This window comes from Eimeria acervulina, genomic scaffold, assembly GCF_000499425.1.
Source record: "Eimeria acervulina Houghton genomic scaffold, Eah_scaff11, whole genome shotgun sequence".
NCBI classification, from domain to species: domain Eukaryota; phylum Apicomplexa; class Conoidasida; order Eucoccidiorida; family Eimeriidae; genus Eimeria; species Eimeria acervulina.
Window position 1 is genome coordinate 1 of NW_013550385.1, and position 59913 is coordinate 59913.

At 52.5% G+C, this 59913-nt stretch overlaps 10 protein-coding genes across 10 annotated transcripts; 5 read left to right on the forward strand and 5 right to left on the reverse strand.

Annotated features, from left to right (window-relative positions):
* Positions 1-78: 78 nt before the first annotated feature.
* On the forward strand, positions 79-3778 carry EAH_00003050 (hypothetical protein, conserved; the record flags this gene model as incomplete). Its single annotated transcript, XM_013397654.1, has 8 exons — positions 79-1477; positions 1575-2077; positions 2248-2333; positions 2574-2738; positions 2915-3021; positions 3200-3290; positions 3376-3492; positions 3721-3778. The coding sequence occupies 8 exons, from the start codon at positions 79-81 to the stop codon at positions 3776-3778; spliced, it is 2526 nt and encodes an 841-aa protein (XP_013253108.1).
* A 1428-nt stretch (positions 3779-5206) lies between these two features.
* On the forward strand, positions 5207-11440 carry EAH_00003060 (hypothetical protein, conserved; the record flags this gene model as incomplete). The annotated part of the gene is made up of 15 exons (XM_013397655.1): positions 5207-5326; positions 5413-5631; positions 5807-5917; positions 6092-6856; positions 7181-7231; positions 7336-7390; positions 7514-7643; positions 7964-8069; positions 8410-8499; positions 9131-9217; positions 9407-9643; positions 9749-9901; positions 10105-10207; positions 10331-11092; positions 11289-11440. The coding sequence occupies 15 exons, from the start codon at positions 5207-5209 to the stop codon at positions 11438-11440; spliced, it is 3141 nt and encodes a 1046-aa protein (XP_013253109.1).
* Positions 11441-12306: 866 nt separating this feature from the next.
* Positions 12307-15538, reverse strand: EAH_00003070 (MA3 domain protein, putative; the record flags this gene model as incomplete). Its single annotated transcript, XM_013397656.1, has 10 exons — positions 12307-12429; positions 12556-12726; positions 12849-12992; positions 13175-13330; positions 13529-13682; positions 14000-14161; positions 14286-14449; positions 14725-14963; positions 15126-15288; positions 15428-15538. The coding sequence occupies 10 exons, from the start codon at positions 15536-15538 to the stop codon at positions 12307-12309; spliced, it is 1587 nt and encodes a 528-aa protein (XP_013253110.1).
* Positions 15539-19552: 4014 nt separating this feature from the next.
* On the forward strand, positions 19553-27108 carry EAH_00003080 (hypothetical protein, conserved; the record flags this gene model as incomplete). The annotated part of the gene is made up of 11 exons (XM_013397657.1): positions 19553-23231; positions 23405-23766; positions 23881-23981; positions 24299-24398; positions 24488-24556; positions 24692-25513; positions 25616-25961; positions 26084-26184; positions 26433-26590; positions 26725-26819; positions 26939-27108. 11 exons carry the CDS (start codon positions 19553-19555, stop codon positions 27106-27108), a joined length of 6003 nt encoding a protein of 2000 aa, XP_013253111.1.
* A 1781-nt stretch (positions 27109-28889) lies between these two features.
* EAH_00003090 (lipase domain-containing protein, putative) lies at positions 28890-31889 on the reverse strand (the record flags this gene model as incomplete). The annotated part of the gene is made up of 2 exons (XM_013397658.1): positions 28890-31589; positions 31785-31889. 2 exons carry the CDS (start codon positions 31887-31889, stop codon positions 28890-28892), a joined length of 2805 nt encoding a protein of 934 aa, XP_013253112.1.
* A 5814-nt stretch (positions 31890-37703) lies between these two features.
* On the forward strand, positions 37704-38713 carry EAH_00003100 (CutA1 divalent ion tolerance domain-containing protein, putative; the record flags this gene model as incomplete). Its single annotated transcript, XM_013397659.1, has 5 exons — positions 37704-37799; positions 38045-38137; positions 38266-38364; positions 38493-38525; positions 38666-38713. The coding sequence occupies 5 exons, from the start codon at positions 37704-37706 to the stop codon at positions 38711-38713; spliced, it is 369 nt and encodes a 122-aa protein (XP_013253113.1).
* A 636-nt stretch (positions 38714-39349) lies between these two features.
* Positions 39350-41521, reverse strand: EAH_00003110 (vacuolar ATP synthase subunit e, putative; the record flags this gene model as incomplete). The annotated part of the gene is made up of 7 exons (XM_013397660.1): positions 39350-39488; positions 39640-39851; positions 39950-40106; positions 40209-40408; positions 40640-40701; positions 41129-41228; positions 41513-41521. The coding sequence occupies 7 exons, from the start codon at positions 41519-41521 to the stop codon at positions 39350-39352; spliced, it is 879 nt and encodes a 292-aa protein (XP_013253114.1).
* Positions 41522-41678: 157 nt separating this feature from the next.
* On the forward strand, positions 41679-43952 carry EAH_00003120 (programmed cell death protein, putative; the record flags this gene model as incomplete). The annotated part of the gene is made up of 7 exons (XM_013397661.1): positions 41679-41833; positions 42120-42541; positions 42771-42810; positions 43064-43109; positions 43235-43428; positions 43723-43778; positions 43885-43952. 7 exons carry the CDS (start codon positions 41679-41681, stop codon positions 43950-43952), a joined length of 981 nt encoding a protein of 326 aa, XP_013253115.1.
* Positions 43953-45452: 1500 nt separating this feature from the next.
* On the reverse strand, positions 45453-52456 carry EAH_00003130 (hypothetical protein, conserved; the record flags this gene model as incomplete). Its single annotated transcript, XM_013397662.1, has 15 exons — positions 45453-45816; positions 45924-46055; positions 46170-46242; positions 46357-46515; positions 46641-46848; positions 46992-48009; positions 48204-48295; positions 48410-48561; positions 48707-49133; positions 49240-49533; positions 49668-50034; positions 50226-50378; positions 50583-50916; positions 51119-51325; positions 51487-52456. The coding sequence occupies 15 exons, from the start codon at positions 52454-52456 to the stop codon at positions 45453-45455; spliced, it is 4950 nt and encodes a 1649-aa protein (XP_013253116.1).
* Positions 52457-55726: 3270 nt separating this feature from the next.
* On the reverse strand, positions 55727-57068 carry EAH_00003140 (40S ribosomal protein S3A, putative; the record flags this gene model as incomplete). Its single annotated transcript, XM_013397663.1, has 4 exons — positions 55727-55836; positions 55952-56187; positions 56304-56577; positions 56906-57068. The coding sequence occupies 4 exons, from the start codon at positions 57066-57068 to the stop codon at positions 55727-55729; spliced, it is 783 nt and encodes a 260-aa protein (XP_013253117.1).
* Between the last annotated feature and the right edge of the window lie 2845 nt (positions 57069-59913).

Here is a 59913-nt window from a genome sequence, read left to right on the forward strand (position 1 = left end):
CCCCCCCCCCCCCCCCCCCCGCCCTTTCTCCAGTTTTTTGTACAAGTGGATAGTCAACTGCTTCAATGTAAAGCCAAAATGCCGAGAAAGCGCTGGGCGAGTGCACGCCCTGGAGGCTCTCACTTGAGTGCATCGCGAGCCACCCTACCCTCACATGAAAGCCCTTCTGCTAGCAATATTCTCCTTGAAGTTTCGAAAGATCCGAAATTCTGTTCCTCAGGCTCTTCCCGTGCAACTGCCCTGAAGAGCGAGAGCGTGTTGAGCACCCACGGTGGGGATCTAACCGAAGAAGAAGTTTGCGTTTCCCCTCCCCCGGCACTTCTCCACGGTGAACACGCGTTGAATGGGAATGACTGTGCCTCTGTGGTAGTTTCGCAAGAAGATGCATGCGCTTTTCATAGTCCGCGTAGCCTGCCAGCAGACTCCTCAGACGCAGGGGGAGCTGTGATACCTCTACCACCCGAGGAGGCACCGGCTGGCAGCCTGTGTGCTGACGCCGTAAATAATACGGAACAGCCCCAGAGACTACCTGAAATGTCGGATGAAGGAAGTGCATCACTCTGCAGAAACCCAACCCAGCGTCTGAGACTAAATAACCAACAGACGGGCGCTCCTAGTATGCAAGAAGCACAGCAGCAACGACCCAACGAGGTTCAGCAGCAACAACAGCAAGCGCCAGATATGTCCGTTGAGCAGCAGCAATTACTACCGGAGCAGAGGCAGTTTGCTATGGGTAGCTCGGAGGCAAGCGCCTTGCGTCGGCCTTCTCCGCCAAACGAGAGTGAAGGCGGGTGGATTCGCGTGGAAGAGCCTTACAGGCAGGCCACAGAAGCAGTTAACAAGGAAAGTCAGACTACTTGCTTCCCGTATCAACCATCTGCCATGGCAATGGATGCTCTTCCGTCTTTGCCTCGCTCTTCCTCTCGGACGTCACGAGAGCAAGTCGCTCGCTACCCAATTTGTATCGGCAGTGCCACCCAAGCTGAGGAGGGCACCGGCGCCGAGCACAACAGCATAGGGTCGATCACTGGAATGGTCGATGGAGAGGCAAGCGAAGCAGACGGTTGGGAAGCCTCCAGCTTCCCCACAAGTTGCACGGGGACAAAGCCCGTCCAGGCAGACCGGAAGGGTGCGTTTGCTCGCCTATCCCTGTACGCCAGATCCGTAGTTTGTTCGCTTACTGATAGTCTCGGTTTGCAACAGAAGGAAGACCCCTCAAATTCAAGCGGAGCAGACGATTATTCGGAAGCTTCTGCTTCCCAGGCAGAACTGAGTGGGCGCGAGCACCAGGGGAAACGGGGGCTAAGGCGTAGAGAAAGATTGGTGCAGGGCTTGCTTGAGTGGCACCGCTGTATCCTTGAGATGTATGGAGGGACTGTTGAGGACATCACAAGACTCGCTTTGCAAGTTCTGCCTGCCCATGCAACAGGTGACGAAAAGGGAGCAGCTGGTGTTGCCATACCGCGCCGTTTCCTGCGTAGGAGCTGCTGTGACTACTACGGCTGCTGCCGCTGCTGGGAGCAGTCCTTGCACGGAGTTTTAACTTGTGCACTGATGTTTTGTTCGCCTTTCAGATGATCAGAGTGAACGCCGTTTCCTTGTAATTCAGGGGCTTTTCGACGTTTTCTGTCTCTACCGCTCCCACTTCCTCTCCCCTCCAGGAGAGCTGCTACAGGCTGAGGCGTTGCACCACCAGTGGAAGCTTCGCAGGGAATGCTCGTCAGAGACTGGTGGACTTTCAGCTCTAGCAGGCATTTGCCATGCCCCTGCGAAGCCTGTGCGTGACTGGCGGCCCGTGAAAGTGGGGGCAAGTACTTCAGAAGACCTGCCCACCTCCGTCCGGGTGGTACTTTATGGAATGATTTGTCTTGCATTGAAGATCATCCGCGCGTTGCAGCTGTTGCTGGAAGTCAGTGCCCTGCGACGAGGAGGAGAAGGCCCGCGTTTTGCTCTATGTCTTCGGCTGGAGTTGCTTAAACTCATTCTTAAGCTGATGCTCCGTTCCCTGACTCCCTTCGCCTTCTACTGCGACGAGCAAAGCATATGCCAGGCCCTCGGAACGCAAAAGGAGAAACAGGTTCGTCTTATGCAAGTTTTCGTAGAGGGAGTGCTCTTCTATAAGCCATTTTGCACGATATTTCCATTAAAGTTGAACATAGCACTTCGAGGCTCTACATCAGTCGTACCCGGTCATGAAATGATAGGAGCTTGCTGGCACCATAGTCATGTGTGTCGTGCATTCCGTAGATGATCTCCGATAGTGAAAAGCTGCAGCCCTTCTACGGTCGGCGCACTGGCAGGAAAATACCGCCCCTTCCATCTGCAGCTCGCCAGTACGCCGGGCAGACCGATTTGCTTCTCGAGGCAGTTGTGCTCATAGATACTGGCGCTGGCGTAAATTCTGTTTGCATATGAGGCGTGGCGCATGCCACCGAGCCGTTAGGTTTTGTCTTCCATCTCCGACGTTACTGTTCCTATGCTGTGCGTCCGCAGCAGTAATCGTATGATACTGTTGGTTTTGCTGCGAATTTGGTGATTGATGGCTTCTTCCAGTCTTGTTGGCGTGTTCTCAGAGTAGCCGAAGATCATCACGCACCGCATGCTACAGCTGCGGAACAACAGATTCCTCGGCAGTGGGCGCTTCTCGTTTTCGTGTGGCTCTTCAATGAGCTGAAGGCCAGTGCCTCACCGAGCCGTCTGCGACTTCTTTTCAATCTCCTGCGCTCCACCGCGTGGAGGTACTCTCTTTTTGCCCTGTACCGCCGGAGTTAGTCCGTTGCTATCTGGTGACTACATAGTACAGGCCGTTGTCAGCGCACCTTACCCGCTTTCGTGTCGTCTGGATAACTCGGTGTTTTGAGGACAACGCATGTCGTGAGTAATCACTTGTGGCAGTGTCTGATACGATTCACAGGCCCTTCCTGGCGGAGGTCCTGTATCATATTCGCCCGTTTATTCACCTCTACCTTTTACGGCGGGCCAGGAACCGCAAGTCGTGGACTCCGTGGCTCGTAGCCATCTGTGAGCTGCATGAGGCTGCATGAGGCTCCTTTCTCCACAGTTTCATATTTGCTCTGTTTGTAACAACGTCGATGACACAACGTAGAGTAGCAACAGCTGGGACTCGAGCACTGCGAAGGGTGGAGGCGGCGGCTTTGTTTATTGTTTGCCATTGCGAAAGTGCTGTGGGCTTGTGCAGTTATCGAGGCGAACTCTATTTCACTGTTGCATGGGTCTCCCCAAGTAATGGAGAACCTTTCGCCTGTTGAGGCTGCAGAGCTTCACCGTCGGTGAGTGGGTTTCGTTCATTTCTTGTCTCTGCTGTTCCGTGAGCCTGCCCAAGCTTACGCGGTATCTGTGTTGCTTTACTTGCAGCCTAACGGGGCTGCCGTACGCTCTCCTGCGGCCTCCTTTTTTCGACAAATTCCTTGCGCGACCTGTCGAGGCCATTGACTTCGTGGTGCGGCGTGTGCCGCTTCTTAACCATTTCAAGTGAGCCACAATCGTTTTGCGTAGCTCCTAACGCTGCATGTATCCCTGCGAAGAGGTGTTGCTGAGGCTTGCATTTTGTAAGTACGCAAACCAGTGCGTTTGGATATTGTGGATAGTGGAGAATCCCCATCCGCCGTCTTTTCGTATGCAGCCTGTTCTGCGTATTTATTCATTTGTGGGGTTCGGTACAGTCGGTGTGGTTCCTTGTGTGTGTGCGCCCTCCCGCAGTGTTTTGGATGCATTCCTTGCCTACAGAGATCTATACTTCACCACTTCCAACACCTGAAAACGCGACTAGAGTGCCTCCAACACACAAAGTCGCCGTTGGAGGGCCAGTCTCCTGTAGTTGGTGAAGCGGGCTTACCCGCAAAAGCAGCTGGGCGTTTCCAACAAATTCTCTTTGTAAATGCATTCCTTGGCAACCAGTGTACAGCGAGAGTCCAGTGTTCACTTCTCCAACATCCCAGTATGAAGAGAACGAACCCCTCTTCAACGTTTTCTCTGGTGGTTTTTCGAGCTGCACTGTGCTCAGTTGTTGCTCGCATATGCTGATGCATGGCGGTAGTGGAAGTATCCCCTACCAACATATTTGCCGTTTATAACTAGCGAAAACCACTAGAATTCACTTATGGCCGGCAATGGCCCGACGAGTACGGTAGTGAACAAGTGGCATCATCACTACTGGTGACCAGTGGGTTGGCGTCTTGCATGGGTGCGTCTTCCTGTCTGCTTGCTAGAGTCGTCTTCATCTGAAAAAGGTTGAGTAGAGCTGAGCAGCAAGACTGAAATGAGTGAAAATCCGAAGCTTGCGCAGATTGTGCCTGTGCGACGCTAGTCCAGGGGTGGGCAGCAGCGCTGAGGTCCCCCCGATTTTTTGTTACTACGCAGCAAAAAAAAGCAACCTAAACTATTGGCAGCTGATACTGATGGTAGTTACTCGGTTGGCGCCAAAGCAAGGTGTACTGTAGATCTCATGCTTATGGGTGGTGAAGCTTGAGGGAACCACTGGGAACTGGAGGGGGTAAGCTCCCGTTCCTAACTAGAATCTTAGTTTTTGGTGTACTCAACGTTGGAAATCCTCTTTTTTCAGAAGTAATCATACTGTAACAGCACTTCACTACTATGCGAGATGCCGGGCGTCAGGCAAAATAATGGTCTGTCTGTCTTGCCCCCCAGAAGCCCGGTGGTATGCTCCACGGCGGGGCACAGACGGATCCCCGTATTTTGCCAGCTACATGACCTTCCAATGTTCAAAAAGGTGCTTTAGTGATAAAGGAAGTCAAACTGTGGAAGTTGAATGTTGTTGCTCCCCTACTTTTTCTAGGCTGGAGGTGAGGGAGAGCAATGCAAACTGGTCCGGTGCTGGTGCAACTCGATGGGGCTTCTGACACTGTAGCATTGGCCTTCTTCTGATGTTGTTCCTCCCAAGCGCAGTCTCACTGAATCAAGGGCGCATTATACTCTCAGGAAGGTAGCTTTCAGGCCGTCGGGTGTGCGGAAAATCTATTCAAATAGAGGCTTACGCGGGCAGCCGGGTTCACCGCAGTGCAGTCATGGACTGTTCGTCCTTTTTATACTTTAGGAATGGGGACAGCACAATCGAAGAAACACGTTGGCAGGCTCGGCCTTAGAGGATCTCGCATAACCAGTTTGCACGAAAGGCGATCCTGGCTTGTAGCCGCGGGTGACCAGAGCAATCATTGTGACTATCCGCATGGAAAGCCCTTTCGGCGATCGTTTAACAGGCACAGGGGGCGTCGTAGGAGAGTCCGACGGGCTTGGCTATGCTATAAGGGGCGTCTTCCGCCGCCAGCACCCAGCGACGGCCAACTCGGTAGCTCGGTGCCGACCCCGTGGCTTGATATGCCTCAGGGCCGGAATGCTGGCTTTTTGCAAGAAGGGCCTGTCGCACATGCTCAGAGCCTGCCAAGCAAAGGTTTAACGGATGCCGAAGGCGGCTCTTCTGGAGCAGCAAATCTCGACTGCGCCGGTGACCACGAGGAGTTCAGAGCTCGCCCTTGGCAGATTTCAGCTTACTCTCAAAAGGGGGGCCCGCTGTGCACAGCTTACGCAAACTGTTTGGAGTACATGGAGGAGGACGTAATTGCTGCTCTGATTCACCACCCTCTACCGAATGAGGTGTGTTGGTTCATCTTAAAGCTGCCCACAGCATGTTGTGGTGCAAAGCATCTCGCCGGCGTGGTTCCATGTGACTATTCCCTTTATAAAGCACTGAAAAGAAAATGATCATCAGTAGTGTGCAATGACATGCTGCACCCTGTTTCTAGGACTTGTCTGTCTCCTACTACTTCAGGGACTCTCCTTGATATATAGGAGCTGCTGTTCCCTACCTCTACCAGTGGAGCCGACTCTAGAACCCAGTGCAGACGTACTAGGATATGTATATCCTGGGACGTTCTTCAAGGTAATCGTGATCTGTTGAGTGGAAGACCCCGAAAAAAGCTCAAACGCCGCATCCGATGATGCTTTACGCTCCCCAACGCGCGGCGTAGAGGGAACTCCAGCCTCTGTCACGTGGTTGTAGTGTGCAGCGCTGAGTAATATTGAAATGCACCACAGTGGGTTGCATGTTCCACAGGTCTTCAAGCGGGAGCCGAGTAACCGCTTTGAGTGCGTTGCTTTTCGCCTGCCTGACAATGCTGATGTCTTGCCTCAGGTGCTTGACATGAGAGCTTACGCTGCACAGACGTCTCATCTGCTGCGCCTGAAGACAACTGAGGGTTGGTTAACGGGGGCATCCCTGCACATGATCCGACTAACGCAGCCTGCTCGTGTTTCTGTTTGGAGGACTGCACAAGATGAGGTTGGAGCCTCCAAGTTTAGGCATCGTGTAGCTGGCTTCGCGAAAGTTTCCGCTGCAGTTGCAAATCGGCAACCAGCTTGGGACCCTACGTCCAGCCAAGCGCGTGTCAAGGGCAGCTCCGCTCCGGATAGCACTCACCTAGCGGTTGATGGGGATGCAGAAAAAGATGGATTAGTAGAACTTGAAGATGCCCTGTCGACCGGTTGGGGATCTGTTTACGCTTGTCGTGCCACCCGCTTTCTCAGTTTTCAGGAGTGTGCTAGGCTGGCGGAGGAGCGCACGAGCTACAATAGCCTAGGAAAGCTAGTGCCGGCCTCATCCATGCACAATCTTGAGGCAGCTCTACAAGAGGCTACCAAGTCTCACCTTTCGAATGCCGGCAGCTTGCGCGTGGTGTCCGCTTCATGCTTCAACAGAACGCAAAGCATGAACTCCGATTCTAGCAGAATAGTCACTCGAAGCAGCATTCGCGTTGGAGGCCTGAACCCACTGGAGCATTCCTTCATGCTATATCGCGTTGTGGGTGGTCGTGCTATCCCTGTAAGGTGAGCTCACGCTACAGCTCATTTGTGCTTGTCAGTCTGAAGCAGCAAACAGCCTGCTCTGAAAGGGGGGTAAACAAGGTTTTCTTTACTAGAAACTTCCGACGGAAAGGCCTGCTTGTGGTTGGGACAGCGCATATGATAGAGCCGAATCGTGCATTGTGCTGCAGCGCGACTCCCCATCTTGGGTCCCCCATAGTTGGGCGCCTCTTACGCGGGCAGGTCTTCCCTGTTCTCGACGCCTGCTTAGTGTCATGCATCCCGTCATGTGGTGGCCTGGAAGCGGGTGAGGACTGTATGGTGGCGGGGCTGGGTACTTCAGGGCTTGGCGAGAGCGATAAGCTTCATGCGATGCCCGTTGCTCGCCTATGCGGTAAGACGGCGAAGAGGAATCTATGCTACTTCACTCACAATAGGCGCGTACACCTTCGCGTGTGTACGGATGAGGGTTGGGTTACTCTTAATGGGCTTATAGAGCGAGTGGACGAGTGCGAGGTTGCGTATGAGCGTCCAGTTCTCTACGAAATAGTCGGTACGTTCGTCTTAAGATAGGGGTTTTCATTCTGCAAGTACTCATGTTCCAACCCTTCTCAGAACGAGGCTCAACAGACTGCAGGGGTACGCCATGATCAACTTTCTTCTGTGTTTTCTGCAGCGGATGGTTACTTGGTAAATGTGAGGCCTGCACTTGAGATTGAGGGGCAGGTCCGCCGCACTCTGCCCCCAGCTACTCTAGTTGAAGTATACGAAAGGAAAATTAACGCAGAGGGGCTTGTGAGGCTGAGGTAGGCCAGCAGCACTGGCTCTCTCGAGCTTATTTGCGGTAGGGCGTTCCCATAGGCCCCATTAATGGCGGCGAATCCGCATGCCCCGGTACACATAGTGGCTAGTTAACACTTCCGTGTCCAACACAGCAGATATGTTGGGCACGTGACCCTTCCTGCTCCTCCTCGTGCTGCAGGCTCGTTGATGGATGGATAAATGAGCGCAGAAAGAGCTCAGGGGAGACAGGATTCCTCTTCGCAACCAGAGCAGCGGATCGGCGAACACAGACACTTACGCGGCATCTCATGGCTGTCGGCTTGTTGCTGCCTGCTTTATGCAGCAGTGACCATCGCGTCAGCACAGCAGCGGCCTCTTGGGTAGCGGCGAATGCCGCGCAGTCCGCCATTGCCTCCTCAGCCTTAATGGAAGCAGTGGACACAGCCCTGGTGAACTCAGCAATAAGACCGTGTACGTGCTGTTACTGCAAAGGCCACCAAGGGGACAGAGCGTCGCTCAACGCTAAGTGGCCACCATCGGTATGTAGTACAATTAGCCCGGGGCGTCCCGATCATTGTCTTGCTTCGTCAAGGGAAATTGTGTCGCGTGTAAGCGAACCTGCTGAAAGGAGAGCCAGCGGGGTGACGGGCAGCGACGACCCACGGCAATGCATTGCAGGCCTCTCTGGGATGCATGTGCTCAAACCTTTGGCTGCCAAGGACTTGCTACTGGCAGAGTCCCCAGTCATTAAATCCCCAAGCTCCTTGGGGTCAGTGTTGCATACTTCAGGACCCCGAGGAGGGGAAGATGACAGAAGCAACACTTTCGCTTCAGTGGGCTCAGGAGGGGGCTCAGCCACTGCTCCTGCGCATATGCGGGGTAATGAGTGCAGTACGGGGCGCTGCCACAGAGGAAGATGTTTGTTTGAAGACGTGGACTCCATACTTGAGGTCTCTGATAACTACTGTGTTGGCAGTGAAAATTGCGAGAAGCATGCAGCGCCTTGGATTAGTTTGTTTTCTCTAGTCAAGGTACTATTACATTTTATCTCGTCAGCTTCGTTACTCCAGTTGCTTAATTACAGGATCTCTATGCCTTGGTTGTTTTACTTGAAGCCGTCACGTGACGGAGGGCTAATATTTGTCGATTTCCTTCGCAGGCTGCTTCGGCTTTACCGGGTGAGCTAGAGGTGCAGACCATGCGCTGTTTTCAGTGCTCGAATATCCAGGAAGTCATGTTCGAATTGCTCAGCGGAAAACCAGGCGACGTTGAGGAAGCCGGTGAACCTGTCAGGAGCTTCAGCATGCCTTGTACAAGCAGGGAGGGAGGCTCCCTGGAGTTTAGTTGGGGAAAAAGCCAGCTACAGCACAGGCAAAGCTCTATTAGAAGTATGGGTGCAAAGACTGGGACCAGGGCCAGTGGACGCAGCTTGCGGAAGTGTCGGACGAATATGCCTCACTCCTCCCTTTTCCCACAGCCACATGCTGTACGTTGTTCTTCGTCCCTGCAGTTTAGCATGGGTCGGAGTTTAAATTATGAGAACGCCAGAGCAGTACTTTCTCCTTCGGATATCCTCTACCAGTTCTGCGTCGCGGCGGTAAGCACCGAAGGGGATGTACAGTTGCCACAGCTCGGACTTCCACTGCAGTTCACCCTTCGTTCCAACCAATTTCCCTAAGCTGTTTGATTCCAAAGGAATTAATGGGATCTCTCTCGCCTATCTACGCGTTCAGGGATATCTTAGCTGTGCGTGGGCGTGTGTGAGTCGCTGTTGCCCGTTACACAGGTATACTCTTCACTTGCAGAGCACAGAGAATCTGTACCACCCTACACGGTGTACCGCCCGCCCGTTGGCAGCTTCGTTTCTCCATCGAATTATGCGCCGATATCCGTCGGGGCGTCACAGCAGCAAGCCTTGCTGCAATCCTATAGGCCATATCTGGTGATGAAGGATGGAAAGCTGACACTGGGCAGCCCTAACCGGTTCAGTAGCTTTTCCTTCCACCAGCCACCCATTTTTGTGGTGAGTCTGCACCGAGAATATGAAAAGTATTGCGGGGAAATCTTCTGGCGTGTTATAAGTCGTCTTACTTTCTGTGCCTGTTGTGCGTGCACTGCTGGATTGCAGATCCACAAAGTTGAAAGAATTTGCAATGGACTTTTGGTACGGCGTTACCTTCACGAAAGAAGCATGCTTTTGTTGATGAATGTGAACGGCGGCTGCAGCCTGGATGAGGCCATTCCCAATCCTATTCTGAAGGTTCGAGTGCATCCAACCCAGGCAAGTTCGCTCATGCATGGAGCACTGTCACATGCATGTTTGCGATTATTCATCGAGTCCGTTTAGTCACACAACTATCGGTTATACCTCATTCGTGTTGCAAGCAGTGATGGCACTTCGTGCAGAAGACATGGCGTATCTATCGCTGTTGTTTTGGACAGCAAAGCCGAAACAGCCTGCAGCCTCTGTATATTGCATTGCAGGCCAATTTGAACGAGTATTTTCTCTTCCATGGATGCACCGAAGAACGTGCAGGATTGATAGCTCTCTCTGGGTTTGATTTTCGCAGAGGAGGAGAGAATGGAGGTATTTAGTTGAGCGTTTGGTTGGAAAGAGTGAAGACGTTAGTTTCTGCACTTATCCCAAAACCTAGGGCACTGGTTGAGCCTAGTGGGATGTGGGGGCTTCGTGCTGTGCTTTTTTTCTTAGGAAAGCTGTTTGGCATAGGCACATACTTTTCTCCTCATGCAAGTAAAGCGGACCTGTATACGCGCCCCAACGACTTTTCGGCGAAGGCAGCTGGACTGTCGCCACTTTCGGCCGTCACATTTCGCATCTCTTTGCCAACTCTGCCGTTCCTTCCTGCTCGCATTACCCAGCCACAACCAGTAGGAGTGTCCACAGCTTCTGCTCTACTCACGAGCATGCCAAATAATTTGGGTACTGGGGGAACCTCGGGGGGGACGGTTCGTCGTAATGCCATCAAAACCTGTGGTAATCTTCGATTTGGCAAAGGCGGTTGGCTGGCCTCGGGGAGGGGAAGCGCGAACGCTGCGCGTTCTGCGGCAGTCAGCTCTGCACCTCTGATCACTCCAGATGCGGCTTCAAAGAAAGACAAGGAGAGGGGACGCTTCCGAGCAGTATGCGCAAAACTTACCAGGCAAGGCAGCGGGGCTAACGCAACTCGGTCGAAGGAGTCCTCGGCATCTGCTCAGGCATTAAATAGCCAAAAACATTCAACTTCGTTGCCGGCGAGCTTGCAGCAGCGGCTTGACACAAAGACGCAGCAGGCTGGAGCGAAGGGACTTCAATCAAGCGCAGTATCGTCCCCCCCGCAGCCTATCATGCGTTGCTTGCTGCTGGCACGGGTCTGTCTGGGCGAAGTATATAAGGCTCTTTCTCCGATGCCGGATGCGCGCATGCCCCCCAACAAGCCGAATTCCGCAACAGCAAAGCTAGCGTATGACTCAGGTAAATGGCGTGCAGAGTATTCTTAACATTTGGCCGAGCGCAGAAGTCGCTCCCTAGAGCTGAGATGACTAGGTCAGCACGCATACTGCAATCCCGGTCCGAATTCGAAATTGAGGCAAGTCAGTGCACACCAAATGCAGAAGATGCCTGGTGTTTGCTGTTTGCTGTTTTTTATGTTGTGTTGAAATGCTCGCAGTGATGGCGGAATGCCGCACACGAGGTGGTGTCGTGGACGGAGTTGAGTTTGTAGTTTTCGAAAGGGCTCAGGCTTTGCCAGAATTCGTCATAACGTATTCGCACGCCGCACATTGCCAATGCGCCGAATGCCATCGGCAGGGTCTCCAATAGTCCCAGACTGCTGAGAATTTACATACAGAAAGTGTTATTTTAAATGGCTACAACCATAAGTGTAGCTGTTCCCGTGGAGATGGTACACTTTCCAGAGGTCTTCATCCTGGGTTTTGAGCTAAGTTCGCTTTGCTTCCGGGTGCGACTGGCTTTGTAGTGCGCGCTGCAGCAGCAACTTGCGTATCATGGAGGTTGAGCCAAAAACGGCAGAAAACAGCTGGGAGACACTAAGCGTGCGGTTTTTCGCGTAATGTATTTACCATATCGATGGCAGTGTACATTGAATAGATGTGTCTAGGTTACGTACTCCGTAAACTCAAGCTTTTTAGCGCCCATGAACGTACTCCACCTCTGTACTACCTCTGTACCATGTCGCAATTCAAGGCAACTTATTCCGGTTTAAAGGTAGGTACGGATACCGACTTTGGTTGTCGCTCGCTGCTGCGGGGAGCGGTGTTGGGAAGACATTAGAAAGTGCCGCGTGCTGAGGGGTCATACGGCCCATCCCAACGCGCGCGGCGCAGGATATGGATTAGTCAATACCCACTGCCATTTGCCTCTTGCTCCTCTCTCCTGCACGTGTGGTGCAGAGGGGAAAGATGCCATGGTGCTACGCTGGCTCATGTACCAGCACGCACAATGCACTGTGCCACATGACTGCTAGGGCGGACTCAAGCCAGCTTTGCGCCTGCACAGCCCTACAGCATTAACTGCGTTATCAAACGGTCGGCTGGCGAAGGAGATCGGTCTCCGCGAACAACCAGCCCACAAATTAAGAACAAGCCCCGCCGACCGTCAGTAATCGTGCTTTCCCTGCTCACGAGCTTAAAGGGGGGGGGGGGGAATGGAAACACTGTCGCGCGAGTTCACTGCCCGTCTTCAACCGCTTCTTCAGCGAAAACATAGTCAGCAGGCAAAAGCCCTTTGTTCCGAGAGGCGGCAACCATGTAGCAAATCTTCTGCTGGGCGTTGGGAACGTCCAACTCGATCTGATTGAGGAACAAGAGCAACACAGGCCAGTGCAGCATTTCATGTCAAACGTTGCGTCACTGCTTGTAGTGCGACGTTTGGAACCATCTGCATTCAGCATCATTAAGTGTTGGTAACTGACTTACGTCTGGGAGCAGGTCTTTGATTTGTGCCAGCCCCTGTATGATACATTCTTGGTCGAGTTCGCCTAGCGCTCGTAATTGCTCGAGCAGCCCCACGACAGCTTTGGCGGCCTGCTCTGGATCCTTCGACCGTTCCATTGAAAAAATATAAGCCTTGCGGACAACCTCTGAATCCTGAGGTACCCACAAGCCCATCATCCATAAAACCCCTCCTTTTGCCGCATACTCCCCCCTGTCTTGGCAAGATACAAGCCCTGCTACAAACCGTTCCGTGCTGCGGTCGGATTGCTGCTCACCTGGTCCGGTGCTAAGTTCATATCTATGATTGCCTTCGCAGCCTCCGCAGCATCTAGCGTATCGAGGTACTTCCGGATGCAAGCTTTGAGTTCATGTTTGAAAATACGCGCCTCCCGCATGGTTGGGTCAGTCCCTGTCCAGATCTGCAGGTACACTTCAAATCACAGGGTGGCCTGCGGTGAACCAAGCCAGCTTGGGTGAAACACATTCAAACACGTGTGCAGCCGTCTCAGTGCACCATCTAAAACAACGGATAGCGTAATAGTTGTCACGTGCACACAGCAGGATGAAGCTCAGCTCCTTTTAACACTGCTCTTTCAGATACCTTCCTAAAGCGTTCACTCGCGGCCTTTCCTGGCTGCTCGCAAAGCCACTTCTGCGCCTTCTTAAGGACTTGCATGCCTCCACTTCCCCCAAAATGAAGCCTATACCTATCCCCCAAGAACGCTGGGGGCAGCAATTCGTCCACCACAGCCCGAGCCTGCATGCAGGTAGTGCACCGCTGGAATACTACAGCAAAAACTTGATATTCCGTTTGGGTTCACGATTTAAGACCATTTCATGAAGAAACTAAGTGTGGTTGCAGAACACGGTGTGGGAAGACTTTACCTAGCTCGTTACCCGACCTCTAGGAGAGGGATCAATACAGGGCCGTACGGTACACTACAGAAACCCTTACCAAACTCTTTGTCAGGAAGTCGTGGGCCTGGGGAACATCCAATGCAAGGTCATCAACTGCTCCAACGAGGCGAGAGAATCCGACCTGCAAGTCGTCCGGCTTCAATGTCTTCCCGTAGAGCCGATCCAAAATGTTACTAGCGAGCTCTCTGTCCCTGACAAACATAACAGACACAATCTACTGCCGCGTAGCGGTGGTACGAGATTCCACTGTCTTCCCAAATAAATTCGATGCCTAAAGCATACAAAGCCGCGTGCGTTCGAAGAATATGTAGGCAAATATTAAGTTGCGGGCATTAGAAGCTCCTGTGCGGACGGTCGGCACGGTGCAAACAGAGAGCGCAACTTCTCACGCCGCCCAGTACAGGACCGCCTGCTGCTTCTGGGTTAGCGGCAAGTGCCTAATGCGGAACTTGCATTTCTCACGATTCCCTGAGGAAACGCAACTAAACGTGTAGCATAGCGTCCTTACCTAGAACCTCTTGAATATGAAGCCACAACGAGCTTCGCAACAAATTCATGCTGGCAAAGTGGCTTGTCCTGCGCCTGGAGGAAAAGCTCAGCCTCCTGCACGCCTTCACTTTCGAAGACATCCTCCAGGAACTCAGAAAGGGCAGCTTTAAACTCTTGCATCCTGCGCAAGCCAGCATCCTCAAGAACGGGCGAAGGCGGTGGTTTTTCTTTCCTCACATGAATCATGTAGGCCCTTGTGCTACACAGAGAGGCGGACTGCCCCCTCATGTTGAAGTGTGGCTTACTGGCGCACTGCCGCCTGCACGACGATGTTGCTTGCCACTACAGCGGGGTCAAGCTTCGAGACGAATGAAGTGGGCAGACGACTGAGAACATCGGCGCCGATGCAGTTGTCAAGCAGTGCGCATTCAATGAACGCAAACAGTCGGCTCGCCACGTCGGGCACGTCCTGAACACAAAATACACGAGAAACGCAGGCGAATTTAGACTGTGCGCAAGGACAGGACAAGCACAGGCACCTGCTAAACAGTTTGGCTCGTTCCCGCCTTCAATTCTGCATGCGAACTGCACAAAGGCGACAGCGGAGAATCCAAACACACTCACCATTATCAACACAAATGCAAGCTTTGAAACGCATCGTTCCTATGTACCAGCCCACAAAACCACTTACAAATACTTCATCTCTTTCTACAGAAAGCATTTGCATTGACAGTGCTAGCCTACAAGTTCAATGTCATCCGCACTTTGCACAAGTTTTTCGAACGCCCTGCAGAGTTGCTGCCTCGTAAGGAGACCCTTGTCAGCAAGAAGTGCAAATTCTGCACTCATTCGCCGCTGGTCTTCGGTGCTCCTGTCAAGGGAGGCGCGGACAGCGTACACGACAAAGGCATCGTGGTAACACCGGCAATCCAGGGCTTGGAGCCGGGCGGCTAGATCGACCGAGTCCGCACACGCAAAGAAAGCTGCACGTAAAGGAGAAAATTGCTCGTTTCAGGTAGTCAAACGGGTCTGCTGATTTGAGCAAAGTGTCTCCGCTCAATCATGAGTATCTACATACATGTACACATACAGGTTCCGGAATGGGGCTCTATGCTCGTATATCAGCAAAAGGATGCCATGCTTACCCTTGAGCGTCTCATCAACGGCGGCGCGGAATTCGTCTGCTGTCTTCGGGGGACGTACAAGTGCTCCAGGCTCCCGTGATACGGAGAAGCAGCTCTGGTTATTTATCGTGGAGCGATAGTCGCACGCCTCTACTTCAATCACTTGATAGAAGCAGTTGTCGTCCTGCAGTGCAGGTCAATGAGATAACTGGTGGAACAACTGAAGAGCCAAACTGCACGGTCACGGTCCTTTGTCAAAGCACTATTTTTGCGAGGCAATTTTTCTGACAATCTGTAACGTAGATACAGGCGCCCTAGCTTACTTCCGTTTCGCTGTCGTACATGGGGTCGTTCGTGTCCATAGGGACAGGTTTGCACTCCAACTGGTCGCGAATCATATCGCCCTTACGGTTCAGCAGCTTGTCCGCCATCATTGCAAAGCACGAGCAAGCCGCACTTTTCTCCTTTGCCCCTGACTATCCTGCTGCCTTCTTAGGGACTCGAAATGCAACAAAGGGCGGACGCCCTCAATAACAGCACGGCTGTTAGGCCGGGAAGAGGCCTACAGGGTGGTTGAAGGGATATGAAGATGAACTCCTTATAAATACCTCCCCTCCCCTTCAGTTTTCGCCAGCTTGAAAACGCTGCCTTTGAATTAATGGGGTTTTCAGCCCTTCACAGCTCAGTGAGGTAAACTGCTGCCGTGGAAGTCCACTGAACGCGAACGGAACTAGCAACGCCTATACTAAGTCCGTTATGTTCTCTTCTCTCCCCTGCAAAGTATCCACGCACTACCAGCCTGTGCTCCCAGCACAGCTGGAACTCGCCTGCTTTTGGCCAATCTCGTACGGTGCTGTTTCCAACTGGTATGCGCCACCCAGTCTCGGAGATCGGCCTTCCTTGAGGGCTCTTCCGTGTGTACTACACAGCAAAACACCTGAAACGGGGAGCAGAGATACAGAAAACGAAGGAAAGGAAATCAAAGTATTGAAGGAGCCGGTTCATGCACAAAGCGCTGCATGCCCAAGAGGCGATGCGGAGGTGACAGAGAGTAAGATGAGGACGAGCAGCGGTGGTCTCTTCCTGTGAGGTTGGAAATGCTTCGCAGCTTAAAAGGCAAAAAAGACTCAATGAAGAAAGGGGAGAACGAGGATGTGGCTCTCACCCCACGGCCCCAAGCCCCAGCCACTATTCCTTGGCTGCCTCCGGGCACAAACACCGAAATGGAATGCCAGGCATAGCAGCAGCTAAAATGCGCAGTAAAATCGGGGGGTGACTGAAGAATTGGGGAGGCTTTAGTTGACGCTTTAAGAAAGCGTATCCAGGAACAGAAGTACCGGGCATTTACCAGTAGTCCACTGACACACGCTGTGGCTTCTGGCCGGCCGACGTCACTAGTCTGTTGCGGCGCTGCATTTGTGAGACTGCAGTTGCACAATATGGGTTTAAACTTGTGGCTCGCTGGCGATGATACATTGCTAGTAGATCCGATGGGTGGTCCTGTGCTAGCTTGCTTACGGGTAGTGCTATTCAGACTAGTCGTGTGAGGAGGGTAGGACTGTTTGTGCCCACGGTCTAATATAACTGGTTTTTGTTGAGAAGGCCCAAGGAAGAGTCGGGCATGTTTGGTTGTGTCTCACTTTGTTTTTGTACATGGTGTTGGGGGCCAAGCGGATGGGAGGAGCTTTCTGTATGCTAGACTCTGCAGCCTTTACTAACCTGCGACGTGGCCGCTGCGAACGCCATATAGTTCCACTTACTCAAAGAAATTCTTCAGTCTCTGGCGAAACCTTTTCCAGGGGCGCGACTGGACAAACCAAGGCTGGCATGTCAGGGGACACATCTGCGCGCCTGAAAGGTTCTTTGTTGTCCAGGTACACTTTGCAGTGGTAGGCATGACGGAATGATAAAGAGGAGGCCGGACGCAAGCGCTCCAACTTATGAACGTAACTTTTTTTGAAGTTGCAGATGATGCTGGATTGCTGCCCGTTGCTCTGCTCATGCTGTTGATCCGATGTTCCCAGATTCGTAGAGGAGGGGAGATAACACTACTCCTTCAGCCCTGCCACCCAACCAGTCGCTTTCGGCCCACTAATTAGATTCCATAGGCTTTCGTGGTCGGTGGATGGTAAACCCGCATAAATAGTCACTGTAGCAATTGCCAAGAGTTGAGGTCGAAATTTCGTCCAAAAATCATTCCAAGGGCACAGGTGGGCTTAAGGCTTTGCTCACCAACGGATATGTCCCGTCGCGCCGACAGAGGCGTGCGTTTAAACCTTCAAAATAAAACACGATGCTTTATACAGGGGACTATAGCCTCTGGAAGCGTAAAGCCTGGTGCCTTCTCATGCATCTGCCACGACCTTGGCCAGTAAGTCCAAGCCAATGTTCTTTGGACGGTTAGCACTTGCGCAGGCGTTTCCCCAGAAAAAAGACGCTCATATTTCGATTTCCACACAGCCACTGGTGCGGCAGAGAGTCAGTCTTGTCGGCACGATAGCCTGATCCTGTGTGACCTGTGTGTAGACGACTATAGCAATGGAAAACTACAAGCAACGACCCTGCTCCGCCGCGTACACCAGAGCACGGTGGCCGGCTACTCCGAACAAAACTGCCCTTGCCCGGTGCAGCATCTAGGCGTAGCTTCAAGTAAGTTGTCCCGAGAAGATCCCTTCTTGGGATAACTCAACTAGGGAGAAACATGATGGTTCATCAGCCCGCTCTCTGTCGCACCCTGTTGCTGGCTGACCCGCCAATCGCCGACTATCTTGGCGGGAACAAGCATGCTTCTCTAGAATGCTCAACACTCAAACAGAAGAAACCAATGTTCAGAATGTACTTCTCGAAAGACCTCGGGCATAGCCCCTGACACGGGGAACGACGCCTTCCATCCTCAGTCTGGAACCTACACGGGGATGCACGCACAAGGCTGTCCTTGCGAGCGCCGTGAACAGGCCTGTTTCCCTCCTTACTGCAGTTCCCACGCACATGCATAAACCGACAAAATTACCAGCGTGTAAAACAACTAGTCATGCTTCTGCCCAGTAGGACCTATTCTGCCAAGGATAAACAAGCAGTGTAGTCGAGATCATGCACGGAACCATTTCTCAGGCGTCCGATTCCAAGAAGATCCTCTCTCTGCAGGGAACAACGTTAGTCGAGCGCAGACCAAATATTGAGCAAGACAGTGGAAACTTAAAGTCGTGGTAACTTGAGCTCTGCAGTTATGATCCCAGCCTTCCCACGGGCTGTCATCAGTTCACCCTTGGACTACCCGGGACAAACCAAGGACAACCGTAGCTTTTTTTGTGCCTCTGTACTCTTCAACAGCATATCCTGAGCGTGTTGGGCTGCATGAAAAGGAAAAGAGCAAAGGAGCTGTCGGAGTCCTCTCAACGCTTAGGTTTCAGGGCCGGCAAAGCCCAGTTAAGCCGAAGAGTAGAGAAGCCATCCTACACTTCTTGTTCTTCGTGTCTGCAATTAGCACTGCGGCTGGTGGGGAGAGAAGCACATCATGAGTTGCAGCATTCCATGTTGCAATATCTGCTACATCCGAACCCTGCAAACCTGCCCAGCACACCCAAGGCCTATTTCGATGCGTGTACTAAAAGCGTACGCAATTCTGAAACACTTACTTGAACCGCAGTAGCCACGAGGCACGCAAAGAACGGTACATTTACCAACGTTTTTCACCCTATTACACTCTGCAACAAACCCCAATAGAGAGCGCAGCAGTGGACAGAGAAGGCGGGTGGCCATATACTCGCGCACTCGGATACGTCTTCAAGAGAACTGTATGTGCGCACTTGCTAAGATGTGGTGGTGAGCCTGAACTGCTTGCATGCTTCTACCCGAAATACGAGCATACGCACAACGCTCTCCAACACCAACGCGAGCCATAAGCACTACGGCTCAGAGGGCTCCCCAGTGAACTTCTTCATTACACACCTTTTATCCTCCATATAAAAGAACTGGATATTTTACAAAATTTCAAATGTCTTCTGGATGCACTGCTTTTCCCGCAGAGGACGGACCGTTCCGACTGGCGGAACCACCGTGTCTAGTTATCCCCGTGCCGCCGTCCCTAGAGTGTAATGCGTTGTCCAGCTAGAGCAATACAGAAAGAGGCGCTTCAAATTAAGTCGTTTCAGGCAATGAAATTACTTGACATGCACCCGAAAATCCGCTTTTCCCGCCGTGCCCGTCCCCGCCACCGACCCTGGAAGCCCCAGCGTTGTCGTTGCCTCACTCCCAGCAGGGTCTGTACCTAATTCTTGCAAGGTCCCATTGTAGTTTTGGCTCATTTGCTTTGCTGAAGCAAGCAGTTGTCACTTTTGTTGCTATCCCGAGCGCTTTGTGGTGATCGGCACTTCTCGCAGGGTGGCGGCTGTGTCTCAGGTGTCTGAGAGGGGCCCCTAGCCCTGCAGGGGCCTCGTCTTCCAATCAAAATGGTGGATTCCCCGTTTGCTGAGGAGCCGCTATCTGCAACTCAGCCAGCAACTACACCCGCCGGTTTTTCCATTGGGGGGGCCCCAAGAGGGGATGCCGCTCCATCTGTCCCTACGACGCTCGTCGTTGAGAGGGACAACAGCGCTGTCTCTCCAACCGCAGCCCTTAGTTTCCCTTTGAAGGCATTCGTGTCGACTATTAGCAGCATTAGAGAAACACAGGAGGGCACGGCAGCTGACCTATACCCCTCCCTCCTTCCCCTGCCAGCCTCCACGTCTGTGACTCACGTGCGCAGATCTTCTGCCCACAGTGGGGCCTCAATATCACCATTCCGTCTCACTGTCAAGGGCCTTCCGGATGACGGAGAAGGAAAGCATAGCAGTTCCTCGAAGGAGTCCATGGTCCAAGGCACCAGTGAGAACGTAGATCCCGTACAACTCCAAATGGAGCAGCAGCCGCAACAACAAGAAGCAGAAGCATCCCTGAAGAATGGGGGGTCTTCATTTGTAGCTTCTAGTGTGGAGCGCCTCGCATCATCGGGTCGTTCCAGTCCTCTGCTGGAAGAGGTAGCCTCGCCTCGACCACTTGAAGCAGCGCCTGTCACCAGCTCTACTCGTGCAGGGCAGCATGAAGCGGCGGCATTTATGCTTGAACAACGCATTGATGCAGCATGGCAAAAACATGTGAGATCCTGGTGTAGTACAACTAGCTCTGTGAACACTTCCATCTCGGACTTGAGATTGCGCGAGGAGACTCGACGCAACACAAAAAGAAACGCTTCCCCGCTTAGTGCCAGGAATCTACGTGCCCAGTTGCAGCGGCAGAGACAACAACGCTTCAGGAATAGCAGCAGCCCTCTACATCCTCAGCAGACAGTAGCGGCTGCCTCTGCCTCTGCTCCCACCACTCCCTTGCGGTTCCATGTAACCTCCCGGCCGCAGCAGCGAAGGGACGGCTCCCAAGGCGGCACGCCGCAGAGGACCGAACGTACAGGAGCAATAGCAGCTTCATCTGCAGCGACAGAAGCGCCCGCTGGTACAGCTGTCGCTGCGGCAGCAGCAACCCCAACTGCCGAGCGTCCCACCACAGGATGCAGTCCGGTGAGGAGCATCTTGAGAGTTGCCTCGGGGTCTGGGAATGCGAACAGTCTTTCTATTCGCCGTGTGGTCTTTACGCCTGTCCCTAAGTCTCAACGCTTGACTGCTGGTGAAGTGGGGGAAGCATCTTCACAGCTCGGCCAGAGGGGTGCTGCCGAAGGGGAAACCGCTCCGGGCATCTCTGCTACAGCACCAGTGGAGCCTGCAGGAACAGACGCGGATACGCCTGTGCCTGAGTGTGGCGAGCATCGATCATCCATGCGCCCAGATTCCGTCCCTACACTCGAACAGCAGCAGAATGAAGACGAGCAGCAGCAGTGCATCTCCGTCATCATCCCCACTGAACCTGCACGCCACTCCTGTGAAATCCTCAGGCGGGGCTCGGCAACTGACTCTCCCCACCAGCATCAGCAGCAACATGAGCAGCCACAGTCAGATGGGAGTCGTGATGAGTCTCAACAGTTGCAGCAGCAGCACAGCGAGGGTACCCAAGGAGATACGCCAAATGCGAAAATGCAACTGGGAGCTGAAGGTTTCCCAGTGGGTGTGGCTGCCACAGATGCAGCAGCAAGAACAGCAACAATGCACGCGGAAGCGCACGCGACGCGAACGGTTACGTTGGCGGAACCCGCATCTAAGTTAGTTTCGGCCATAACGACGGAACCAGCTGCGGATCTCGGCGTACGGTCTGAAGATACTGAGATAGCCATGAAAGTGCGTGAATCCGCACCTGCAGTACCAGAAGCAACGGTGGTTCATAGTGCCGCAGCAACGCCAGCAGAAGTGGGAACCTACGGCGGCCCAGAAGCGGGAACCAAAGAGCATAGTGCTGCACAGGTTCCGCGGGTCGCGTTAGCGACAGAAGTGCAACTATCTACGGGAGGGACAGCCAGCGAAGCTGAGTCTGCAGGACGGCCGTTCGGAGCTGAAATGAGCGATAATTCCATGGATTCTGTAGAGGCAGACGCAAATAGCGAAAGCGTTAGCTACTGCAGCTCTTCTACTCGTGTGTTGGTGGTGAACAGTGAAGGAGAGACGGAGTTGCTTCTTCGATCAGCTTCTTGCCTTGTTGCCCCGGCCCTTAGCGAACCTTTACACGCAGATCCAACTCCTCTACGGAAGGCCCCTCTCAGACCACCATCTGGGCCTGAGGCACGCTCAGCTGCAGCAGCAGCAGCAAGGGCCCGCTCATCGTGTCTTGGTGCATCTCCGTTTGCTGCTACTTCTGGCCTCCCAGCAGAAGCTGCTGCTGCCGGTGCTGTAGAGGACCCCTCAACAACAGCAGCGGCTGAGAAGACTCCTCAACAGATAAGCGATGAGGAAGTAGATTTTTTTCGTCTACAGGCTGCATCGGCAAGGCGTCTGTCGGTAGAGCAGCAACAACACGGGCAAGGTCCACTGCGTACTTCAGATGAAGATACTGGAATAGCGCCAGGCTGCGGATCGGGGATGCACCAAGAAAACTTGACTTACACAGGGGAATTAGATAGATGCGGGTCAACAGCAGTCCCTTCTGCTACTTCTGGCCTGGCTGCAGTTGAAACGCATACTGACGGGGGTCGCTCAAACCCGCAGAGTCAAGCTGCCTCTTGTGGCGAGCTATTGGAAAAACCGCAAGATCAGCAGCAACAAACTGTGAACGGGGAGAGGGAGCAGGACTCGCCTGACGCTTCTGAGACGTCCTCAACACCAGTAACACCATTTGCGGGTCCTGATCCTCTGAGTGGAGACGCGCCGCTTTCGCCCAGGCTGGAAGTCCCGTCAAGCAGAGGGATGTCGCGAATCGTGACTACTTCAGCAATGTCGTTCCTTCTTAGCGTACGGCATCAACTTGAGGCGGAGGCAGCAGTTCAACAAGACCGGCAGCAAGACCAACGGCAGCTGGAGCACCCGGGGGGAGATGCATCCTCCCACGACTTGCATGAGCCAGGCCTGTGCAAGGAAGGCGGCGAAGCAACGGAAGAGGATTCACAGGCGGTGCAGCAGCACCAGCAGCAGCAACAGCAGTTGGAACAGCAAAAGCAGCAGCAACTGAATGCCGAGGAGCCGCAGAAGCAACTCGACGAGGCCGCCGTCAGTCCTTCTAGCAACCATCAGCAGCAGCAAGAGGTAGACAGCGAGCAGACACCTGGCGAACCACACTCTGTGGCAGAGGCAGAAGGCGATGATGCACTGGCTGCCGCTGCTGCTTCGGCTATGGCAGGTGCTGCCACTAGCAGCCGCCGCAGCAGTGGTGCACCAAGTGAAACGCCATATTCTGAGGCTTCCCCCTTCAAATATTCGTCCAGGAACTCACATTCTCGGAGTGCAGACTTAGGGAGCACAAGCAGCCGCAGCAGCTGCACCAGCGTGCTTGTGAGCAGTGGGAAGACCATTAGTGCCAACGAGGGCAACAGTACCAGCAGCAACCCACCGTGGCGCGCACAATGGAGAGCATTAGACGCTCTGACGAATAGGTTGCTGCAGGGCTTGCCAAGAGCCCTAACTGTCATTGCTGAAGGAGAAGGTGGATCACCGGCTGCGAGGGAACCAGAGGCAGCTATAGCAGTGGCACCTTCCGCACCAGAGACAAGAGAGGCAGGTGCTGCTGAACTATATGGAGAGACAGAGCCTGTTTTTCCTCGTATTTCTTGGGTTGATTACAGAGAGGAACGTCTGCGAGAAGTGAGAGGACCACACCACTGCTGCAAGTGCAGGTGGTTTGCTGCAGCCAGTTGCACCTGCCAGATCGTGCTTCGGTTTTTATAAGTGCAGGGTATCCAGTGCCCTCGGGACAGCTGACTCTTGATTGCACAAGGCAGGTGCGCTGGTCTTTTGTGCTACTGCAGTTATGCGAGAAAGAAAGTCAAGAGGTAGCGGCGCAGCGCGAGGACATTGATAACAGCGGCATGCACGAGGGAAACGACGAGTCTTCGGAGGTCCACCAGCTTCTGAAGCGCCGGATCATGAAACGCGGCTTTGCGGTCGCTTCGTCAGCAGCAGAACGGCTGCTTATGCAGCCAGCGAAGTCAAGGGATGAATGGAAAGAGCTGTGTGAAGGGACAGAAGATTCGCTACAACGGCAAATGCGCCACCAGATTGACCCACTGGCTCAGCCGATTACTCGAGACCTACAGGTGTTACTTGCGGTTGTTGCTTTTCCTGCTTAAGGGTAGCAGAACAGCTTGAACAGCAGCAAGCAAGGCAAGGAACTGAAGCACTGCATGTTTGCGCCTTTCTTGTGGCCGCAGCAACTGGAGGAGGCGCTAGAGGCTGCAGCAAGCCGGGCTGAGGGAGCTGCGGAGGCGAAGCGTCTACGTCTTAGTAGGGAATCGTGGGAGTCGGGTTTCGTGTGAGTCTTCTGTCTGCTTTGTTCTGCTTCGTTACTGTTCGTAGGACTTTTACAGAGGGTGTGTGGGGGCCCACTTCTACTGTCGCTGCTTCTGCTGAACCGCACCATTTAACGAAATTGTGTATTTTTGTATGTGCTTCTGGTGTGGCGATGCTGAGCGGTGACCTGTGGAGATCCCGTGTTTCTGCACTTCTAGAGCTGTTTTTATCTTTGCCCGTCGGTGCTTTAAAATTGACCTTCATGATGGCTGCTTGCTCACATGTACATTTGACGGGGTGAATTACCTTAGTTTCACTGCCTGCTTTCCTTGTTCGCAGCGCTCTGGCGGAAGAGCGTCACGTTGCGCTGCAGTCTGCCGCCAACAACGTCGACTCTGCAGCAGCCTCATTGGGCGGTCTGCTGGAACAGGAGACACAGGTAAGAATGTGGCTGAGGGCTTTTGCTCTGTAGGGTCTCTGCATCGCTGCGGTTGAGGAAACCCTGCTTATCATCTGTTCGTTGCGCAGCTGGCGGATGAAATAGCGGCCATGAAGGCGGAGATCAGAGGCTTTGACAACACTAGCGACGACCTGCGGGTGGGCAAGAATTCTTATTTGAGACTTCTTTTACTACTTCAGCTGTTGACCCCTCACGCGTACGGCACCGCCGCCTTGGGGAGAAACGATGTCTATTCTTTTTCACCAGTTCATTTCCTGTTATATGCGTTGCAGCTTCTGGCAGATATTCGCCACAAGGAGAGCATTGTGAAGGCATTTGAACGGCTTAGTGGCGTCCGAATACAGCGAGTCAGCACTACAGGACTAGTCGCCGAGCTGGTTTGGCCGCGGTCCCTTCCTGCTGCGGCTGCTCTCCAAGTACCGGCCGACGATTGTGCTAGGGATGCACTCTCGCCTCAAGCATGCACTAGCAAGCTATTTAATCGCCTTTGTGGAGCGGCTGATTACCCCGCATCGTCGACGAGAATCACGATTTCGTGGAGTAGAGAAGAGACAAAGGAAACACAGCGGCACATGCAACCAGCTCCTGCCCCCTTTTCCATGGCAGCAGGAACTGCAGCTGCTGCAATTGCAGCCGAGCCAGCCACTCCGATTCGACAGCGAGTGCAGATCGTGAGGCCATGCCTTCCCCCAGGAGGTTTTTCCACCGACTCTGCAGTATGCACGCCGCTGTTGGCTCCTCACGGAGGAAGAGCGTACGGGGCGGATACAACAGCCTCAGCAGATGGCGCGGCTCCGTCTACAGCAGACGTTGCAGCGGGGCGTAAAGGTGGTGCCGTGCCTGAGTGGAACCAGCCGCAACCGCCGTCAGCTGCAGCCGGAGAACCACGATTCTTGCCCATAACCAGCTGCAAGCTGCAGTCTAGCTTCCCTGTCTTACGCGCTGTCGCCGCAGCTGCTGCTTCGGGAACCGCAGGCGGTGCAACAAATGCAGAGGCCTTGCCACCTCATAGACGATGGATGGCCACCGTAGAACAGCTACGCTACTTTCTTTTGGGAGCCGTGCAACGATCGCTGCAACACATGCTGGTGCAGGTGAGCTGCTCGTCTTGCTCCCCATAATAGGGCTTCTAAAGCCCAATGTCCTCTTTCCTGGTGGATCTCGAACTGCGTCGGTGTTGGTCTTCTGTTTTTCAGCAAGGATGTAGCCATGGCCGAAACGACGCGGCAGTCCGCTCAGGCCAGGAGACGTCTTATTTGGCAGGAGCCGCTACTGGATCTCATCTGCCCAGCCTTGGGATGAGGGGGCTTAGTGGCAGCGGCGATATGAGCAGTCGGTCGTCTACTGAGACCGGCAGCAATAGCAGCGGAGCAGAACCTGCTGAAGGCCGTCGCCGGCCTGCTGGGGATCCTCCCTTCCCGGATTTGTCCACCGTCAGGGCCTTGCTGCTGCATGCACATGCAGCTGCCGGGAGGGTCGCTCTGCTTCATGACCAGTTGCTCCTGCTCCTTCACGCCTTCACGAGTGTCACGTCTGTTGGCTGTACGTTTACTGTGGGCACGTGGTTGCAGTTGCTGCAGGAGCAGCGGGAGGAAGCTGCTTTCTCATTCGCGTGGGGAAGATTGGGGTGTGTTGTTGTCTTCTCTTGCGTTGTGGCTTGTCAGTTGATGACAGAGGAGAGGAGTCGTCGCTGCCTCGTCTAGTTTTCAAGACTTTTCTAGCGCCCTCCAACGACGAGTTGCCCGTGCTGCAGATGTGTCTTACAGTGAGGCTGCGGCATCCTGGCCTTTTCTTTTGTCCTCTTGTCACTGTGTTTATACATATGGCTGCAACCAAGGGGGAAAACTGGAATAATAGACTTTTAATTCGTGTCCGTGGGGTTCGAATCTATCTCTGGTGGGGATGCCGGGGCTGCCACCTCCGTCGACGCTGCTCTGGGATGCGTCAATCTGAAGTCCATGCTTAATTGACTAGCTTCGTTTTGGTACTTTTTTGGGTGCATTGCAAACTCAGATCGACTTAGGTGAAGCGCTTGCACGCGGTTCTCTATTGCTTGCGGTAGAGGCTGTAGAGGTAAAGTGTCTTTCAGCGCTTGACGATATGTGCACTGACGGCCAAGAAGCATGCAAGGCCCTGCAGAGCGCCTTTCAAATGCGTCTCGAGGCCTTGTGGTGAGAGCAGCTGCTTGGCTTCTGTTGTTGCTGCACAGCTGTGCCTCTTGCTCTACAAAAGACGGCCTCATGCTTTTCTTCGAAGTTAGATTGTACTGTGAGGCGTCGAGACTGTTTCGGCATGTGCACTGCAGGGACTCAGAGAAACAAACGCTCTCGTCCGAAGGGTGCATAAAGGCATTCTCTGACCAGGGACTCGTGGAGTGTCTGTACTCCGCATGCGATGAATGTAGGCTGTTAGCTCGCCCTAGTCGTATGAATGCTGCTGTTGTGCTAGTCAAGGCCGAGCCAACCATGGTACACCATCCGGCGCCCTGAGGTGCTCGTTTATGTTTGTCCTGCGTGCAGGTGGCTATTCCCGTGCAGTAGAAAACTGGCGACCAGATCACGTTGCAGCACCATATCCAGAAGGAGACGATTTTCTCTCCTTTGCTCTATGGGGATCTGCAGAGGCCGGAGCATTAGAACGATGGACAGAACTTCTGGAGGACGCTGGTATTGCGGCCCTTCCCTCATAGTATCTAGCTAGCACCATCCATCTGTCCAAACGTTCGAATGGCCGTTTTTGACTCCCGCTTCTGATTTGGAGTGCTAGGCTATTCACGACCGCCACGCTGCTGGTGGACTTTGATTACAGTGTTGAATAGTTTCTCAACAGGAGTTTATTATCCTTCCGTTCAGCTTAGATCCCACACTGAGCCGAGGCAGATGACTCCTTTCCCTTGCTGGCCCTGGCGAGGAAAGGCTGCCTAAATCCGGAGCTGGGTTGGAGAGACGCTAGGCGCATGCCCTTTTTGGACGCGTCTTTAAAAGGCCCAGCATCAATGCATCGACAATCCAATTGTCGCTCCCCCCTGGTGGCGGAGGCCTAAGGCTCCCACAGTACAGGATTACACCACGCAGGTCGCCCAAAACCAACCGCGTAAATTCCACTTTGCAAAAAAATGCCTCCCCTGTGCATAAGAACTGAAACTTGAGCATGTTACTAAACTATTACGTCAAGCGTGCTGCATATCCATGGATCTTTCGTGTACTGCTTCCCATGCTTTGCATAGAAATATAACCGGCATTACCCCGCGATGCCAACGCAGTATGTTAGCAGCGCAGAGGCGGCACTTGAAAACAAAGAGCGGTCTCCTTTAAAGAGCAAATGAACCGAAGCGAAGCTGTAGCCTAAACGTTACCCCATTGGCCACTGAGGCACAGCAAACGTGTTGGGCAGTCAGTAACGTTCCAGATAATTTGACCGGCCAGAGCCTGTATGCATTAAAAATAACAATCTGCAGAGTGTATTGTTTTCCTCTCTGTGAAGGCCAGCTAGGCATTTTGAGCCTCTCTTACTCGCCTGCAACGCAACTTCGGCAGATGTGTGTGCCGAATGAGCCTCAGAGATTCAGGCCCTCTATTGGTATCGAGAGGTTAATTGCAGCATCATCTGAAACAGTAGACTCCCGCACGGCTCGCCTAAGCCATCCACTTACAGGGACTATATTTACAAAACCGCACATCTCATCGCTAGCCAGGGTGTCACTGGTTACAACTCGTTCTATGCGTTTTCTGCCTACCTGAGGCCCTGTCATTAAGCTTACTAGCGTAGACGGTGTTGCGATAAATGCTCTGATATCGCTGTTATTGGTGCTGCGACTTTCATTTTCGGCTTTTCTGTGGGTTTGAATCGGGCAGCGAGATGCTATTGGATGGTCTCCTGTAACTGCACACAGCGGGGGTTGGTACGCAGCCAGCGTAGGGAAGTCTTTACCAAAACCCGACGCCCTGCTGCTCAACTAGTCACAACACAGCACCAACAATAAAGTTTCTAGCAACGAATAATGCACTGTTTGAAGAAGGTTCAGGGTGCGGGCATTTGTCCTCATGGGGTGCGGAGAGCAAACTACAAGTACCAACGAAGGCGGTTCTCTATTGGTCAGTGTGCATGCGTCTGCTCGCCACCCCGATTCGGTGTTTCGCCACCTGCTGACGCTCGCAATGTTGAAATACTGCAGGCATGACGCTCTTTGTTGACGCTCTTACTGCTAAGCAACGGCGAGATAGAAGAAGTGTTTCCTCGCTGCTTCCGCAAGAAGTATTACTCACAACTTGGCTGCCAAACGCAAGGGAGTCCTGCTTGAGGAGTGCACTCAACGGCAAATTAATCTTTGCATGGTTCGTGCATGGAGCGCGATGCGTCAAGATGTCTCACTTAAATGACTTAAGACACGCAACAACAAAACTGGAGCTGCATACGCATGTCAGTGCCGCATGCACTGAGGTGCGTGTGCAGGTCGATGTGGAGAACCGCTCACGACAGAAGAGCGGGACACGTGTCTGGTGAGAGTGCAGGATCCCACTGATTGGAGAAATCTGGCAACTGGCAGAGTGTTCGGCGTTCCCCAGGGTTGAAATTTGTGGCTAGCCAGCATGGATAGGAGCAGATGTGGTTGTAACTAACGTAAACGGGACTCACTCTGTTGCGCGTCGATCCCCCAAGCTCATCAGGCCCGAAGGAGACCAGGCCGTGGAAGTCCCCGTAGCCATTCGTTGTGGTGGTGCTTTCAGTTCTCCCGCTAGCTCCGTTCATTCTGGGAGTATGGGTTGCTAGCCGGAGGAAGTTTTTGGGAAGGGTTAGAGGACCCCTTGTGCCTGGCTTGTCGCAAGCGGGCATCTCTTTGCATGGCGTTCGGGGGATGGGGTCTAAAGTAAAAGCAACGTTGCGTCCGTTAACTCTCTTAGCCCAAGCAGCCGTGAATGCACTGTCTCCAGTGCGTGGTGCCCCAAATATAACTGCATCAACTTTCATCGGATAGTTTAAGGCAATGCCGTAGGCCATGAGGGCTGCCACTGCACCTCCCAAAGAGTACCCTGTTATTAAGATCCGACTCAAAGGTGTTTCAGGCCTGTCTACTGAGGCAAGATAAACCTGCAGCGCCGGCCAGGCGGCACTGAAGATGTGGGAAAAGCCAGCAGCTGTCCGTCCTTCTCCCTCTCCCAACCAATTGAAGGCGTGCTCCGCCTGACCGTTCAAAATCCACTCAACTTGTGTCTTTGTGCCTCTGAACGCAATAAGAACTTCGGTCCCCCTTCTTCCAGCAACAGCCAAGACATTCGTCCGATTTCCCACTCCAGGGGAAAGCGCTTTCAAGACTAACTCCGTTCGCCAGCCGGGAAGGAGGTCCTGTCCTTGTGGTAACACTTGGGGAGGCCCACGCTGCCACGTCGGTTTTCCTTCACTGCCTGCTGGCGAAGGACTTGCTGCGGGACCTGTTGACGTGCTGGTGGCCCTTGCTGCTGCTTCCTCTCCTCCTGATGAATGAGAAGGGGGACTTTGGGGCAGCCGTAAGGCAGGGGCAAGCTGTCCCGTTTGTGCCGCCGGGACTCCTGCTGGTTCGCCCGTTTCTGACCCCTCATCAGCTGCTGAAGAAGCTGGTACAGGCTTTGTAGTCGTCCCTGTACTCAACCAAGAAAGCGATGGAGGCGCACTTGAACTAGGAAGAGAGGCGCCTCCCCACAGTGAAAGGGGAGGTGGTAGTTGTGTTTGCACCTTTGGCTCGTTTTCTTTTTCTTCCTCGCCTTCTCGGTGAGCCTCGTCTGGTTGGGACTGCTGTTGGGTTTCTTCTTGCAGGTTTCGCCGCCGTTCCCCATCTGCAAATGGCTGCTTTATTGGAGTCTCTGCTCCTGGACCGCCAGGTGGCAGTTCGCGGCCGCAGTAGGCGAGTGCCCATATATCATCCAGACGAGTGAGCGCTTGCCACAGCAGCTGGTAGGTGGGCCCTTCCTCTGTAATGACCGCTTTGGGGATCTTCTTAGGAATGCCTCGAGTTGGATGGAGCAAACGCTTTAGCGGAAGGGAGAGGGTGTCAGCTTTGCCTAACGGCAATACTACTGGAGACAGAGGCGGTTTCCCGTGGGCCGTTTCTTCACTGATGGCCTGGCAAGGATCAAACCAGGCAGTACGACAAAGAATACGCTCAGTAAATGCTCCCAGAAGCCAGCAGGAGAGCTTTCGGTTCAAAGCAGATGTAGGAAGTGCTGCGCATGCCATATCTCCCAAATTTACACGGATGGGAGAGCCTTCAAGGGACTGAAGAATACTTCCCAAAAAGGAACCTCCCAGTTGAGGAGCTGTCCCGTGCGACTCGCTAGAGCGAGGTTGCTCCTGAAGTCCCTCTAAGACATTTGACTGGACTCGCTGCGGCACGAATACACGCTGGTTTTGTGAGCCAGCCCTTTCCATCATGCGGGGCTGACGCGACGGAGCAAAGAATTGGTTTGACCACAAGGCGAGATTTGGTTGTACCGCTGCACTGCGGGCCTTAAACCCCGAGCCAGTTTGCCAGATGAACTGCGGGAGCATAGGTGTTCTTGACGCTACTTCTACTAGCATCGTTTGCTGGGGCCGCTCTCTCGTTGAAGTTTCGCGGAACAGTAAGAGGGAATCTGCTTGCAGAAGCCGAGGAGCAGCAGGCACCAACGGAGTTGAAGAGTGCAAGCGGTTTGTCACTACTTTCAGGCTCTGTTGACCAAAGGCGGCGAGAAGGGGCAGGAGCTGGAGTTGCTGAAAGCGTCTGGCAACACTCATCAGGAAACTCTGGGATGGAAGCTCCTCAGTGCAATCCCTCACAGTCTCTCCGGCTCCAACAACAATGGTCACTGTCATAGGAACAAACTGCGGGAAAGAACTATGCTGATTTAGTTGCTGTGGAAGAGACTGTGATGCTGAGGAAACGGGAACCGCTGAGGGTGAGCCACGCAAAATCGAATTCGAAGAAAAATCTTCACCGGGCTTGTCCTCTGTGGTTAAGGCAGAAGTTGACGAATCCCCCTGGCCAGCGTCATCGGTAGTAGAAGAAGACAGGACAATAACTGCATGACTATCATCTGATACCTCAGGATCATGTTCGAGGGATAGCGCATGAGGGGCAGCTGCAATGGCCGCTGACACTGCTTGACCTGATGAAACGACATTAGGATCGTTTACACTACTGACGGGCTCTATTTGCTCCTGAGGCAGTCCAAAGTGCAGGAATGTGAATAAACAGACGATAAATGAGCGAAATCTGCCACAGTGGGGCACAAATGGCCTTGGGAAGACCCGGCAACTTCTGGAACCTCCGGGCTGCAGCATCCTATGTGAAGATCAGGCCGGCTCATGCATGCGGGCTCCCTGAGGTGACACTAAGCCAGTGATAATTCTCACTGCCACAATCGATGGAGCCTTCAAAGTGGCAGCCAGTCGCAAGGAGCCTGCCCAAGGTGAACGGCTTTGCTTCCCAAAACATGTGAACGCAGAGTTCTTGCGCATTCCGTTCCCATGAGGCGAAATAACAAGAAAACTGGTTGATAACAAGCAATTTAATACGTCAAAGTGGCGTTTCAATGACAATTCTCTGGTTACGGAATGCGATACAATTTAAACAAATATGGCTGGTCACCAGTCGGCTCCACCCAGCCCAGTTCGGCCGCCGGGAGCTGAAACTCCTCACTCACTTCAAAACAGAGTCAATCGCTGGTATATAAAAGCCAACTATCAGCTAAATGCGGAGAGTTGCTGTATGCTCCTCTTGCCTGCCTCTGCCTATAGATCGGGGCTTGCAGACAAATATGGTGTCGGCCAGCGGTCCAATGGCTTCTGCTACATTCATCCCCTAAATGCTAAATGTTATCTGTTTTAGCTACAAAAGCATTATCTAGATCATTTACGAGTAGTGTTTATGGGACTAATGTGGCTCTGTTGCTCTTAGTTATGGGTGTGCAGTAGCACCGAGCCCCACTGTAGCTGTCCGCTGCGGCCGTCTGCTGACGATAGCATTGCCCGCAGTATTAATATTGTCGATTGTTAAGGATAGCAAATTACAATCATGGCAACAAAACCGGACTCTACGAAACCTCTAAAATAGGGAGTTGCGGAGATATTGAGGATAAATGCAAAGCTTACGTTGCAGCGACAGTCTTCGATCCTAGCTGAGGATCCTCGCAAGCTGCAGTAGTGTCAAAATGCCCACTATAAGAGTTAACCAAAAGCAGATGCCCGCCTATCCAGTGTCCAGGCACTCTGCGCAGAAGGGTAAGATAGCGTTGGGCTGGTGCGGACAGTAGGCGGCAGCGGGGCGCTGCAATTCTCACGAGCTGCAGAACTCATATCTGCAGCTTCTGCTGCTACGCTACCCAAGATTGAGGCGAACTGAGCAGCAACGATGCATGCACTAACACTGTAGAGAATTGCTAGATGTTCATTTTGCCCTCAGGAGCTGCGTGCACGTGGACATGAATGCTTCAGACAGACCATGCTACATCTTCTCCACAAGCAGGAAACACTCTGATGTCCGTGGGCGCCGGAAAAAGCACAGGTGCACCGAAGGAGACCAAGGGGGTTTCATAACCCCTAACACAGGAGAGGAAAAGAAAAAGGGCAGGGAAGAAAGGGCAGTGGCATCTGCCAATGCTCTGCATTGCCCTCCTGCCGTTCACCTGCGCCGAGCTGCGGCCGGCCCAAGCTGGGGCGTAGCCAATTGTCATGTTACATGCTCTGTGCCTGAGCAAGCCGGTACACAGCGTCAAAGCACGGGGGCTCGAGGTTTGTCCGACAAGGCTAGAGGGAGGGCGGGCAACCACAATATGAGAAACAATGGAGGCGTTTTCAGCAGTGGCGCCGAGCTAGCGATAGGTAAAGAAAGCGGTGTAGAGTGCACTGGGAAGATAATCGAAGAGAGAGTATCTATGAAGATCTGAGACTCTCAGTAGGCCCAGCAGGGCAATCGTGCACAACGCTCTGCGTGCGACCCCAACTTAATGGCGTGTCGTGCTGACCTACGTTTGCTGCTGACGCTGAAGCTACAATGGCACGCTCGTGTTCTTGATGAATTACACTGCCCAGGCCTAATAAACGGACAGGGGTTGCCTGTCTTCTGGCCATTCAGTGGTATATCGTTCTTTTCTGTGACATCTGCGCCTCTTTTTTCGTATGCTCACGATACCAGCTTATGCTTTATAGGGATACTTTGAGGAAACTTTGTTTATACCCCGAACCGTTGTATAAAACCACCAGTAGTGTTAAGGGATGCACCCACGGTGGCGGTATAGCTCCAGTGTATGCCAACTCGTTGATCTGAAAGTGAACGGCAAAGCGTCCCACCCAACGCATGGAGTACTTCTTTGTCGGTTGGCACTCCTGCACGTTCGTAGATACCGAGAACCCACTTAAAATCCTGTGTTGCAAGTGGCAGCATGCATGCCATTCTTCCGCTTTCTTCATGCAGTCCCAGGGTGGTGCATGCTATGCCGCGAAGCCACCATGTGCGAGCAGCCGGGACTATCTATCAGAAACCACTTTGAAAGTCCCATCAGACAACAATGTTTTGGTGTAAAACAGGGGAGCAGCGGAACAACGGGTCAAAGAAGGCACTGTAGACGCATTGCGCACAAGGGAGAAAATCCAGCCACTGGTATAAGTTCGCTGGGTTCACAGTCGCAAATACTGTACGAGTGGTGACCATGTTATGACCAATATTAAACTGCATCACGGCTTCGTTCTAGAAGGCGTCAACGAGGTTCGGCTTAACGGCCTTGCACTTCGGAATACCGAAGACTTCTGAAGATGATTAATTAATACTTAGGCCACTCAGTATGCTGTAGAGGATGCCGAGCAGGGCCTGAGGAGCATGCTTGTTGAATCTATCCACAACAACGTATATGCTACCACAGCCTCAGAATAATAGTAAGTCCACTATGAAATTTATTGAGACGCCCGGACAGACGCTCCTATATACTGGACAACTCTCAAACTTTGAGAATTTTCCGCGGCATTTGCCGCTTGCATTGCAAACAACTGATGAATTTTTCATCAGCTGGAAGGTCCATCCTATGCCACCAAATGGACCTGTCCACCAGTTTTGCTGGTTGCTAACCCTTCCGTATCGGTTGAAGAATGACGAAAATGTTCCGAAAATCCTCTGAGCAAAGCGACGCTAGAACGTGTACCCCCTCTAACCGCAGCAGCTGCTTTTACTAGCGCTGAGTGGCGGACTTTCTCACTGCTCACCACACGCTCGCCCTCACCCACTGCAAGCCTAGGATTATCGCGTCTTGACCTGGTCATGCATAAGTGCTGTAGAATGGTAATTTGATCACTTCGTGAATTTCACCTGCATTTAACGCAGTGTGAGCGACCCTTGTGTCATTCTTGCGATGGCAAAAATGCCACAGTCCCTTTCACTGCAAAACGCTGCCCTACAGACTGTGCCAACGAATTGAGGGGTAGATGACCATTCCTCGCCAAGGCTTCAATTCTTAAGTTCACTTTGCAGCATATGTAAACTAGCTCTAGCTAAATATGGTTGCAAATAAGAACCTCGCTAAGTACATGTTTGGCTCGGGGCGAATATACAGGTTGAGCTTCCACCTTTTTGGCCCTATCGTTGTGCTGCACGTTGCTCTTCCCTAGTCGCTTCGCTGGTTTCCCTGATTCCACTCCCCGAAATCTGTTTTTTCGAGTGGCCCAAAATATCGAATTATGTGACCATGTTTGCTGCAAATAAAGTGGATGCTCCACCTGGTACGACTTCCGTAATATCTGGATGCCTGATTCGCCAGTTGCTGTCTGCTGTCTTTTTCTTCTGGTCGGCGCTTTATTCATATACCCGATAATGATAGGCTCTACCGGGGCCACTTCCACAGAATTTTTTCTCCATTCTCAACAAGACGGCGGAATCGGCAAGTTGTTCGCTTTTGGCGCTTAACCACTCCATCATCTAGGCAGCGACCACCGTTTTACCCTCATGCATATAGTTTTCTCTCCATGACCCTGCATGTTATGGACTAATTCTCTCCAGGGGGAAGCCCGGGGACAAATTGTTGATATTGTAGCTCTGGGATTACCGCTGGGATTCTGTTCGCCAAGGAATAGTCCTCAATTTAGTGCTCAATTCGTAGCTGCTCTCACAAAACTTCAACAAGTTCTTCCATAGCTTCCTTCCACGTCCACCTGCAGATAAACCTTTATCGCGGCGCATCCCGGAAAGCTTCCGCAGTCTGTATGTTCACCGCAAAAGTGGTACCCTTTCCCATATTCAACCACCCTTGTACCACCCCTTCAGATAAAGGCGATACCAGTAACAACTGTAGCGATTCATTTCTGAAGAAATGACACCTACAGGGAAGCAAGAAATTCCTCCTGTGACCCCGCATCACGTGCTCGCCATATTTAGACAGTAAGCAAAAGAGGAGACATTTGTTCCTAATTATTTTCGCTGTAATAACACTTTCAGCTGGCTGGGCTGTTCCTGTTCCTGGGAGAACGGCCGCCTAGTCGGTGGTTGTGTCTCCAGTTGAGGGCAGATCCTGACAATCTACATTAAGTTCTGAAAACTTCAAGGATAGTATAGATGAAGAACATTTACACCTTTTGTTCGAAAGCTCCTTCAGGATTAGTCAGTGATCTACGTGTGGCCAACTCGCTGAGTGGGCAGAATTCGTAGTTTCTCATTTCCAGGCGGCGCTACCAGGTACAAAGCGAGGCCTCGATCTTAACCGAAGGCCGTCGTGAGCTGCATTGGTGTCAGCAGACTTCACAAAAGTCAACAAGAAGCAGCTGAACTGCCCTTCAGTACCCAAGCGCACTGAATACAGCTCCGCAAGGGCCGGCAGTTGTTGTTGAGAAGAGGCTGCCTCTCATGCGTTGCCGCACTCCTCGTTGCAATTCCGCCTGCAAGGCAAACGCACACACAAGCACATGCTCCGTCTGATGCATGCACAAGCAGCGTTTGCAATTGATAAAGATCTACTCAGCCATCATTGTCCAACCTGAAAGCAAGAGGAAAAACAACCATCAATTTCAGGCAGAGCACGCAGCGCCCCGCAATGACGCGAGAAATATGATTAGGGCGCCGCTTTACCACATTGCACAGTGAATGGACGGGTCATAACTGCAACTGCTATGCATCTGCTTCTACTAGCACTACCTACACAAAACGGTCTGTTCACGGTGTTTTGTACGCAAGTGCTGAATGCTGCATGTGCGGCGCGGTTTGTTCGATACTCTTGCATGAACATTTGCTTGGCGTCAATAGGCAGCCTCCACGCAACAATGCTTTTCAAAAAAGCAAAAGAGGGGCTGGTTGTGCTTGCTCGTGAAGGTTCCTTGCAGCACTAGTTGCACCGAGTTGCGTTGTAGTCCATGCCAGGTACACAGCCGCTGGCACGTGGGCCGCTGTGCCCAGAGCGTCTGGGAACTGGAGAAGAAATCTGCATTTTTTTAGGATTTCTTAAATCTTCTGGCTTCATTGCAGCTCATTTGCTCGGACGGGGTCGGGGACTCGTTACAGGGAGTTCTTCCTGCTGGTGCAGTTCACACTCTCCAAAGCTCCTGACACTTAAGAGCTGACATTCACTAATCAGATAATTGGGCGTTCACATCTTAAGTTTGTTTCCTTGACAAAAAATGCGATGGAAACAAACCACTAAATGTGAGGCATTGAGCATAGGTGACCCCGCGTTTGTGGGGTCGCTTCGTTGCACGCGAAGAGGCTGCACACCAGGGAAACCAAAAAGAGTATTTAGTGCACAGGCGCAATAGACTGACGACTGACGTGTTAAGCTAAAAGCGACTGCAGCTCGAACCGACAGAACGTTGCAAGCCAGATGGACCAAACAGATCGGCCGTGGGATTGGGCTGCATGCAGGCGAGATGGAATTAATTCCATCAGCATTCAAATAGCTTAATTTTTTGGCGTTTTAAGCAGCAATCGTGACTTAGTTCGCGATGGCTGGGACGTCATACGCCGTTGCGACATTCTTTATTCTTTTCCTGAAGTACACTCCACACCTTCTGAGCTCCAACGCCATTCATGTGGGCGAAGTCAGCTTGCTCTAGTTCTTTGCGCCATAACAGCTCGACACTACGAAAAGTGTATTATCGCTACAGATCTGTGTAAATGGCCGGCGTTCGATGCACATGCTGAGCTGCCATCGGTCGCTTCGCCTGATTTCACCGTGTTCGCCGTTGCCCACAACTCGGTACAACAAAAATCCGTGCATCCATCTTGTGAAATCGAGGCCGAGTACATTTCCGCGTCTCATTCCACTAAATTGCCCTGGTCGCGCTTGCTCACGTGCCCTGCAGATGGAAACCAAAGCCCCTCAACGCGTCGAGGAGGCGAACGCTGCCGGTCTCGTCGTTGGACTTTCAACAGCACCCAGTAATGAAGAAGCACGGGCTGTGAGCCACCTCTACTTGGATCCAGAATTGCGCGTCCCCTATACCGCTCCCGTTTTCTCCGCACCCCATATGGGACACTTCAGACATGTGACCTTCAGTAGAGAATAACCCAGCATGACTGACACAAGCCATGAACACCCAATTCACATCAATGGCATACTGGCGATTAGCGCTACGGGCTTTACTGACTCTCATGTTGGAGTTTCCTGCTATCCTTTGCGTGTTGAATGTGGCCACTTGTGCAGATCGCAGAACACCTCGTCACGCAGCACCTCGCCGCATGCGTACAAATCGTGCCTGCAGTAGAAAGCATTTACGAGTGGAAGGGGACAATAGAGGCGCGCTCTGTCTTACCACACTTCATACGCCAGCAAAGTCCGGTTGTAGCGGTCGCCATTTGACCAGTAGAGGGTAGGTGTCTCGGGTGCGATGCAAGGCTTATTTTTTCTGTTGTGTAACGACGCAGAAAAGTTCCGAGGTTTTGATTATCATCAAGACACAGCGGGCGCACACCCAAGCAGTGGTGCAAGCAATAAAGGACATGCATTCTTATGAGGTCCCGGAGGTGGGTTCGACCACTGTGTCATTTGTGGAGGGCCTCATTATAATTTTGTGCCCTAGAAAGTACAATAAGCACATTCAAAATTCTATCGAGGGATACTGATGCGCTTTCTGGTTGTTTGCGGGTGCCAGGTGGTGTTCACTGACATTGTGGACGGCAACGCAGTAAGCGGAATGTGTGGGCATCTGAAGTCTACCCCTCAACCGCATCCTGCAATACTCCTGTAGCCCTAAATCCCCCGGCAGTTCAAAACCACTACAGTCACGCTGACATCTATATCTCATTTGTGTGCATCCCGACGCAGGACTACATCAAGTGGGCTCGAGCTGTTACCCAACCCAAGGGCACCTAAATCTTGCCCCTCAGTTCCCTGGGATTCTGACGGGTACCCAACAATGATGAGCGCAGAGGAGCCAGAATTTGCTCTCCCCCCATGGCTTGGAAAGTAGAAACACAACCGTGTCCTGTAGAAGGGTGCGTGCATCTTTCTTTTGAAGTTTTTGACTCACACGAAATGGGAAGTCTACACTTGTTGGTGTTTCTTTACTACTGGGCCGCACTACACATGCCCACTAGACATGAAGCGTTTTTTCCCCCGCGCAGGATAAACTGCAGCGGAAGCTTACGACTTCTAGGAGTCTCTCGGGCAGTGCACAGTTCGTATTCTAGTTCGGCTAGCTTATACCCGAACAGCCTACCCGACACAGCCCCTCACAAGCGCACCACCGGCTTCACCGGCATCACCGGCATCACCGGCTTCCTACTTATTTCGGTGTGCCTACGCCCAATCCAAACCCACGAAAAGCTTACGCAACGTGCGGTCTGGGTGTTCACTCATGCATAGTAGCAGGGGAACTGGAACAAGAAAAGCCTGCTAAGTCCGGTGTTCACACAAATTCTACCGGATAAAAGGGCTGACTGTGCACGAACTCTGCTCAGGCAACTCCCTCTGGTGATCCGTGCTTTATCACGTGTATAGGAGAGACTGTCAGTGCTTTATAGGAGTTGTGAAGAGGTGCATGCGAATCGCCGGTGAACACTCCGTAACAACCATTCTCAAACGCGCATCTAGAGTATTGTCGCATGATATCCTTCCGTCTGCAGTCAGCAATATAACGCCACCACAGCTGAGCACAAGCAGCAGACGAAACAGCTAAATGTATCTCAATTCAGCCAGGCTGCCCAACAACCCTACCAGCTGCTAGCATTACACGTGGTCCTATCGTGCCTCCAAACAACGGTAAGTCTGAGTACAAACCCCATGCATCTTCGACTAACCAGGAAGGCACCGAGCTATCGCCGGAAGGAGGAGGAGGGAGATACCGCCCCAACTTGTCAATGGAAAGCTTGACGGTCTTCTTCAGCCCCGCTTCCTCGTTGAGGATTTTGCTGTACTTTGCTGCAGCGGCCGGGAGAATACTTTCGACGACTGGTCGGTCCATTTCACGACACCTGATGATTACTTCAGATTCCAAGAGGCGTAACAAACCCTGAGATCGCAAATACATCACTTCCAGGTCCATAGTGGTACCTCTAGGATCCTATATGGATTGCAGGAACGGCATCCGACAATATGTCTAGTACTCACTTGCACAATGAGATCTACAAGAAGCTCCTTGTATCTGGCAGTGTCGGAACATATGGCAGCCAGCTGCTTTTGAGACTGAGCATAAACTTCGGTCACCACTTGTTCTTGAGCGGCAATCCGGCGGAGGCGTGCCTTGTTGATGGCTGTCGATCGGTCGCTGCGATAACACAGACAGATCCTTATACATGAGCAAATTCACAGGGCGCAGGCTGCGCATGATGAAGCTACTTCGACGTTTTCTTCTTAGTGTGGTACCTACATGGAACGCTGCACCTCAAGCTTTTTCGCTTTCTTGTCAAACTCCTGACGAATCTTGTCCTTCATCTGCTGAACAAGCTTTAGCTTCTCAATGTTGAAGTCCTCCAACGCACGTGCCTCTATTTCCTGGGCTTTGTCCTTGGCTTCGTTCAAAATGAACTTCACCATTTGCTGGATCTGGGCAAGGGCTTCTTGATCATCCTGCAGACCAACACATAGCCATCATTCAACGCGCCAGCAGATGCAAAACGGTCAGACGCTTTCTTCACAGGGACTCGAGATACACAGCTACGCGCTGCATAGTTCCCTACACACCAAAGCGCTTGTATGAGACAAACTGCTGGTGCACCTCTTAGGGGGTTGGGTACATCTCTTGCTGATATGCAGGAAAGACCAACCCGATGATGGCTTCCACTAGCCAGATTGGCTTACCATCGCCATTTTCGCCGTGTCTTCAGTAAATATCAGACTACACTTCACATGCCATCCACCCCCTGCGGAGAGTGGCACAGTTCGAAGTGGCGAAGACAGATGCCCACACTGAGAATGCCGTTTATTCTGGAAAAGCTGACCGTAGCCATTCAACTCTAGATATAATACAGTCGGGGTCAGGCCTGAATGAAACCCAGGACTCTGCAGGTTTCACCACCAACTACCGCCAGTGGCCACGGCTGGCGAACGAGCGTCCAGAACCCTGTCGTGTGTTCGGCTACGTCATGAACCATGGAAGCGAATAAAATTGGCTACCAAAAGCAAGTATAACTGAAGATGAACAAAAAGAACAGTTCGGTCGGTTCCATCAAGCAGCCAACTTCCCAGAAACCGCACGGCGCGAGCAGCCGGGAGCTGCCGGCGACCACGTTGGTGAGTCGGCGAGGAGAACTACTTGCTTCGTGCTTAGTTCAGAGACAGAAAATTTACCGGTTGATCTATGGGAAACCACAGGGGGTTGGAAACTCTGAAGTTCGCCTGGTGGCGACGCCGCTGCGCGTGGTGTGCCCGATGGGTTCCGTTGGTCGGCCTGGCAACCGGCATACAGCCACAACGTGAATGGTAGTAATATTATGCCAGGTATATTTCAACCTTCTACAAGAAGAGTTACTCCAACCTTTAGAGTGAATCCTTGGGCCACAGCGAGAACGCTATTTCAGCCTCGGAGTGGCAGGGCTGTCCCGCCGTTTGCGGGGCTGTGTCCCTACATGTGCGCTAGTAACAGGAGTAATAACGCCGTAAGGAAAATCTAAAAAAACTGGAATATTTGGAGGCGATGTTTTGCTTGTTGTAGCACCGCGACATTGTTTCTACAGGGTGCATCTGTCTGCAATGGTTTTGGACTCGCTCGTGTGAGCTGCTGCAAAAGTAGCTTGAGGGACTATTGTTGTAACCACCAGCTTTTTGTTGCCCTACTGCCAAATATCCGCTTGTCAGCGGGACCGTGCAACATTGCGGTGAAGTATCTGAGAACCGAAATATGTCAAGTGAAGCGCATGTACTCATCGGGTTCGTCGGCGAGCAAGTTCCTGACGACGACCAGACAGCAGCAGAAGCCCTAAGCAAATTTGGGGGCCGGCCGGTACGCCTTAGCTTAGCGGATTCGGTTGTGAACAACTGCGCAAGACAGAAAAGGTTGGGGGCTGGCCTGAATAGGAGGGTAGTAGAGTGTAAGGAGGAAGGCTGTATAGTATCGTCTTCATGCAGGTTTGGATCGATGGCAAAGTTCCGGATGGATTCCCCTTCAGCTGCTCTCTCTGCGGTACGGATCTTGACTTTGTTTGCCAAATGTAAGCCTTCCACCCCCGCTCCAAGGAGATGAAGGAATATGGCTACTTGGAGCTTCTCTGCTAACCCATCTGCGTTGCTTCCCCTACACAGTGAAGAAATCGAGCACATATCTTCTGTTAAATCTTTACAGAGCAACCCCATACTGTGAAAACAAACGATGCCTCTACCTTTTCGGGTGTCACAAGCAAACGGCCTGCGGAAGGAGACCTGACTGCTGGACAGTGGTAAGAGGCGTTGTAGAACCCCCTGCCACAGCCCAGGCTGAAAAGCAAGTCCGCGAGAATTCATCTTACTTCTCAGCGCAAGGTTATGGCGCATTTGCCTCCGTGGAACCATCTGATTGGCTCCAAGCGGCGTTTGGCTACGGGGCCCGTGCTAGCTCTGGCAATGACAACTGCTGCCGGAAGAGTGAGGAAGCCTGCGGACCAGAAGCAGCGTCTTCACAATCAACGGCGCCGGCTGTAGTGCAACAAGCGGCGAGTGAACTGATGCCGTCTTTCTTTGTTCGCATTGAGCATGAACCTCCGGACAATTCCCAATTCGACCCCACAGGTGGGATGTGCACCTAATAACACAGCGTAGCTTGCATTGCCTCAGGACCTGGTGGCATAGTAGTGGCGTGGTCTGGCTTGGCATAACCGACGAAAATCATAGATTTGGGAATATTCAGGTCCAGAAGTAATTACAGTACTCCCTAATTATTCACATCCTTGCAACGGAGGGAGCGTAGCAAACCCAGCCTTTTACAGCTTTACAGATCCATGCCGAATGTTTTGTACAGGAGTGCGAGCACGTCAGTTACAGCTGGAGTACGAACAGCGGTAAGCCATCTTTAACTCTAGGAGCATGCCTGCATGGTATGCCGGGCACTTATACAGTCAAAACGGCTGGCTTGAGTGTGTGGCGCAGCGAAGCACAGGGTTCAGCGGAAGATACAGAAGGCAATGAGTGCGTTTAACACTATTTCCGTTTGCCGAGAGAATGCTCGCGTGTTAGAAGAGGACATTTACTACTTCCGTGAGGACCATGCTTGATCGTCCTCAGCAGAGTGTAGTGCATTTGCTATGCGTGCAGAAACAGCATCGCTGAGGCGGAAGCATATGAAGAAAGCCCGGACAAGGTAAGTTTGCAATATAGTATTTGAATATTCTTTGGCATGTTCATCAACTGACCTAATAACTACCGCATGAAGTGGGGATGTCATTCACGAGTTACCGAGGGCTTGGCGTCTCGTGTTGGTCCTAGGTTTTTCTCAAGCTACAGAAACGCCTATCTAGGAGCCCTAAGCAGGCGATCCGGTACAGCTTTGGAGGGAAGCCTCTGTTCATTTATCCCGTACCAAAAGGAGAAGCAGCAGTTCCTCCTTGCCCTCATTGCGGCAGCGATCGAGTGTTCGAAATGCAACTTGTTCCAGCTGCAGCTGAAGAAATTGAAAAACGGTATGCTTCACGTATGCAGCCTCAGCAGTTTGCTTTGTATGAGAAAAATGCAGGCGCTTCCTTGTAGGCTAAGTGCTTTGCATCACAGGAATACAGGCCATTGTTAGGACGTTGAACGTTTATTGTAAGTGCAAAGCCGCCTAGAAGAAGCTTTGTACTTCCCAATAAACGGAAACCGGCTGCGTGAAGTACGCGGCAATTTGACGTGGTTGTCTTGGAGTTAGAAGCGTTCTTTTGGTGAAATTAGGCGGCATCCAGGCTTCTTGAGCTTGCTGCCTGTCGGTGTGCGTGTAGACGTCATTCGGCCGGGGCAGCGCCTGTCGAGTGGGGAACTGTGGCTGTTTTTACATGTGAGTTGAAGTACAATCTACGGTTGCAACACACTCTAAACTGGGAGGCGATGGCCCTTCGGCCTTTCGCTCTCAGTTCACTCTGAGGGTGCTGCGTTTTCTGTAGGTAGGAAGGACTGCACTCCTACTGCCATTTACACCGTCGAGCACGTCATTGTGCAGGAAATATTATGAACGTTTCTTTCTTTGGCGAAGACGCCTTCACGAACATATGCAAAGCTGATCGTCTAGATGCTGCGTGCCAATTTGAGCGCAGCATGACTGTAGCTTGTCTTGAGCACCCACGCCAGTGCTATGACGACCATCCACCCGAAGTATGCAACAACCCAGTTGTTTGTCAGGGGTACACTTCTTGAAAAGGGGCAAGTTAGAGTGCGAAGCTTTTTCTTCCATGCAGGTCCACCTGACTTAAAATCCCCCCGATCTTCAGGCGGTGGTGCCCTGAAAGTAGGCAGCCACTCATTACGCTGCTCACTGGGGTGAGGGCTGTTTCGTTCACAACGCAATGCTCACCGAGGGAGTCCTATAATGAGTCTACCAAGGTTGGCCGGCGCGCCAGACGGCCTTAACACGAAGAACGAGCCATGCGGCAGAAACAAATTATATTCAATAGCAGCACAAGGTTCGACGCTGACGCTTGCATGGGGGCACTGGAGTGTCAGAAAATATATCACGCTGCCTCGCCTTTTGCTGAAATCTTGTGGAAGTACTCAAGACCCCATCATGTGTAGGTGCAAATCGAGCTACGTACTGGTTTCGAAGGTATTCAGTCCAATACGTGCACCGCCCACAGCGGAGCAGCCCTCCCTACACATCTCTGTAGAGTCGCCGAGTGTCCAGAAAGAAATATGACACTCGCTGAGGGATATATGATGCTCAGGCGCCACACTTATGAAGAATATCGCATCGATTGCTGCTCCAACAAACGGAACGTGGCATATCCCGAGTGCCACGAGCAAAATCGTGCAAGTGGTACGAAACATTCCAGGGGAGCGGTGAATGCACTTGAAAGGCAAAGAAGATACTTCCGTGTGTCTCATGCTTCGTTGAGCTTGGTCAAAACCGTATCTCTGAGTAGTGGGGTCAAACGGCAGCGTCAACCGTTTCGCTTCGCTTGGGTGTACAGACGAACGGCGACGGAGTCGCACTTAGCCACAACTAGTATTAAAGCGGTCCCACCAAATAAAGGTGTGACAATCTGAAGGCAACTGTCTCCCACTACCAAGCGTGTATCAAAAGGGCACCGCCATTTCCAAGCTACAGGAACATAACTATGAGAAGACGTCCCACTATGACGATGACGCATGCCTGCGCACTCCGTCGTGCTATTCTGTGCACAAACCGCCACAGACGCCAATAAACAATGCATTCCTATCCCTGATGGGGATCATCAATCACTTGGCCTGGGTCTCGCAAGTACAGCCTAAATATCTAACCCAAGGCCGTCAGGCTGCCCTTTGTAATGTTCTCGAGTTCCCCGCCCAGCCCTTCGCCAGCCCGCCACCCGCGAGGTGTTTCTGGACGTGGCCTTGCTGCAGGCAATATTGGGTGCGCCGGCCAACCACTACGGCCTCCTATGCATCATTCTGTGAAATTTCTGCTCAGCTAGCATGGGTTGGATGCTCAACCATGGGCACCCAACGATTGCTAGACAACAAAGAAACTGAAGTTCCTTCAGTCTGCCGCAGGAGCGACTTCCTGAGTCCAAGGTTCCTGCGACTTGTTTGTCCCTGGTGCGTCTTCAGTGAGATCGCCGGCGCCTTCATCCTTCGCCTCCTTCTCTTCAGTCTCAGTGAAATTGGCGACAGGCACGCTTGCGTTTGCCCCTGTTCCGTCCTGGGCCATATCGTCGTTGCCCAGCTCACCCTTTTTGACGGGGGCTGCTGCGACCATCGGGTCTTCACCTGCAGCTTCTCCGTCATTCTGATATGGCGGCGGATCTTCAGCTCCACCTGATTCCTGTGCCTGTTTCGCTCCGGCAGGTCCATGCTCCGCAAATCCTGCATTACTACCTCGCTGTCCCGTCCAAATGGGGGCTCTGCAAACAAAAAAGAAACGAGAGTAACCTATGCCAAGGGGCCACGAAGGCAGCCCTGCTATCACTGCAAGGAAACAAACTAGACCAAATCTCCAAGAAACGCATACCCAGAGCTGGAATGCGTCAACGGCGGAGTTGGGCTACGGCGAGGCTGTTCTTCATCTGTTAGGTCTTCATTAAGGCGACGTTTCGGCCTGTTGCGCCTCTGCGTATCTTGGTACTCGCTCAGTCGTTTCGCTCTGAGGAAATCTCAAGACGTGCACGCATCAGTTGATTTGTTTGGCAACGAACACTCACGAGTCTCACGGGCACGTACAACTCGCACGGGGAACGGGAATGAAGCATCGGCTTACCTCTGTTCTAGCCAGGCGTTTAATGCCTGTTGGTTCCTGCAACGACAGAGATACTCCTGCATTAGCTTTAGGCCTGAAAGTGAAACACATGTAATATGCATCCACTAATTCAACCCACATACATCCATCGGAATAGGAGCTACAGTGATCGGCTGGCCGAAACCTTCACTGGGTCGGTTCCGCGTACATCTCGCCTTAAATTTGAGGTACGGCTTGTTGTTCTCGTGGAGAAACTCTTGCTTGTTCAAAGAAGGCAACATCCACTCCGGGACATTTATCACCGCGGTGAAAGCATATCGGCATATTTGCGGGGGCTCTCCATCTTGCCCAAATAGACGCTCACTCGCTAAGATTCCACAAATAACAGAAACCAAGAGCAACAAGGCTTTGAATGATCAAGTAACACAAACCCCGCTGTCACGAACGATTGTATACGGTCATGTGACACAGAAGTCACGCGACGGCACTTACGCGGGTATCTCGATGCTTCAATGTACTTCGGCGCGTCTGGAAACGTGCACTCCAACTTTCGAATGAGTCGCTGCTTGAAGTACAGCATAACCCCTGCCTCACAAACCCTGGGCTGAGATGACTCTCCCATTGGGTCGTTCAAAAATCCCATCAGCGCGAAACATCCGGCATCGTGATCTGCTGGGGTAAAAAGGTACGAAAGTTCTGCCTGTACCGGCACAACGACCCACACCATAAATACATCCCAAAATGCAACCTGAGAGGAGCAGCCTCGTCAGAAACAAAAAAGAACGTTGGAAATAGTGCATGGGCTGCCCTGTTCCCTAAATGTGGAAGTCGACAGCAAATTACCGGGGCATAAAGACGCTGCTTCAAGAAAAGGTACAACGAAGGCGACACGGGACTGCCATCTGCCATGAGCTCCCCGTCAGCAGACCGCTTCTCTGCCAAGGCTGTTTGAGGCCGAGATATTGATGCAATGAGACCACTTGCTGCCTCTGCCTGCAACTCTGCCGCCTCCTGTTGCTCCTTACTGATGAGCGTTTCAGCAGTACTTTCCATCACCTCAGCTGCAGCCTTGGTCTCCCGTGGCTCCCGTTGCCGCCCACCATAGCTCAACGCCTGCGGCGAAAGAGGGACACCCTGGACGTGGATGGTGGCTGGTGCATGCAAGTTGAGCCAAAATAAGTAAGTGGCTAAGCAGTAGTCCGGCGAATGCCTCGCAGTTGTCCACAGGGGGAAATGCGGAGGCAAAGACTTCTGGCTTTTGGCCTGCTCTCCTTGAGCATCTGCAGGGCTAGCACGCTCGCCCCCCGCTTCCTTTGGCTGTTCTGACTTTACACCTTCTCCTGAATTTCCATCTTCTGTATTGCTGGGGCCAGCCCGCACAGTAGTGTTAAGCGGTTTCCCATCTTCGTCCACATCCAGCATCTCTGGCCCTACGTGAGCATTGGCTGCTGCAGCTTCATCAATTGGGGGTCGACACGGATCACGAATCGCCTGTGGTTTTTCGTCGCTTGCATTCCCCGAACCTTCAGAGGCCAATCCATTCGGTACCACATGTGTATCCGCTGGTTTGCTGTCCGTTGTAGGTGTCCCAGAAGAAGGGATTGTTTGGTCCGCCGTTTTGACCTCGGAAGAACATCCCCCAAGCTCGCCGTTCCTTGACACGAAGGAGCTACCGCATCTTCCCTGGCTTGGCAAACGAACATCCGGAGCGGACGACAGGTACATCATGTTATCTCGCGGGTCCACCACCAAGGAATCCAGGTCATCTCTAAGGTCCCAAAACACCATCCTTGACCCCGGCATTGTACCCAGGACGTTTATTTGCTCCGCCAAAAGCGATGGGGTTGTGAAGGGAGTGTAACTGATATCAAACGGACAGCAAGCAGCACGCAGACCACCACTCCTTAGAGTCATGTCTACACATACTGAAGCACTCGATGAACTCGAGGCGTCTTCCCCACAGCTAGACAACGGCAAATCATTTCAGCAGAAGTGTCCATGATTCCTCAACATGCTGGCAGCAACTGCAAGCATAGACTGATTCTAAAGCCCTACGTCATTAGCAAACGCTGATGGTGCCGGTGATCTGCCATGTTATTGGGGTCCCTATTGATGAGCTCCTTGTTCGGCAAACGCCACATGCACATCTGCACGCACACCAGTGTTTCAGCCGCCCGTCCATAAATACCACCAACCAGCTCTGCTGTGTGGTGAGGAACAGAGGAGCGTAGGGGCGCAATAGACTACAAATGGGACCTTACCGGTGCCGCAATTTCCCGAGCGTCGCAGTGGCCCATAAGTTCCAGAGACAGCATGCCTATGCCAATAGTTCCTTGCGTTCTGGACATTATGGCACAGCTCGACGCAATACGTCCGTAGGCCATCTTGAAGCCGCAGCCGTACTCGTATCCCTCTGCAGGGGCCCGCACCCACAAAGATTGCAGGACGTTCCCAATGAAGAACCCCAATGGTCACAAACGGGAGCACGACGCTGTATGATCTGCCGAAAAGTAAACAAAGAAAGCCCATTGGACCGGGAAACCACCCAGATGACGTACTTCGCCGACGCTCTCCCGGCTCAAAGCTGCCATAGAGGCGCAACAGCTTATTCATTGCCGGATAGTCAAGTCCCTGCCCGTCGTCTTGCACAGAGAGCATCGGATCCTTGTCGGGAGTCTCTTCAAACTTGATCCAAACGTTGCGGCAGCCTACAGACGGGTGCATAGCGTTGTCTACCAGCTGTGCGATGGCCCCCATCAACCACCTCTGCTGGCTGCACAGTGCCCAAAGGATGCCGGGGGTGTGGGTGTCCCGTTGATACCACGAGGGTGTCATTCTCATTGAGTTTATGCCGTGACCCATAAGATGCGAGTGTAGCGACTCTCCCCCAACCGGGCAGGAAACCGCGCCTGGACCTCCCTGAGCCATTAGCCCCTTGTAGGGATCGTCGCCGGTGAGAGACAAAACCCAAGCGTCTCCGAGCACCTGCACAAAAGACAGCAATCTGCCATCTCGATCCTCAGAAGCACTTAGCCGGTCAATTCCTACTGCCTTCCCAAGTACAAGGCAGCCTGGCATCAAGAGGGCGCACCTGATGACGCCGGAACCCGCCGTGAATGAACAAACACGGAACGGGAGGGCGGGTAGGCCTGGCAAGGGGGTTGTGGGTCTCGAAAAAGCAGGCGACATGGCGCTGTCTAGCACCAAAAGGCTCCCCAACATAATCCGCAGGATACCGGGGCTTAACGGTGTACCACTGCTTTTTGGAAAAGAAGTACACACTAATCTGGTCCGTCTCCGTGGCGCGGGCTCTACCACCCTCCATCACTGTTGTGACGCCACTAGTTATCAGCATGAGCCGTTCGATTGTCCGTGGCTCCGCCCTCTGCAAATCAAGGAACAGAAGCAGTGAGCTTTTTCAACACGAGGAATCAACACAAGCCGTATCCAACAGTGGGCAACTTCACCCTGTGCTTCCTCAAAATAAGGGAGAGAGAAAACGTGGCCGGTACAACATACTGGTTCCTGGTAGCGTTGTGTGATGAAAATCGCCGCGTAATGCGAGCGTGGGCCTATTTTCCCTTCGTAGATCTCCTGCTGCCACTCTCCTACAACAACAGGCCCAGAGTGCGCCTCATTCACAATATCCTTAATCTTGAAATGCCAGAAGTCTTCAAGCAACACTCTCTCTCGGCAGGAGACCCTCCCGTTGGCGCCGTGCGTCTCTCCTCCAAACAAACTCAAATGAAGATCTTCCGACCATATCATGGAGAAGCCGTATCGAGGAGGCGGCTTCGTGTCCCCCACACGAACTTCAGTCCACGTGTTGCTCGGAATATGCAGAGCCCACATGTCATTCAAGCAATGAAATGAAACGCTTGGGTTACTGCGCAGATAATCAACCCAAAGCATTATAGACCAGCACACGCTCAGAGAATCAACCCAAACCACCGTAGACCTACATGTGATCAGAGACCCTACAACAATGCTTCGGCCTCGAACGCCTTCTTTTATCGCCGAAATGCATCTGGCCACTGGACTGCGGTATGGTGTTGTAATCTCATCCTCCGCACTTACCCTGTCCGCCCGCCGAAAACAAACAGGAACTCCGAGAGATTGTCTGAACTGCTATCCCGCCAGTTCCCTGTCTCTGTCTTGGCCGGGAAAACCGAAGCCGCATGCTGGTCACGCGGCGCTGGGGGCAGCCCAGCTGGATGCTTCCGCACCCATCTGAAAACATGCAACACCGGAAGCAAACTATGCGCGGGCATGTTCGTAAAATCCTGTGTATTACACATAGCATAACAAAGCTTTCGAACTCCCCCGCCCTTCAGGTGACGTGCCCAAGTATATCTGAGCTTTCTGCCCGGCTCGAAAGCGCGTCTAGACCTTCACCCCATCGACGCCATTCAGCGTGCCTGTATCTCCCCTCACCTCTTGAAATCCAGCTCCAGAATGTAGACATCATTGCAAAAGTGATTCCCCGACAGACCCCCGAATAGAATCACACCGGGGCTGTGCTGTAAGGTAAGACCGTTTGTGCTGTGGCCGTCTCTTTCAGATGGATATTCTCCGCAGAACACAAATATGCGGGATGAGAAGAAGTTCAGGTTAATAACGCAGGCACTGCGAAAGCTTACACCTTCTCCTCTTTCGTTCGTCCCCCCAAAGAATATAGCCTTGTTGCTGAACGATATCAGCGTGTGCCCAAAAACGGGGACGGGAGTCAGAGGGCGCCGGACTGGCAGCCAACGAACTTTCTCGAACACTGCATCAGTAATAGAACAGACGGAACCACACTCCGACTATGCAGAAACGAGAATTGCTGCCACACTTTAACCCATACACCTTCAGCCATCCCCGCTGCTCTAATCCTGCTGCTATTCCTGTTTCTGCCAGTCCTCCCTTTACTGCTAGTCCTCCCTTTGCAATTACAGCAGCTACTGCTCGCCCGAAGGGAGGATACCTACCATCCTTTGTGCTCTGTGGGGGCATCCGCCTTGAGTCAAGGTTGCGTCTGATCACCCTGAGGATGGCATCTCTACTCGTCAGGCCTGGACCTGACGCCCCACCATCAAAAGCGCCGCTGGCCGCCTGCTGCTGATCCTGGGGAATGCCCACTGACGAACGAGCCCCCCCTGCTACAACACCATGAGGCGTCGTGCTGCTGGCGCTCCCTGTTTGGCAAAAAAGACAGTTACACCAACAACGCAATCTGAAACAAGAGAAGCACCACTGAGATACTCAAAGACGAAGAAGCACCAGAACAAACGGATCTCTATCCCACCAGAGCTCGCCAACCACTCCTAGCAGCGGCAGTCGAGCAAAGCCTTCTTACCTGAGGGTTGAGGACTGTGAGCTGGTTGCTGGTTCGTCGTTTTGCTAAGGCCAAAGGCTTTTTCTATTCTCGCCAGACCCCCCGCGTCAGGAACTCCAAGTCTGCCGGGTTCGTTTTCCAGCTTCCTTACAATCGTGTGGAGCACATCGTGGCCCACAACGGCCCCAATGAAACTGTATACTTTCGAATGGGGTAGGTCGTGGTTCAGGAAATCCGTAACAATGCCACGGATCGAATTCCTCTGGTCTGGGGTCGTAACACTGTCACTCGCCAATGCCTCAAGCAGGTTGAATAAGGTAGGCCGCTGTCCCCCAGAGCTTGGCTGGCTGGGGGCTCCTCCCACGCCTTGTGGGGCTGTCACGGTGTTAGGCCCTGGATGCGCCCGCATGGGAGCTCCACCAGCCGCTGCGCCCGCGGAAGCGTCCACTGCGTTCCCAGAAGCAGGAGCTACCTGTTGGTGTCCCACTGGCTGAACTGCAGAGGCGCTGGCAGCTGTGTTAGTACCAGCGGCTGCTACTGCAGCCTGCTGTCTCCCTGCCGCTGCATCGCCTGATGCGGCAGGGTCTTCGTCCTCCTCCATGGCTCCGAATGAAGCATTAAGCTCGTCTTCCCAAGCAAACAGACGCTTCTTGAGAAGCTCCATTGCCAAGACTGAAGACGCCGCAAGAGAAATAGGAACCGAAACTGCAACTACCCGGCGTCCCGAGCCCCCCGAATGTGGCACATGATAGAGAGTGACTCCTTCTGCGCCCTTTGGAGTGGACACAGAACACTGCCGCTGAACCGCTGCCATGTCCACCGCCTCTGCGGGCGAACAAAGAATGAAGTGATGGGCTGTGCCGTCGGTAATAAGACGGCTCTGGGAGAGGAGATGCATGCTGCGCTTAGGGAAAGGAACGGTTCCACCCTGAGCCCCCGTATGGGTTGGCATGCCCACCAAAGGGTGGTCTTGTAGAGGCGGAGCGCTCATTTTAGCACTTGCCAGAGACAGGTCTTGCTGATCAGCTGAAAGGGTGCGGGTTGAAGAGCTGAACCTGCATGGACGAGGAACCCCCTACGGCAGACGCCGCAAGCGAATTACACGTCAAAAAAGGAATGCTACCGCAACGACTTGGCAAGGAGACAAAAGGGAGGCAGCAGAGGGAACGAGGAGAAAATGAACACCTATGAAGAGTCTTCAAGAGACCGGCAAGAAAGCAGGTCACGAGCTGGCATCTGCAGTCGGCATGGTGGCACGAGGCGCTACCCATGCAGCTGCAAGCGATTTCAGTGATGCTCCACTCCGCTAGACCCTTCGAAGCTCTTATGGAAGTCCTGTAGCTGCTTCTGGACCGAACCTCCGCCTCCTCCTGGCTCTGGTTGAACGTCCTTGAGTGCACCGCGAATTGCGCGCCGGCACACTAACCAAATTATACACTTTTCTGACCTGTTCCCTCAACAAGGTTTGTAGCTACGCCGGCAAAAGGGCACCTGGGTCCGGGCTTGCGCACAGGCACAAAGGCCAGGGGGAGGGGGGCTGTGTGGAGTTGACGTGAATCAACTTTCAGGGACCGAGATGGCAGCGCTGCTGAAATATATAACAGCAAACAGAGATGCACGGACAGCGTGGGGTTGCCAGACGTTGGGCGCAACAGTGCGTGAGCCTCCCTACTATGTGCATGCTGCCGGTTGCGCTGCGGTGTCTCGCCAGCTGGGTAGAAAGGTGCAATGGTCCTCCATGATATATGTCCTTCACACGTTTTTATGGCATGGCAAAGTATAATTGATTGGAGGTAGAGCCTGTGGCCGACAAAGCCGGGAGGAAACGAAGTAACGGAGCAGGCTGGCTGCAAGCGGGCTGTTGCAGAACGAAATTGCCTTTCTAGTGGCAAGCGTCCTGTTCCGCAAGCAAAAAGGGCCTACAGTAAGTGGTAAGAAAAAACAGTAAACTACAACCCGCATGTAAAGGACGGTGAGCCAATAAGCTGCTCTTGGCGGGCGCACGGCCAGTAGCGAGGGGAGGGAGGGCAGCGGGGAGGGCGGGGAGAGGGGGGACCTATGCGAGGCATCGTCACCAGTTCATTCATGTGGGATCAGGCCATCTAGAAACTCAAAGCACACGCAGTTATGCTTTACTTTGAGAAACAAAGCACGAGAAAGACGCAGCGTCGAACGGTTCCCGTCCTCGTCGCAGACAACGCGGATCGTCGGACAGGAAGGAGGCCCATTCTCGATTGCTTTGTTGTTTATCGCTTCCCCCTTCAACTCATGTAAGCGCATCAGTTACTGTACGGAGTCTACGGCGTGTTCTTAAGGCGGACCGCGTTCCTCTTAGCCGTTGAATCCATGAGTCGACAGGCATGCGTTGTGCACCAGGGCGTGCAGTTTTGCTATCTCGAGGGTAAAGCTCCGATCATCCCTCACTTGAATAAAAGAAACAGGCGAATTGTGGTTTGCATGGATAGTCAGACAACCGAACAGCTGGCGTCGCTGGCACCGTACACTTCCGGATGCAAGACGCAGCACGCGAGCTTTATCCTCGTGATTGGTAAGACGCACGTTCCACCAGCTTGACTCCGTGTGAACACGAACGTAGCCTTCGATGAGACACCATGGGAGATGAATACGCTCTTTCTCAACGTCCGCCCAGGCCAGCAGCAGGCCGCAACGGGGCCCCTCGCACGCAGATGCTCCCCAGAAGAAATTGCAACGCCTTCCCACTATGCTGACTCAAATGTTGAGAACCCAGAAGTGCCGCATAGTGTGCGTAGCGCGTGAAAGCAGTGTGCATGTTTGGGTGGCATAGTAAACGCCATGAACTACCTGTAGTTACCATCGACGGCAGCCGTAATACTTGTGCGGATCGCCGCCCAAGTGCAGCTACGCCAATGGCCCCAAATTCCATTTGCTCACCCGGCTGTTTTAACTGACGAAGAAAGAGGGGAATTTATGCTATGCTGGCTTATCATGATGAGGGCCGAGCTCCACAGTGAATCGAAGCTGCGGCGGCAACGGACCGCCTCAAAGATAGTGCTCTTACAGTAACCAACGCGCTCAGCTGGGGAAGTTCCCATGTTCAGTAAACTAGACCCCAGCAGGCTGGCTCACTCCTGTTTGAATCAAGCTGCTCTTCGGCGCTACCACTGGCATGGGCAATGGATGTCGTGTGCTGTTGTCGCTCAGCAGCAATGAGCCAGAAAAGTTCCAAGCTGTGTCGCACAGAAGCCGAGGAAGGAAAAGTCTTCCTCACTCCTATGCAAAGTAACCATGAAATGTAAGTTATCCTGGCCAAGAGAAAATCTGCTCCAATTCGCCAATTCGCATCACACACCCGTTGTACGAAGCCATGGTGAGCAACTAGCAGCCAAGTCGTGCTGCCTCACAAGGCTTTCTCGTCCCAGCCTAATGCGGGCTCTTACAATGAACCTTCGATTCGCTTACCCTCCCTCGCAGTTTCAGAATTGTGTGCAACACTGCTTTCATGCCCCTTCACGCCAGGGTACCAAACAAACGACAGATGTAGTTGACCTGCTGTAGGGAACCACGACAAGCGCCTCTTAGAGGCAGGGTAGCTTGCCAGCCGGTCCTCACAGGCAACCTGATTGCCCAGCTAGCTTGAACTCTACGAATCCTCTGCACAGGATTAGCCAAGCATTCTCTACCCGCATATCCAAAGAGTAGATTATTTTGATTCTCCACTGGTTACCGTTACCTTAGTTCGACTATGTATCGCCAATGCACATTTTAGATACTCGGGAGCGCATTCGCCGACCAGGCTCACCCTCATCAGCGGTACAGTGAACCCATTTGCAACCTTATCTCTTTATGGCCCACTCAGTCTTCGATCGGTCATGTCAATACAGAGCAGGTGCTGTCGGTTGCTACCAACCCTTTGAACAAAATAGAGACGCATGATCTAGGCTGCTGGCGTGCTGTACCAATTAGGGATAATGCCATGTTCGCGGCAGTGCCTCGTAATGCTCGAATGCTGTTGTTTTCACAGTATGCCATCTGTCTAGATGTGCTGATTCTGCCTACGCAGCAGGCGTCCAAACTAGAAGAAACTGACACTGCCAGGCGTAAAATGGATATGACGACCTACTGAAGATGTGACACAGTAAGAAACGCCTTCAGTAGGTAAGTCTGTTGGCCCAACCTCCCCTACAATCACCACAAAAGCAGCGGCCGCTCGCCGTCGACTACGGGGGGGCCAGTTGCTGAAGACTGCACTGGCAATGTGGGCAGAGCACCACCTGCACAACTAAGCCTTGACCTCCGCAGTTAAGGTGTTCTGTGCAGCAGAAGACTCTGTCACAACCTCCTTGCCGACGTCCTCTCCTGCTTCGCCATGAAGCTCCATGAGCTTCGTGACTGCACAATAGCACAACATCATTTCAGACGCCCCTAGACCTGCACAGCCTCGTCTGCAAGTACCCAGCTGGCGGATGGACAGAATAGATGAAGTGTATAAAGTAACTGCACTTACGATCAAATTTTGGCTTCTTTATAACCTTCACCTTCCTTATGAGTACGTTCTGCAAGGGGAAGATACTTCTGCATGCAGCTTCAATGCTCTTGCCGATTGATTCAGGGATAAACTTCTTCACCAGATCCCGAAGCTGACACTTCGATGCTTCTGCAGCCATGATGCTCACCATCTTCTTGCGGATCGCCCGGATTTGGGAAGATCTCGCGTAGCACGTGCTCTTGATCTGATTTGGTCTGCACTTGCAATCACATATATACACCGCAAATATATGGAAAAGAGCACCGGGAATATCAACAAGACTACACGGCAAATTCTCCGACGCTCATCTGGTACACAGTGCTAAGCTTACCGACGCTCCGTGAACGCAATGCAGAACATCCGCAAAGTGTAGCCATCGACGGTCTGAACATCTACGAAAGCCTCGATGAGTGAGTGCCACTTCCGAATCAAAGAGCATAACTTATCCCTTGTAATATTCATGCCGTGGAAGTCTGTTAGGCAGCTGCGGCCCTGGATCTCTTCGCACTGCAACTTAATTTTCCTGAAACCCTGATCTTCATCAAGGTTGAGGTCCGCCAGGTTCACTTCGTACACGCGTCCGCGCAGAGAGTCCGCTGCCAACTCTGCATGCAAAGTGCCCCCAAATGAAAACAAATATGACTAGTAAGGCGCGCAGAGAGGACTAACAACGTGCCCTCGCCCGCAACACCAGAGCGTCAAAATGAACGAAACGAGCAACGAGGGAGGGGCGCCGAGAAATCACCAGGGAAAACGTTCACCATTGTTAGACGCATCTCAGAGGTGAACATACGACTACGTGAATTGGCAAGCTGTCGGGAAAATGCAACACTGGAAGTGAAGGAAGTCTTCCTTCAGCCCGGGCTGACGACCTTGTCCGCCCAATTCATCGGTGGCTAAGTGCGCTAAGACGAGTTCACGTGTAACGCGTACTTGTTCCAGCAGATTTGGTTACGAGAGTTTTGCCGAAGTTGCGCTGCTGGAAGAGGGAGGGAGCCTTCAGGTTATACCACTCCTTCTTCAGGAATGGGTCCCCAACTTTCTTCTTCCCCCCCTTCTTGCCCTTGCTCATGCGCTTGTTCTTTCCAATTGCCATTTTCGCTGAGCTTAAGGCGAACAATCCAAGGGGATACCCGCTAAAAATATGCGTTTACCAACGACACCGTTTCAACAAACGGATATACTGTCCTTGCCAGCCCGACAGACGTCGTGGGGTGTCGCACCGGGACAGCCAGCGCTGCTGTGCATGCATGCCCCACCGGTCTGTGGTTGAGGGCCCGCAACTGAGAAAGTCCTTGCAAAAATTCTGTCTTCTCCCACTAAATCAAACGGCAGACTCCATTGAATTCAATGGAGTGCGCATTTATCGCATTAGCGTATGGTTGGGCATATCGTTTCCAGATTTTTCACTGTAAGCGCTCTGTGTAGCACACGCACTGCAGTGGTACTCAAATTGGACCTGTAGAGGCCTATCCGGGAGAGGGAGTACAATAAAAACATTATTAGAAATTAATCAAGTCACTGTAGACAGGAAATACAGCCATCAGCCTAAGAGTGCCCGGCAGCTGCGCAGGGTCTGGGGCTGGCTGTGAGATCAGTAATTGAGGCGTTGTTCCGCAAGGCTCCAGCATCTGCGAAGGAATTTTTATTCCTCTCCCTTGTTTACGGAGTTTGGACTCTGATATGAATCAGATGCATTTCTTAGATATTTTGAGGTTATTTCAAAGGCTATGCGCTGGGTGTAACGTTTATCGGCCTTGTGTCCACCTAGTAGATATGCATAGGGCAGACAAGTAGTAGCAGCAGAAAGCGGTGTTCGCAACATTCCGTCTGCGATGCAGTCTGGTTGTCGGATGTTATGACTGCTTCCGTGGGACCTAGAGTTGTCTCTCGGGACCACCGCCTCTGTAAGGAGGGTTTTCTTAAACTTATGAGGGTTTTCCTGTTGTCTTGGCAGGTCGCTGCGTAGACCGCTCACGTACTCAATCCAACCGGCACTAGTGCAAAATCATCGATGCACTTTGGTCGAAACGGAGGACCGCCGTGAAGTGAGGAACAGATTAAATTCTTAGCATACGGGCTCATAAAGAGCAGCCCACTTCTCCGGTCTCCAGGCTGAGCGCAGCGGCACAAGGTCCTGCTGCTGGTGCACACAGCCTATGGCGCCCCAGGAGTTGCAGCAATAGCTACTGCAACTGAGACAAGGCAGCCCAGCTTGCGAACACCCCCGACCCCCATGTCGGCGCGTGCTTGACAAAGCAGAAATCTGCCGAAGACTTTTTGGGCCCTCAGTAGCCAACGTAGCACAGAAAAATCTATACAGTTGCCAGCCTGTTACAAGCTCTGCTACAGCGATAAATCCAACCTCAGCCCAGGACCATCGTCACATGTAGTAGAGTCTATTTACTTGCCCAGATGATATAGGTTGCTCATTATCTAGGGACCAAAAGGGGGAGGGAATGGGGCAAAGAGGGAGCCAGAGATTGGCTAGCTGATACAAAAATGAAAAATACGTCGGTGGAATTAGCCGGCTGGGTATTTTTTCCAAAATTGTGGTGCTGTTGCCACCCACCGCGTCTGGCATATTTGAGCTCGGGAAGCACTGTTTGGCATTGTTCTACTGAAGTTTGCTCTACGAACAGACCAGGCTGGGAGCTGAGCTATAGCGAGAGTAGCTCCCATTTTGACCCCCACAAAAATACTAGCCTGGGCCAACACGCAGCATCAAGGTGCAACTGATGCAAGGTGAGGGCCAGTCACATGTGGGACTACAGTCCCACAATGCATAGCAAATGAAATTGCTGTTGGTTGCGCCACTGAGCTAGACAGAGGCGGATGGACGCAGATCACCACAGGAAAGTACTGGGAGTAAAAAGGCGCATGCATTTAACTACTTTGAATTTGCCCATGACAGCGAAGCTGTGTAGAAAGGTGATTGGCTGCCCGAAAACGATCTATGCAGTTCATGTATGGGCTTGGTATCACCACCGCTGTATCAAGCAGAGCAAGAGCGTGTAACACCCCTGAGGGAAAGGCTTCGCCGAAGTTATCCCCGGTAGCCCACTAGGGTACATACCATAATAATGATCTCTTGTCTGAAATCGCAGGATGGCTCCCCGAGTCCATGAACTCCTCTCCGGCCAATTTGTACTGTTATGAAATTATTAAATTTTTGAGGGAGAGCCCGTGAAATTTTCGGCAATTCATCGAGCAGTTTGAGAAGGTATGTCCCTGTGATACGGCAATATTCCCATGTTCTGAATAGTGTAAACCGCAGCATTGGCACCCCAATAGATAGCCATTTATGCTGCAGCACTTAGCCTGTCGCCCGTTGTCGAGCTCTGCAAGAATCACAGCCGCGTGAACATTCATGGAGCAAGAAATACTCACTTTAGGAAGAAAATGTGATTTGTCGCAAAGATGTAAAGGTACTGGCTGGCGGGGCGTCAGGAAAGTGCAGCAGTAACCGTCCGTGATACGCCTGATGCATTTGACCGTACACTCGCACTACGTGGGTTGCAAAAGCAAGCGAACGACTACTACATTATCCTAGTCTTGTAAACCCTTTACCAGGTGCGTCAGGGAATGATAACGGGTTCGACCTGCGAAGTGCCTGCCAAGTAAGTGATGTCGACAAAGTTTTACTCCCCACAAAATGGTGTACAGTTACACGCACCGGATACATCTGTTCTTGTGCCGCGTTTCAGTGTAAGTGGCTGCCTATTATTTGGTGCTTCTTCCAACCACCCTTTTTGGTGGAGGCACTCACTCCAACTCTTTGACCGTGTTTGCTGCAGAAAAAGCATGTGCGCCGCTCGGAACGTTCCCCTGGTATTCTCGTTGCTGAATTTCCAGGTTGGCCTAGGTTGCCGCGTTTTATTGTTGCTCTCGGTTGGCCTGGCATTATCTGTAATATATATATATATATATATATATATATA